The sequence below is a fragment of the Thermobia domestica genome, chromosome 5 (genome assembly GCF_964235325.1).
Source record: "Thermobia domestica chromosome 5, izTheDome1.hap1.1, whole genome shotgun sequence".
Lineage (NCBI taxonomy): Eukaryota > Metazoa > Arthropoda > Insecta > Zygentoma > Lepismatidae > Thermobia > Thermobia domestica.
In genome coordinates, this window is record NC_137458.1 from 241,782,840 (window position 1) to 241,854,928 (window position 72,089).

General features: G+C 34.8%; 1 protein-coding gene across 1 annotated transcript; it reads left to right on the forward strand.

Moving 5' to 3' along the window:
• Positions 1-23,541: 23,541 nt before the first annotated feature.
• Cpr66D (Cuticular protein 66D) lies at positions 23,542-49,337 on the forward strand. Its single transcript, XM_081759882.1, has 3 exons — positions 23,542-23,668; positions 29,392-29,829; positions 46,986-49,337. The coding sequence occupies exons 1-3, from the start codon at positions 23,657-23,659 to the stop codon at positions 47,433-47,435; spliced, it is 900 nt and encodes a 299-aa protein (XP_081616008.1). The 5' UTR covers positions 23,542-23,656; the 3' UTR covers positions 47,436-49,337.
• The last annotated feature ends 22,752 nt before the right edge of the window (positions 49,338-72,089 follow it).

Here is a 72,089-nt window from a genome sequence, read left to right on the forward strand (position 1 = left end):
CTTGAAACCTCTGAAGTTGTCAGCAAGCAATTCAGGTTTTGCAATTCAGATTTAAGCAAAGCGCCTGCAATGTCCGTCAACCTGCCATATGTAACTTCTCTACTGGTTGCCTAACACCGTAGTTTCGGCCTGCAACATTGTTAATCTTATGGGCTCAAAACGGCCCGTAAATGTTGAATAGAACAATAACGATACGGTGTTTTGAAAATTTGAATGAGAACTGAAGAAATCTAGGACAAAATTTGGAATCGACCAGTGAAAACGACACGTTTCTAGCTCTTGTGGTTTACGAGATCTCATTGTCGAAAGGATTGCGCACAAACATATAAACCTAACATTTTAATACATAGATAAGTCCATTTTTCCCTTACTTTTGTATGAAGTTTTAACACTTTATAATGCAGACATTCTAATATGCATTACTTTGAGTGACAATTTTTTTTTCGTTTCCACTTCAAATCACAACAATGACTTTAAGGACACAATAAACCAAGAAATGGACTGTGTGTATTGACTTTTAGCGGTCTTATGTTCTAGCCACTCTGTAAAGCAATGCAGAAAATCACTCATACCTCCCCTCGCGATAACTTCTTCAATTAATAACACTTTACAAATACAATAACGGCGACTCCACAAAACAAACGCAGAGGCTCGCCAGATCCTTTAGACTATACTGTATGTAAACAAACAAACAGCCTGTTCCAGTAGTATAACAACTACCAATTATTATTGGTAACGAGCAGTAGCGTAGCCAGGATGTGTGTTTGGGGGGGGCCCAAGTGCTGTTATAGGTACATATAGAAAAATTACAAACAAAAAGATATATAAACATAAAAATATATAAAAAATTACAAACATCAAAGTACCAAAGTACATTGTCGGACCTCTTTGGGGGGGGGGCCCGGCCCCTCCGGGCCCCCCCTTCCCTACGCCACTGGTAACGAGGAACATACTCTCTGACGTTATTAAAATCAGTTTTTCTCGATTTTCTCGAAAACTACACATGAGAATTTAACCTCAAAAATTTCATTTTCATCACAATGTCAATTATCGATTGATATACAATATGTCAAACCTTTGGCCAATATCACAGTTAAACAAAAATTAAAAATTTTAGAATTGACCAAAATTCTCAGCTATATTTCATTAACCATACTGTATACTGTGTTCTTGCCAGTGTTATAATGGAAAGCACGATGAAGGTATACTTCAGTATCAGTTTCAACTATTTACTAAATGTTCAAGTATTATTCAGTTCGTGTTATTCAGTTCAAAATATTTTGTCGTCGCTAATTCTGTCAAGGAATTTGAAGCTTAAAATATATAAAATGATAATCATGCCTCCTGCTTGTTGTTCTGTATGGCTGCGAATCATGCTCACTTACTCTGAGTGAAGAAAGCAGACTGAAAATACTTGAGAATAAATCCTGAGACGAATATTCGGACCCAAGAGGAACGGGAATGCGAGGTGGCGGAAACTTTATAACGAGGAACTACATAATTTATACGGTTTACCAAACATTGTTAGGGTCATTAAATCTAGGAGGCTCAGGTGGGCAGGTCATGTAGCTAGAATGCAAGAAAGTAGAAACGCTTTCAAAGTCAAATTGAAAAACAACCATGAGAAAGACCTATAGATGAGAGAACAATATTAAGATGAATCTTGCAGAAATAGAAATACAAAGTAGAAACTGGATTCAGTTGACTAAAGGCAGAAGTCAATGGAAGAGGTTTTTCTGAACGCGGCATTGAACCTCCGGGTTTCATAGACCTTAGAGCTAGTTAATTATCAGTTTCACCTTAAAAGATGTCTTGGTTATCTTAAAGCATCAATTATATCAGGGTTACAAAAAAATGTTTTTTCTCGAAAACCACACATGAGGATTTACACTACGGTTACCATATTCTGAAATCCCGAAGTGTGGCCATACTTCCTTCTCTATAACTCGTTATTAAAACATTAACTAATTAGAAGGCACTGTCTTCTTTAACTGATTGATATGCTGAAAGCATATAAGCACAATAATAAAGAAATACTTAGAATCACGGACGGTGTGCCTAGATTTAACCGTTTAAATATAACAGTATCATCATAAAGCGCTATCACAGCGAACTGGCAAAAAGAAACGAACGCGGCGCGCAATGAGGACGATTGTCATGTCAAGATACAAGGAGCATACACCAGTGGTTCCCAATCTTTTTGGATTGACGACACATTTTACTGAATACCCGCGACATCATGACACACTTCCATTATTACTTATTAATAATAATATAAATAATACTACTGTAAGAGCTTTAATCTGATCATCGTTGCAGCCACTGGAGACGGTCTGTCTCAAAATCGATTTTAACTTATTATTAAATGTTTCATGACATTTAAATTCTAAGATTTTGAGACGTACCTATGGAACTGCGTGACATACCAGTGTGTAGCGACACACCGGTTGGGAACCTTGTCACAGACCATACTAAGAAGACAATAGGGTCTACAGATACACTTAAGTTTAAAAATACTCAAAACAGAGAAGTTCGGAAAACATGCAGACAGAACATTTTACTTTCAAAATGCGGACATGTCCCCATTAATGCTGACGCATGGACTTTAATTTACACTCATCCATATCATTTTGTTCCGCTCAATCAGATCAATCAATTGGTATATGGCTCATCTTTGAACAAAAATTTCCCCTTTAAACGCTAGTAATATCGCTATCACTTTCAATAATATGCCATGGAAGAACTTTTTGAATAAGTATCTCTTTCTAAATATTTTTATTTATAGTTATTCAAGGTGTAAGGATAATATTACAATCTAGCCAAGAGCTAAGAAATCAAGTTGCGTGAGAATTTATGTGAGTTTGTAGGACGTGAAAGGTGTCTGTAATTGGAGGTGGAACAAGAGACTGAATATAAAATATACTTATTTGAGTGTGTGAATATACTGAAGATAAAAAGAAAAGAAAAAGATATGCAGAAACAGTATCAACGTTGTGAACACGTTCTCTCCTTTACGAAATCTTAGCTGTCTGGCGAATCAATTGCGTTTTCTCTTCTTTCGGTGTTATATTTCAGTGTTGCCAATAATGCGATTTTAATTGTTTTACTGATAAGCTTGTAGAGAAGTAAATTATGACAATGTTACGAGCAAATTCGGTTTACGTTAATTGGATATTATTTTTACAAACACAATTTGCAATGCTGATTGCTTGCTTATTTCGCCTAAAATTCTTTTCTCTTTTCGTACTTAGCTTCTACACTAAATTACTCAACTGTAAATTTCTGTTTGTACTGAAGAAACCATGCAATTTCTCTACCATATCATGTACTATCATGTCATTTCTCTTTAATTTTGAAAACCATCCAGAGTTTATTCATACCGTAGTTACCGTACGTTTATGGATCTAGGGCTACTAGATACCCTATTTAACCCGTACATGTTCTCTTTTTCGAGCCCTTAAAAGTGATCCGGGTGTCATTTTAGGACAATGGAGAAATATCCACAAATTTATATAATGTTCAGTTTCTCACAACAATCGCTATTGTAAAAGCTTAGTTGTATGATTTACGTATATTTTTTTGCTATCCCATTAAAAGATTTGTTGAGTAATATATATATATATATATATTTGTGAAACCTAAAAATGTTTTTTTTTTAAAGTCTGCCATATGGTGACCAGGGGGGCGCCGCAAACTGAGATTACGAACTATGCCGAACACGTGTGACGTCATGAGGTAAGCACAGCCAAGCCAGTGATACCAGTTTGTGGGAAATTTCCCGTAAAATGCGAAATTCTGAGCACTGGCGGGAATGCAGGAATTTTTCTTTAAAATAGGCTAGAAACGGGAAATGGAGACATTCTCAACTTTTTTAAATACGCTATAGACGAACAAATATTCCATCATATATTGTAGCAAATATTTCATGAAAGTGGAATTTGAACCTTTATGATACCAAGTTGTATGCAACTTTTGGGTTGGTTACAGCATTTGACACAACTGCTCTAAATTAACAAACGAAAATCGCTATGCGGTGGCACTAAAATTGAGTATGTGGACACGGAAAGCAATTGACATTATTTTGATGCATACTAGCAGTAATCTGTTTTGTATAACTATAAAATTAAAGAATATTAGGGCTAAGTACCACAAGCGACTTCCCAAAATTGGCGTAGATTGAGAATATTCCGTGACTTTTTTTAAAAGCAAACATTTTTTTTTCACTTTTCTTGATTTAAAAGATTTCTTAAGATGTTCTGGCATGTTATTACTTTGGCGCATGCTCAGATTTTTGCGTACAGATTGACAATATGCCTGTATATGATGTGTATGGAACGATCATGTGCTATCTTGTTATATGTAGTTATTTCTTCACGAAATTAATTCGTAATGCCTTAAAAAATATTTCTCAGGGTAGGAGTTGCATTCATGAGTGCAGATTCACTTTACGAGGACTTTCTTTAAGGGTCTTCACTTCAGCGAAATTAAACTACCACTAATTTTAGTTTTTCTATAATATCTTCAAAACTAATAAAAATATTCGAAAAGCAGAAACGTAGTGAACTAGACAATACTATTGTGCATGTGATACTTTTACTACAATTCCCTATCTGTTTTTGGTATGCCGCTATTTACCTAACCCAGAAAAACTTAAATCTATCTACAGTTGCAAATCGAAAGCAGATAGATGAGTTGTAATAAGGGTATCACACACAAAATCGTATTGTTTAGTTTACTACGTTTCTACTTTTCGGGTATTTTTTATTTATTTTGAGGATATTACAGAAAAACTCTAAAATTTGCGGTAGTTTAATTACGCAGTAGTGAAGACCTTTAAGGTGTAACTACGCATCGAACGAATATCATTTTAAAAGAGACTGCAGGAAAGGCATCTTACGATAGGTGGCCATTAAAAGCGAGGATGATATTTAACCGATTCAGAGCAGGAGCACAGCATGGGATCCACAAGTTAGCACAGGGTTTTGTTCGCAAGAGGCAGAGGCATCAATATCTGAAGGTGAGAGCCAAAATGAGGGTAGCGAAAAACACTTGATGTTGCATAAAATCAAAATAGGTTAGAGTGCGTAATATTTTCGCATTTCTAAATATAAGTTAGAAGTTTCCTACACTGAAAAATTCCTCGGGAATTTAATATCCTACAGAACCCTCGTTAATATGTACTCTCTCATTTTAACTGTAAAATCTAACATTTGGTAACTGTTTAGTAATGGAGGGCCAACACTAACGAAGACTGAAAACAATGTGCCCTGCGAGACTCTAACCCGCCTTTACTCGCTAACGCTCGCTCGGCAGTACTGTGTGAATTAAATGTTATTAAGCTAATCTAACCAAATGTTAATAGAAAATCGCAAAAAAGTCAATTAAAAACCTGACTCCCCAAAGCTAAACAATAGCCAAACATTTTTATGACGGACTATTTATTCTTAATCAGTGCCCCAAAGTTACAAAAGTTACTCGAAAATTAACTGAATTAGAAGAAATTTAAGCATCGGACTAATAAATAGAATGTAGATTCATACGTATTTACTGAACAAGAAAGGAACCATGAAAATAAGATTTATTTGGGAAGAGCAATAAAGGAGGGAAATGAGACAGAAGTAACTATGAATAGTCATTCCATTCATTTCTACAACCTTATTCATTATAGTTACACCAGCAGGTGCCACCATAAAACTCACACATACGTTCATGTGACCTAACAACTGAATCAAGAAATATAAACAACTGAGCAATGATATTCACCTTTATATTTGATCGTTTATAATGGGTGCGAAAGTTTTACCCATCTTATTTGACCAAATTATCGTCAAAGAAAAGTTTGATACAATATTTGATGGAAAAGTTTGACGATGTATAATAGGCTTTAGGTGTAAGATCCTTAACACTGAGCTCTTTTGTGATACAGATGAACCTCAAAAATACAAAAAGACTTGAAATATCAAGTTAATGTAAAGCAATTCCAAAATACCCTGCTTTTTGCTGCTTTTTTGATGACGGAACAAGCAATGTGCTGCAACACAAAAATCGTTAGGCCAAAACAACTGAATTAATTCTGGCTTTCCTGAACATAACATTCCCTTCCAAACCATAAAGAACGACATAGTGTTCGTTACAAAAAAGTGTGCACAGTATTTTTTAAATTTTTTTTTACCTTATCATGCATAACTATAAATAATACCTTTTTATACTACGAGAATGAATTCTATTGTACATCATAGTCCGTCTAAAGCGGTATTTTTTAAAATTGTTTACTACTAGATGTAAACTATATCTATTTAGGTTAGCGGGAAATTTTGCATCACATCGGGAAATTTTGTGGCTTTGGACGGGAATTTTGCTGTTACAGAACTGGCATCACTGAGCCAAGAAAATACTCGCGTCTGCTTACCCGGTGACGTCACACATCTAACGATTGGGCTGGCGCAACCTGTTTTCAAACCAAGGATAATACTTTTTATAGCAAATATACATACGAGAAAGAGAGATAACGTTTTTGTGTATGATGGATTACATAGCATGCACTCACATCCTTCACCGATCACATGCTGGTCTGCTGACTTTAAAAGGCTTAAATGATTAATAAATACAAACCTTGCAATAATATTCAGGTGAAGAAAACCCAGCAATCATTGTTTTGGAACAGCATAAAATATTGATAACTACCAATATAATACAGGATGAGTATTGTAAATGTTTTGTATGATTTAACTAGGATGGTGATAAACTAAGCCTGTCATATTTTTTTCATGAAAATACGGGACACCTTCGATCTCCCCCTTCAAACTTTCTAACACAATCCTATGAATTTTTCTCTCTTCGTTCCCTGTAATTAATTGTACGGAGTGAAGTTACGTACAATCCACCTACAAAAGAAACGCCTTAAACTCAATATGACGTCTTATAAAAATGCCTTACTGGAAAACATGAAAATAATCTCGTTTTATTTAAATCAGTGATACAATCTACTTTCAATATGCTTTGCGTGTGTAGCAATGTTTGTTTACATGGTTGTATTTGTCAAAATAAGGTTTGTCAGTTAAATCTGACGAGAATTTTGATGATTTTTCTACTTGTGTCGTGTGTAATTGTCAAGACTGGATTTACATATTTCTAGTCCCTAAACCAAAGCACAATTCTGTGGTCCTAGCCTCTCAAAAATATTATTTATAATTCTTTTTAACTTATCTAATGTCTTGCTGGAGAAAAATTCACTCATCTTCCCTGTGCTTGTAGACGTAGAAGCACTCGAAGCCGTCTTATGTTTGCTCTTTTTTGGTGTTGGAGAGTATCGGAATTTCCACGAGGTGCCATGAAAAAAGCAACATTGGAAATTTTGCAGTCAACCTCATAGTTCATCTTTGTTATTTTCAGAAATGAGTACTTCTTCAAATTGTAAGAATACATACACTTCAGTTTAAGCATCCTTGTTGATGCAAAAGTGGAACACTTCACTTGTAGTGTATTATCAACAACAGCAAAGCTCGTGCACTTTATGAAAGATTGCAGATCCTTTTACTGCTAACGGACAACTGCAATTCTGCGCTGCGAGTCTATTGGCTTGCTCGCTATCAAATAGGAGAGGTTGGTGTGATAATTTGCTCGAAACGATTACATGTTCCAGCTTATTGTTCATTCACTGATTACAAGATTCCCAGCCAGTCACAATTTTTGATTTTTCACTTTTCGAATAAACTGATATGGATAGCAGAAAAGGAACGGGATTCAAATACGGGATATTTGCCGACTACATTTACGGGGACGCGGAACACTCGGGTCCAAAACCGGGACTGTCCCGCTTTTAGGGGACGTATGGCAGGCTTATGATAAACCAATGCCTTATAGTATTTTATTCTATATGAAGAAAATGTTACGGGAAATGGAGACGAAACGAAAAGTACTTGATGTGTACAGTTGGGGTTTAAGTTGGAGTCAATATGCTAGGAAACTTTCTCCGATAACGACTGAGAAGTTTGTAAAACAAGAGCTAATTACATGAAATTCAATGTGTTACATAATTGTCAGATTACAATATCTTATATTTCCATTTTTGACAAACTTCAGAGTTGTTGTTGAAAAAGATTCTGTGCCTTTTTCTGTATCACGTTTCACTAACTTGTACTTAAATTTTATCACACTGTTTGGCTATTATACTACGATATTTATAGTAGTACAATGGTAAACTACGATATTGACATTTATTACTAGATCAACTCACATTATGCTTTCTTTTTTCTTTAATTATGCTTTATTTTTTCAAATTATGTTTTACTATGCTTTATTGTTAATTTTAATCATTGTTTTACATTAATCGTGTATAATGTATATTTACTATAAATGAAATATTCTAAATATCTTGATCTATTTATTATTTTATGCAACCAGCTTCTTTCATATTTAATGAACTGTAAAGAGATATGCTTTACTCGAGTCAGTTTTTTAATCACTTGTGTGCGCCTTAGAGGTGCATATATATACAGAAAGGGATAGTAAAAGATGCCACCAAAAAAATACAGAAAGTGCTCAAGTTCAAGAGGTACACATAACAATATAGTGTGGAGTTTTCGTGCACTTTTTGTACATTTCGAATCATCATTCATAACTGCGCAGGTACACTTAGAAGAAAACTATTGTTTATTCATTGTTGGCGGAAAGTTTTCTTCTTTTCCTTTTTCTTTTCTGCACTTTAAAGGATTACACCGGAAAGTTCACAGAAATAAAAATTAGCTTTTCATTGTTGCATTGTTATGTTCTCAAAGATTTTGCATTGTAAATATTGTCTTTTTTATTAATACAGTATGTTAAACTTGCACTTAAACAGAATTTTCCAAGAATTCTTCTAATAGAATTTTTCAAGAATTGTACTATATATTTTAAATTACGGCTTTATGCTTTATTTTCTAAAATTATGCTTTATTTTTTATTTTCTAAAATTATGCTTGATTATACTTTTAAAATTAGTTTCTTCTGGACCCTTAGACAACCACAACTGTGTTCAAGATACCAACCATATGTGTAAATTGCTGTTATGCTTTTTATGCTTCCCTATTTATTACATTAGAGAATAATTAGTTGCTGCATAAATGTGCTTATATTATGGACCATAAGTTCTTGCTCCAAAATACATTCATTTTCTTTAAGTTGGGCACTTTTTAATGAAGTTACAGGTAGTCAATAGAGACATGTTTTAGTATAGAATAATATTTGCATAAGATAATTTATGCTTACTTTCCTAACGGAATGATTCAGAAATTATTTCATCAAGATACAAACTTGAACCTGATAAGTGTTTAGTCAACCATCTTCAATTTTGTGAAATGAATTCAAACTTGTTATAACTTACCATATCAGCAATGGGCATAATAAATTTAATACCATTCGCATGTACGAAGTTAGTTTCAAACTGTTTTAGTATTCTTCATGGGCGCCCGAAGGGAAGGTCAAGGTGGGGCCCGGGCCCCCCTCTAGCTCACGAAAATGTATACGTAATATAGCAAACCACGTATATTAAATATCAATAGCAACCATAGAATGGGCCCTTCCCTAGAAATTTTCTTCGGGCGCCCCTGGTATTCTTAGATCTCCTGTTTACAGGACATCATCAGTTGAGTGACATTTGCTGATACTGTTACCAATTCTGCTAATACCAATTCGCAAATCCATCAGGTCTTTTATTTTCATTCTCTTGTGGTTATCACTCACTTCCTTTCGCCTACAGGACATAAAAGTCAGACGTTGAACTAAAAATTCCAAAATCTTGTTACTGATCTAGTGCCATTATATTCATAGAAAAGATTCTGCTAGCTGTATCTATTGAAGTCGTTTAGATATCTTTTCCTATCGTCTATTGCAATGTACTGATACTACCGTGAAACCTCTTCATAATGAGCATCAGTGGAACATGATTATTTGTCCGTAAATGGACAAATAACCATGTTCCAAATAATTTTACACAAATTTAGATTACTCACAGTTCATTTTGTACGTGGTAACTGTATACAGTATAGAGTAACTAATATAAAAATACTATACTCAATATTAGAATTACCGTGAAAATGAGAGAGGAAATTCTCTTCTGCAAAGAAATTAAAATATATTTTAGAGATGTGTTTGTGAAGCGTGTATTTTTTCAAGCACAAGTCATGCCTCGATAAAAGTCGCTAAATTCGCTTATTGACTGTATTTTATTTTATTTTATTCGGTTTTGAATTTAGCGCCCCTTTCGACAGCGAGGTTACATGAAACGTGGACCTACGGTTTAATGCGAGATCCGAGCCCCTTCCGGGAATCGAACCCAGATCTTCGACGCAAAAACCGTGTACACTAACCACCTAGGCACGAGAGAGAGAGAGCTCAATTGACTATAGTAAAAGTAAATGTAAACAATAAGAACTTACAGCATTATTATTGAATACTGAAAATGCTTTTTAAAGAAAATAATAGCTGTCTGCCTAATTCTGCGGTTACTGGTTTCTGATGGAAATTTTTAACTACTGAACCCGTTGACGGATCACTTGAAGATTTGTTTTCAAATTAAAGAGAGTATTTTTTGTGCTAATTACTTACGAGCTGAGAACAATTCCTGCCTGTTATGAGGAGGTTACTAAAACTTCGGGAGTAAAATAAAACTATCCATATTTGAGTTTTCGAAAAGGGAGAGTCTCTCCCCTATTATATTAATATTAAGTGTTCTGGCTTTTGGCACCCCTGGAATTTTTCTTCTTCTTCTTAATTTTCAGTTTGAGCCTGGAAATGTTTCTTCCACGTTTCTCGAATTTTAGCTTCCTCTTTTAACTCCCAACATTTTCTTCTGTTTTTCAAATTATCGATCACTTGTGTTCTTCTTGTTCCTATTCCTCGCATTTCTTCCATCTTTCCTTCTATGGCGGCATGAACAAGATAATTTCTTCGCAAGATGTGTGCAATCCAATTGGCTTTCCTACGAAGATGGTGGCTAGAAGGGTCCTCTTCTCTCCTATCAGTTTTAAAACATCTTCGTTTTTTACTCTTTCTGTCCATTTTATATTCTCCATCTTTCTCCAATACCACATTTCGAAACTCTAAATATTTCTTCTCCAACTTCCGTAATGTCCAAGTCTCTGAACCATACAGTTCAATAGTCCATACATAGCACTTGACCAATTCCTTCCTTAGTCCAATATTAAGGCTGCTAGTTAAGAGTGGCCTTTTCTTGTTGAATACTTCTTCAGCTATGGCAATTCTCGTCCTGATCTCCCTGGTGCAGTACGCGTCTTTCGTCAAAATACTTCCAAGATATTTGAAATGGTCGACATTTTCAAGTACTCTTTGTTCTACTGTGACCAATAAGGGGGCATTTCCAGGGGATATTCTCATGATTTTTGATTTTTCAATATTGATTTCCATTCAATATAGTTTCCCAGTGTCAACTATTTTGTCAATCATCTCCTGTTGTCCTTCATCGTTTCTAGCTATAATCACCGTATCATCTGCATACCTGATCTTGTTAATGATTTGCCCTCCAATCTTGAAATCTCCAATTAGCATTAACGCTTCTTTCATTAAACATTCACTGTGAATGTTGAATAATTGGGGGGGACATACTACATCCTTGTCTGAGTCCTCTTATCAAACTGACTATTGGTTTTTCCTTCATTTAAGCGCATCTTGACTCGTTGTCCTATGTAAAGGTTGCAAATGAGCCGTCGGTCTCTCCAGTTGACCCCAATTTCTTTAAGTATTTGCAAAAGTTTTGTCCTATTGACCCTGTCAAAAGCTTTTTGCCAGTCTATGAAGTACAAACACTTCTCTTTCTTTACGTCAAAAACTCGTTCTGAGATAATTCTCATCAACCCAATGACATCTCTGATGCCTTTTCCTTTCCAGAATCCAAATTGATCTTCTTCCAACTCTTCTATCTTACTTTTCAGCCGTCTGTTCAGTATACGCACAACTATCTTTCCTGTGTGGGAAATAAGGCTAATGGTTCTGTGATCGCTGCACTTATTTGCTTCCTTTGTCTTAGGTAACACAATCATTGTAACATCAAGAAAATCCTCTGGTTATTTTCCACTCAGGTAGATCTTGTTAATAAATGCAGTCAGTACTTTCATTGCATTGTCCCCTAATCCCCTAAGCAAATCTGCTGGTATGCCGTCGTCTCCAGTGACCTTCCTCCTTCGCATGATCTCGATGGCTTGTACTACTTCACTTTTCAATGTACTGGGTCCTTTTTCTTCATCATCTACCTCTTTCTCTGCTTCGACCGCAATATCTTTGGGGCGGTTTTAGACATATAAAGATCTTTTATGTATTCCTCCCAAACTCTAAGAATTCTTTGATAGTCAGTGACTACATGACCTTTTTGATCTTCGATTCCAAATGTGCGTATGCTTTTGTTAGCTTTCCCTACTAAATCTTGTGCTTTCTGACACATCAGATCATATCTGCCGCGCAGTTCAAGTTCCATTATTTCTTCACATACTTGTTCCATGTACTTTTCTTTGGCTTTGTCCGTCTCTCTTCTTAATTCATTACTCAGCCTTCTATATTCTTTGATGTCCGTGGTTTTCGCCCTTCTGCGTTCTTCCATCTTCTTAAGCATCGCTTTGGTTACCCATAGTTTTCTAGGTGCCCTTTTCATCTTGCCAATGTTGTTATGAAGTGTGTCAAGTAGAATCTGTTTTACTTTTCCCCAACTATTTTCTACATTGTCTACCATATCGCCAATAATCGCACATAATTTTTCTTAATTTTCTCTTTCACATCACTGTCCACACTTCTTAATCGCTCTAAGTTCCATTTTCGATTTCTACTCCCATTTTTCTTGATTGTCTTTAACCAGGTTTGCACTTCCGCTACTAGGAGGTTGTGATCCGAATCGATATCCACTCCCGGTAGTGTCTTCACGTCTCATACATTATTACTGAAACTTTGCTTCACAAGAATGTAATCGATTTCGTAGCGTTTCTTATCTCCTGGATACAGTGGTTTTTCTTTTCTTAAACCACGTGTTTGTCACCACCATATAATGTTGTCTACAAAAGTCGATAAGCATTTGATTCCGTTCGTTTTTTCTACCTAGTCCAAATGGTTCCACACCTTATTCGCAGCTCCTCCTACTACGCTGTTAAAGTCTCCCATTAGTATGGCGTTGACCTTACCTATTTCCTCCTAGTGCAATATGTAGCTAATCTCATCATACAGTACTCCTACTTCGTTGTCGTCATGGTCGGTTGTTGGCATATATACTTGTATTGTAACAATATCCTCTGGTTTTGCACGTAGTTTTAAGCCACATTGTCACGTCAAGATCTTGTACCTGTCATAAAAAAATCTTGAAACCCTACCATATTTCACCGTGTACACATAGTCTTGAAAGGGTCATAAAACATTTTTTCCATCTTGCAAGGAGTTGAACGATGCGCAACTTTCTAGGACATCTTGCTTGCTACCTGCTATCGCCCTCCCGCTGAAATAAAAGAAAAACCAGTTTAACCTCTTCCGAAACAACGGATTCTTTTGGACAGGGAGGGGAAGTGCGCCAAAACACAAGTTTTTAATAAGGTTCACTGTTTGTCCACTAGAGTGCAGTGCTGCATGTGTGGAGAAACCTTTCTTGCCTTCAAGAAGTTGTAACATGTAAAGAGTAAATAGAAAGATCGGGTTGAAACTTTTTTTTTTTTTATGACAGCTACAAGATTCATTTAACGTGGCAATGTGGCTTTACAAACATCAAGCGGTCACTGCAGATTTAAACTTTGGTTACACTTCTTTCTTCTTTGTTCTTCATTGCTATCGTGAAACCATTCTCGGTCTCAACGCCACCCGAATAGAATATTGTGTAATTTCCCGACACTGTCTCTCCTTTTTCTGGCCATCTCACTTCATAAGCCCATTATGTTCACTTACATTTGTCCATTTCCACTTTTAAATTTTCAAGTTTACCTACATGTCGTAAAGTCCGTACATTCCAGGTTCCTATGCTGAAATGAAAGTTATTATTATTATTATTATTATTATTATTTTATCCTCTGATGATTCTTCAACCGGAGTAGTCCCCAGCCGGAGACCCGAACGGGGACTATTTTACCTCTGGAATGTTTTACCTGAGGAAGAACCATCATTATACTTGTTCTCTTCCTTCGCCTCTCTTAGGAAAAAGATAATGTGATAGTATTCCCATTTCCTTTCCCCATCTCCATGCCGTTGACCACCTGGTGCTTCATCCGCCTTTTAGGACGGTTTTCACTGCTAAGAGCAAGAAGGTGCCCTGACCTCCAACCGCTCATCCGCCATCCGAAAAGGCAGTTGGCACTTGCTAGAGGCTGACTCCTTATCCCGGGAGCTACTCGGTCCCCACCTACGTTAGCCGCCTAAGACGATGTCCGCTTTCTCCCGCGAGAAGGTGAAGGTTGTGATTTTACCTTCGTTTAGGATGAGACTTGAAGGCTTTTTTTCAAACCTCTCCGGTACTTTTAGAAAGTTCTCTACCATAATAATACATTACATCTTTTCTTGTAGAAATATTATGGAGATGTTCGTTAAATGAATTTTAACTGTATTTATATTTGGAACTCTTTTTGAGCTATATTTGCTGTGTTCTGTTGTAAATCATTTTACTGTTTTGAACGAACTATTCTTACTCTTCCTGAATACATGTGGTATTCATATACTGAACTAAATTCTTTTAATTGGTTCATCATTATTATGCTCCATCTTCTAGGCGAAGATATAAAGTGGATGACTACCATCTGAACCGTCTGTGTTTGCTCTTTTCTAAAAGTTGGTAGTTTTTTTTTAAAAGTAATATCTTCCTCTGATTTATTCTTGTAAGCAAATGTAATATTATTTGATGTTCAATAAATAATTTTTAGAGTCGTGCGTCACTGTGCTCGAAGTCCCAGGTTCGATTCTCGTCTGGAGAACATTGAATGCACTACAGTGGTTCAGATCTCAGTTTAAACCGCATTTCCCGTCTGATATAGCATCGATGCTGACAAAATGACTTAAAATCAAATCAGTCAATCTTTATAACTTCCATTTGACCTTTATAAACTAGGTGTGGAACAATTGATACTTTGCATATGGTTTTGTTTGAATTCCGAGCATACCTTGGAGAAAGCAAGAGGAAATGAACATTCCACACCAATATTATCTTTTGTATCATCAGCCACCAGGAATCTTTTGTGTGTGTGTGTGTGTATAATCGTTATAAGTTTTCTTTCAAGATGTCTTGCTTGTTCTCTTCAACAAGAGAGCAAATGTACTCGATACAATAAATCCATAACAACATTGTTTCGTGGAATCCAGTACTTTCTCCTATTTATGATTGCGTAAAACGCCAATGATAAAGCGTCATCAAAATGATTGAGAGAGACATCAAAAGTGAAAGACAGGGATAAAGCCATAATTATCTTAAAAGGAAAATAAAAAATTACTTTTCTTTTCGTAACATTGTTCAGATGAGGTCAAGAAATTTGGAAGGACTTTGTGGTTTTACTACTACTCATTATGTGCGGTCTTTGAGTTATTACTGTGATAATGTGGAAACCCATAATTACTTCCTTACGGAAGCTAAAATACAACAGACTAATACCATCAGTTAAATTTAAAGCTTGTTTTACCAGTATTGTTTATAGATAATCATCGTAGAATGTGCTGGACTATTGCTCATGCCGAATTTAGGTATAGCCTCGTAACAAAAGCCATAATAACGAGTACATGCTTCATTTGAACTGAGAGTATTCCCGGCTCAATTTCTAATACTCACGTTTTTTCTTCATTTTTACTAGACAATATAAAAGACATTCACATTAGATCGGTGGTTTTGAAATGTTTCTCAAGTAAAGGCCATTTTTATGTCAGAATATTCTATGGACTACTCTATTCTTCTTCCCTTTGAAAGCAAATTTCTTTTAAGTTTTAAGCATATACCAGTATAGAGGTCTATTTTATCTGTAAAATAATATCAATTAAACTTTCCTTACATTCATATTGATATTAAGATAACAAAATGTTTTTCAGTTTTTATAATAATTGAAGAACATTAAAAATATATTATAATAATAATAATGTATCTATAAAGATAACCAAGAAAGTTCTGTCGGTCTTTGTGGAGGTCTGTGTTCAATTGGCCCTCACACCGTGAGTTGAATGGGAATGGAAATACGGTGAAGGTCAATTGTTTGTGTGAGTATATCCAGCATACTTCCTGGTTGTGGCAGTTCAGTTACACCGGGAACTTGATAACGACAGAGTAAACATGGGACCTCTACAGAGCGTCATAAGGGCGTGTATGCTGTACCAGTTCAAACTGGGGACAAACGCCGCTCAGCAGGACGGAAGATATGCCAGGTCTTTGGTGAGGGTGTCGTGATTACGTGGACAATGTAGCGGTGGTTTAACAAGATTAAGGATGGTGACGAAACACTCGAAGACGCACCACGTGCTGGAAAACCAACACATGTACAACTTGAAGATCTTCAGGGAGCAATTTAGGCGAACAGTGGCCAGACATATGAGGAACTGGGACTACAATTCGGTGTGAGTGGAGAAACCATTTGGCAGCATCTCGATCAACTTGGGAAGCACTACAGTTGGGTCTATGGGTTCCACATGATTTGACTCCGGGCCAGAAGACAACGCGAGCAGACATCTGTGTTTCTTTGCTGTCTCGTCTGAGGAAGGAGCCATTTCTGGGTAAGGTGTTGATATGTAATGAGAAGTGGTCCTGTACGAGCTCCACGGCACCACAATCAATGGTTAGCATCCCATGAACTGGTTTCAAAACAGCCGAAGCCAGCACTGCACCAGAAGAAGATCCTCCAGTGTATTTGGTGGACTGCTCGCGGCATCGTGCATCGGGAACTGATACCAGCTGGTCAGAGCATCAATACAAATGTGTACTGTCAGCAGTTGAGCCATGTTCAAGAAAAAACTCAAAACTCTGGAGCCAGCACTTCTGAATCGCGAGAGGTCCTCCTGTTACAAGACAACGCTAAGCCCCACGTGGCTAGGATGACCCGGGACACCATTATAAGTCTTGGATGGGAAACACTATTATATCCGCCATATTTCCCGGACATTGCACCATTCGATTATAACCTCTTCCATTCCTTGGACAATCACCTTAGAGGACGCCAGTCTAAATCCCCAGTAGAGACTATTCATTCCTATGGAAATATTTAAACAAGAGGTATACAAGAACAATTCTCGAACTATTCAAGACCTGGAAACGAACATTTTCTGTGCCAATGAGAACATGAATGCTTCTAATCTTCGTAAAGTTGCTGCCAACCTGGTGAAACGTATGAACCAGTGTTTGAATCAAAACAGGGGACACTCCCAGCTTCCACTGTAGAGCTGGCAACTCATTTCTGATAGTAGCAACGTTGCCGGGTGCATATAAGTAAACGTTTTATCATAATAATTTCAAAGTTTGTTTTTCATTGTTTTCGGGAATTGCATAATGTAGACAGATCCTTAACACATCTTTTGATGCACTGAAACATCAGCAAAGTTGCCAATTCAGAGTGTTAATTTATGAAAATACGATTTTCCTAGTTCTCCCTTACAGAGGCCTCATCCGATTAGTTATCGGTGGAAATGAAAAATTCTTCTACCGACCCTCTCTGCTCACTGCATTGTAGACAGTATCTTCTGAAGACTGGTAAATTTGTCTCCGTTTTACTTTCAAGACCTTCATTTCCCTTCCTTTTCCACTTGTTTCTGTCTACTTACCTGAGGTGAGTATATCTAACCAAGTAAAAAAATGCAGATATTTGCGAACCCCATAAATGCCAAGCGTGCAAAAATCCTGTTGACAAAAAAGGACTACATGGTCTCTCCTGCATAAAAAGCACAGGTAGACATCCTCGACACTCGAGCTGCAACGACATCATTGTGAGAGCACTCATCTCCGCAGGTGTACCGGCAATAAGGGAGCCAAATGGCTGTAGTAGAACAGATGGAAAAAGACCAGATGGGATGTCCTTAATTCCTTGGAAGAAAGGTAAAGCCTTAATTTGGGACTTCACATGCACAGACACTTTTGCACCTTCCAACCTTCCTTTCTCTTCAATCCAGGCGGGCAATGCAGCAGGTCGGAAAGAGATAGAGAAAAGAAGAAAATACAACAACCTTATGGAAAAATATCAATTCGTACCAGTTGCAGTTGAATCCGGTGGCTCGTGGGGAAGGGAAGGCCTAAACTTTATAAAGGAAGTAGGAAAACGCATCACACAGTTATCCGGTGATGAAAGGGCAACCAGCTTCCTAATTCAAAGAATAAGCATGGCGGTGCAGAGAGGTAATGTAGCTTCAATACTAGGAACCATACCTCCTGGTAAAGCACTGGAGGAGATTTTCTTACTTTAAAAACAAGAGTAATGTGTCCATATTGTTGTACACTAATTATTTTTCATTGTTATTCATTATTGTTTCAACTGCAACAATGTAATTTTAATTTATTCATGTTGATTCATTACGTGAGAAGATAATTTGATCTGAAATATTTCCTGTTGCACACGTTTAAAATACCTTCCATATATTTTTGCATAGTTTGCATCATTATGCGTGAGATGTGCTTGTTAATGTATACATAACTAGTTAGTACCATCAACATTTTATGTAAAGTAAAAAAAGAACTTCATGCACTTTTGGATATTGATATTTTTAATTGTAACAATAGCAATAGGACTTACACTACAACTTAGCTTTCGAGACCTGTGAGTTTTTAGAGCTAACTACTGGAAAAAATACATTTTTGAATCACTGTAATATATAATTTATTATATAAAAAAATGAATGTAACTATGTGTGCTTGATCATCACGGTCAAATTGCAAAGTCAAATCAAATTACTTTCGGTATATAGTTCGGTCTTAATCCAAATTGGGATGTTATATTGCTTTTATTATAATGCATAATATCCTAAGGAGGTAGTGTGGATCCAAATTTTTGCGAAAAAAAAAAATTGAGTATCTCGCAAGCCGTTAAACTTACGGAACTGAAATTCAGTGTATTTAACTCTTTATTGAAAATAAACAGAATGTGTCCTAGCATTTTTTAAAATTCTCCTTTATGTTGGGGAGGGGCACTTTCTATATATGGAAAATTGGTAGTGAGTTGGTTTGTAAAAATTAGGGATGGGCACGAGCGAGTTCGAGCGAGTTTTCTTTGAAACTCGACTCGACTCGAAACAGACATGTTTGAACTCGACTCTAGAACTCGGTTCGAAAAATTTCCTCCAACTCGACTCGAAACTCGACTCGAATTTGGTTCGAGTTTCGAGTCGAGTCGAGCCAAAACGAGCCAAATCAAGCCTAATTGTGTGTGTAGTTCAAGTACGCTCTTCAAGTATCATATATACACAATACAATTATTATCAATGACACTACTACTACTACTACTACTACTACTACTACTACTTATTATTATTATTATTATTATTATTATTATTATTATTATTATTATTATTATTATTATTATTATTATTATTATTATTATTATTATTATTATTATTAATTTCAGCACTCAAAGTGTCACACATGTAAATATCTCGTGAAAGCAGAGAAATGAACTTGTTTTTCCGATTGCCTTTGTAAATAGTTGTGGGATTCTTCCTGTTATTTGAGGAGTGTCTGCAAATTTTGACTACTATAGCACACACTGCCGCAGAAAAGTAATATTGTTCTTCCCCTGTTTTTATTGTCTACTATAAGAAAGGAAAGAGCTTAAAACTATTCAGTAAAGAAAAGTCTGAACCTCTGTAGGGAGGGACCTCTGATTACAAATTCCGTTTGGTGGTAACTTGTTTACTTGCAGAGTTGCAGGGCTGTTGAACAATAAACCACACGTGTTCAGTTGCAATCCAGTCTAAATCTGTAAGAACGTTTGCCTCCAATGAATAAGATAAAAGAGAATTTCCGGCCATACAAAATATGAAGAAGCAAAGTCAGCACTTTATCTACCATGATATGTGGGGGGCGCGGTAGCTCAGTAGTAGAGCGTTCACCTCCGGTGCTTGGGGTCCCTGGTTCGATCCCAGCTCGCGCCGTGTGGACTTTGTGGTGGACAAACACCGTGCTCGTGGGTTTTCTCGGAATTCTCCCGTTTCCTCCCACTTTCTTCATTCCACCATTTCACTCATCTCTCATCATCACCGTCTCCTTTAGCCTAACCGGCAAAATCGTGGGACATAAAACTTAAAGATTTCATTTCGTTTTTACCATGATATGAGAGGATTTAGCGAACATCATGATAATTGTCACTTCTGGTAAAATTAAGTTATTAGGTGGACTGGATTGGTATTAAACCACAAGGGAAACTTGTTTGGTATGTGTCATTGTATCGAATTGCATAGGAATGATGAACTTTCTTTTCATACTTACTCGAAAGTCAGAAAATGTGGCACACAATTATGTTTCCACGAGCTGCCCATATTATACAAATAACAACATTGTTATCCAGAATAGGCTTTTTATAATATTGGTAATAATAATAATAATAATAATAATAATAATAATAATAATAATAATAATAATAATAATAATAATAATAATAATAATAATAATAGTATTGATAATTCAACAAGGAAATAATTATATTATGATAATTTAATTGAAATTCATCGTAATTTGGCACATGGCAAACAGTAGTGTGGTAATTGAAGGGGAAGAAGGAGGGAAATTCCCATTCACCCCTGAACACTTTCCAGGAACCTCGTTCCCTTTCGCTTTCTAGACGGGGGAGGAAACTTGGTAATGGTATCAAACCTTCATGTGTAATTACAAAAATTAAATTTATAAACAAATAAGAAATCATCAGTTTATCAGGCTTTAATTGATAATTTATTCACAAGATTCCCTATCAAAGGCGTGGAAGATGAAGTTTCTGTTCTACATGGGTCGACGTTGCCAACTGACATGGTCGATATGGAAAAGATGTTGTATGGTGATAGAGAGATGATACTTCTTGCTGAGTATTTCAAACCTGACCAAGAAAAATCGTTATCAGAGTTAAGTCTAACAAGTAGACTGTCGATGAGAAGTTGCAGAAATCGGGTAGAAGTATTATCAATTTCCACGACAGAGGCGAACGGGGATTTCCCCTTATGAATTTACAGATGACTGATATTAGAAATAGACTAAGTGCTCAAACATTGTCTAACTTGTTGTTCATCAATGTTAATGGCCCACCGCTAGACAAGCTCGAAATAGACGAGCTAGTTATTTCTTGGCTGAAGGACGGGCATCATTCCGCTGCGGACGATTTACCACGAAAAAGTTACCTACAGGAAATAAATCCGATTTCAGATTTGTTTTATGGTGGAAAATTACGAGTTACGGAAAATGTATACTTGTATTACTAATGGCTTGTTTGTGTTATTCAACTTTGTGCCTAACTTTCAGTAACTCTCTTCTTTGCTTTAGGTAAACTACTTTTAATAAATATTCATAATAATTGCAATAATGCATATTTGTAACTTAAATTTAACGTGGTGTTTTAGTGATTACTCAAATTACAATTATGAGTATGCTTTATGGAAATGCTGTCACGTAGGGTACCCGAGCACCTTTATACACTATGAAAAAATGATTTTTCAAATCTTTTGTGAGAAAAATACTGCGAACTGACAAACCATAACCTTTTTCATATTGTACAGGGATATTTTCCTGCGAATAGAAGTTTCTTGTGGAATGCGTTCAGAAAGTAACACTTGCAAGAATACTCTCTTAGTACAAGTATATTTTAGGCACACACTAATTTCCCCCCACCTGGAATGTTTCAATTTCCTCACTGACAAACATTTTACCATTTTACATCGTAAAGGTCAGATCCACCGTTATTGTAACAGAGTGGTGCTTGAGCGATTGACTAGAAATTCAAACTCCGATTAGTGACAATTTCACAGTCTTGTTTTATTACAAGTGTAAACTCTTTAGTCAGTTCAGAAGAGGCCGTGGATCGTGTTCCGAGTTGATGACGATGGATTTTGGTGAGTCAGAGTAGGTCAAAGTGGATGAGAGTGGTTCATGACGGGTCACGGTGGGTCAGAGAAGGTCACGGTTGGTGGTGGGTCAGAGTGGGTACCGTGGGTGGTGGGTCACGGTGGGTCACAGTGGGTCATGGTGGGTGGTGGGTCAGAGTGGGTCACGGTAAGTGGTGGGTCATGGTGGGTGGTGGGTCAGAGTGGGTCATGGTGGGTGGTGGGTCAGTGGGTCGTGGGTCAAGTTTTCATTGACCCACGCCAACTCTGCTCTCTACACGGCTTGTGTTCATAATGGCAAACAAATGATAACTCCTTTTAGTGTTTACTATTTTTGAGATGTGTCTGTCTCTTCTGGTGACGTATTTCCCCAGTTTCATCTTAATAAGTGGCGTGGTTATCGCACACTATCAACATTTAGGTTTATAAAAAAAGGTTTTTCCTCGATTTTCTCAAAAACTACGCATGAGAATTTTACACTCACTCGAATTACTTTGGCTTGGTAAGATCAATTTCTATATATGCCTTATCATTGGATAAATTATCTTCCGTTAAACGCTAATAATATTGCAGTATTTCATCCATTTTGCATAAGATGAAGGTAAGGGGTTTCCGATGAAAGAGATGACATTATTATTATTATTATTATTATTATTATTATTATTATTATTATTATTATTATTATTATTATTATTATTATTATTATTATTATTATTATTATTATTATGAGTAGTAGTAGTAATAGTGGGACGCGGTAGCTCAGTGGTAGAACCTTCACGTCTGGTGGATGGGGTCCTTGGTTCGATCCCAGGTCGCGCCAAGTGAGCTTTGTGGTCGAGAAACACCGTGTTCGTGGGTTTTCTGGGGGTTCTCTCATTTCCTCTCTCAGTTTCTTCATTCCACCATTTCATTCATTTCTCATCATCACCGTCTCTTTTAGCCTAGCTGGCATAAGCGTGGTACGTAAAACTTAAAGACTTCATTACATTTCATTCAGGTGAATCGCGGAATGTAAGGCGGAAACAATTTAACTTAATAGCCAGAAAATGAGAAGAACATTGTTTTCAGCTGATAAACTCGAAAGATTACATGTTACCTGTCAACAAAGAACAATAAAACAGTAAAATATATTACTAAATTAAATTAACCGAGACGACGTAAAATGGTATGAAGTGGTACTACTGTTTATGGAACTTCCTCGAATATAGTTTCCTACCCCCTCCTGCCATTTCAGAATGCCAAGTTTATCAAGATGAAAATTGAAACCAATGTTGAGAGTATAAGAAAGAAATTAAAGAAAGCACGTAAAGAATTTTCGTTTCTAATGAAGAAGATAGGCCTATAGTTTGTTAATTGATTTTAAGAATCCTTCATAACTTATCTTAATGACTGGCAACGCTGTTATTCAATGAAATGTATGTCATGCATGCATGCCTTATGTTTTCTTTTGTCTTTATAAGATGTAAATAGTTGAAAGGGGAATTCGAGGGGAAGAGATCTGCCACGCCTGATCCAAGACTCAACTCTTTTCTTCGAGATCAGCTGAAGCACCTTTCTCCCGTCCACCTCCCCTTCCGCATTATGTTTATACGCTCCCTATAAAGGATAGCATGACGCTCAGACAAACGTGCATTTGGTGATTTAACTTCTTTCGTATAAGACGCTAAGCATGTTACTAAAGGTAAGGGCATCGTTTACTTCCACGCCTTAATTAAATAATTGTGTATTCATATAAGTGCTACGTGGTACATTTGTGCGAACGATTTTATTTTTTTAATACGTAAGTGGTCACAGGTTCTAATCTTATCCTATGAAAGGGCCACGAAGGTTTAGTGATGTTGGTGGCAATGGCCGAATTGTCTTTGAATCGCGGGTTCGAGCCCCACTGAAGAGCATGGATTGTTACTAACTGTCCTCGATATTTGTGTGTTTATCTCCCTGTCGAGTACGGTAGAAAATAGTGTAAGAAGGACTTGAATAAGTTTTCAAACAAAAAGTGGTAGAACGTTCATCTCTGGACCGGAGGGTTCCTATTTTGATTCGAAGCCGTGTGAATTTGTGGTGGACAACATCATTCCCGTAGGTTTCTCTCGGGGTTTTTCCGTTTCTTCCCAAAGTTTCATTCCACCAACTCTCTCCTAATCTTTCACTTCCATTAATCACCTGTCTGTCCTTTAGCTTAAAGTACATAATCGGTGACGTTATTTTAAAAATTTCGTTTCATTTTCCTATCCTGTGCAATGATAGACGACTTTACGAAGAAACTTTCAGTGCTAGATTTTCCATTTCACAAAGAAAAGCTTTGAAGTATCAGTATGAATTACATCACTATACAACAAAAGATTTACAGACTCTGATTTCAATTCGGGACTTCCATTACATCAATATTTAACATTGCTGAGTTATCGTTGAAATTTAATGTATATACTTTTGAAAACTTTAGTTTAACTTCATGTCCGACTATACCTTTAGACTAAACATCGAATGATCATGAAATACAACAAACATAACTCTGAGAAAAACTAATCGCAATGTTGTCCATGACAAGCTTATGTGTCATGGATCAGTCCAAAAGCCTTATACACCACAGGTGAACACTCTACCACTAATCAATTTCCCTTTTACAACTTTTCACCGGTTTCATGTGGAATAGTCGCTCTTATTTATTTGCTGATGTTTAGCGTTTCTTTTCAGCACTGAGGGTAAATGAGACGTGGACCTACATTTTAAGGTGTGATTCGAACCACCGTACTAAATTCACTGCTCTCCCACCGGAGATCGAATTCGGGACTCTGTACACCAGAAGTACGTGTTCACGCAACTAGACAATCAATGGGGAGAGATCTGGAAATTGTTATAGCACGAAAGTATTGGAAAAATCATTTATACCCACCTATTAAAAATACCTATTGTTAGAACGCTCAAATGAAAAAAAAAAGTATTATTCAATAGTATAAATATTGGCACATACTGGAGAGCACACTAGATATCACAAAGAAGGATTCGTTTTGATGATTTAAGAAACTAAGAAATGTGCTTTTATTCTTTGTTGTTAAATTAAAACTAAGCATAAAACAAAGAATGGTTATTATTAAGACGATTGATATTAATTAACAACAAATGATAATCAGTCATTGTCCAAACAACATATTCTTGGAGGATGTTCTCCCATCTCTCCTAATCACATATGGTCTAATGGCTTAACAGTCACTGTTATCTCCAGGATAAGAATTTCTGCCTTTTTAAGCGACGCGGTATTTTCCACCTTGTCTAGTCTCATCTCACCTAAAATGATAACTACGAAATTTCTGTACTAAAGAGAGAATTTCTGCAAACCATCTGCGCTACGAAGTTCTGAAATCATAAGACGAAATTATAATCATTCGTTGTCCTTTCATTGCTGATGTTGAAACATTATATACAGACCAGAAGTAAATACTCCAAACGAAGGCCGCGGTGGCTCAGTGGTAGAGCGTTCACCTCTGGTGCTTGGGGTCGCGTGTTCGATCCCAGCCCCCGTCAAGTGAACCTTGTGGTGGACAAACACCGTGTCCTCCCACTTTCTTCATTCCATCATTTCATTCATTACTCATCATCACCGTCTCCTTTAGCCTAACCGGCATAACCGTGGGACGTAAAACTCAAAGATTTCATTTCATTTCATTTTTCCAAACGAAGGACATAATCTCTTAAGTAGCTAGCCTCCATGTACGCATTATTTAAAAACAATATTCACAACTTAGATAATGCAACATTTTGATGTAGCCAAAATAAACATAATCTATTTAGAATCACAGTTTAAGACTCATTACAGTTGGAGATATTAACAAAAGTTTATTTAGCTATATGATACCACCTTACACTATGAGTTTATTGCTTGTGGATGAAATTGGTTAAGGATAGACAGGTTTAAGGGTTTTTTCTCAAATTTCGAAGTTTGTTTGTTTAAATAATATAAGAAAATAGTTTTCCTTTATAACTGTCATCAAAATTGTTCAATTTTTATGTAATATGGCATATATTTTCTCTGGGGCTTATTAATAATCCCTATTGCTTTGCTTGAAAGTCTGTCAAGAACTAAAGGGTGAAATAACCCTCCGCCCTGCCATTTAACAATCTTGGATGATGATTTTCGTACAAGATATATTTGGTTTTGAAGCAACATGGCACATATTTTCTTTGAAGGTTCTCATAGGTGATGCGCACTGCACGAAGTTAAAGGCAGTGAAGAATAAAGCGGCGGATTAACCCTCCTTTCAATTAAAAAATACGTTCCGTGATAACATTCATAAATAAAATATTTGTTTCTTTTTTCTTTTAAATATGGTATTGTTTCTGAAGTTTCCCAATCCTGTATATTGCTTGAGTTTAAAATCAGTCGAGAGTGAGAGAATAAATTTAACCCTTCCCCTCGCGATCCAGGAAAATAATATTCTATTTTAATAGAATATGGTGTATACGTTTTATGACGCCTTCTCGTAATTCCTACTGTTTGGAGTTGAAGTCAGTCGATAATGAGGAGTTGAATTTACTCTCCCTTACATATTTTAAAAGAGAAACATATGTTCCGCGTAATCTTCGTAAAAATTCTCCCGATTTTTATGACACATAGTGAACATTGGTAAAGGACAAGGCGATAGAAATCTCCAATAATGGCAATAATAGTAAGAAAACAGTTATCGCTCACTAGTAAAACGAACATCAAAATTTCATAAAAGTATTTAAGAAACACGGAATTTGTCATCCTAAAAGGCAGCAAAAGACTGCTTAACGGTTTATCAATCACTTTCGTTATAACTGGCAAGATTTGATAAATCTCAATCAGCATATTGCAAATTTCCCACTTGTTCCTTCTGAAGGACAATGGCGAAGAGTATGGTTCATATTTTATAATGATGATACATTAATTACGATTCTTTTGTTACGTTACCTTTTTTTGCTTTGTTTGCTAGTTTTAAATCTTCCATCCTTAATTTCACAGTCTTCCATACTAAGTACAACTATAGTTCTGAAATTTTCGTACAGAAGCATAATCCAATGACAGTACAATATTTTCAGATTATTTTTGTTTACGTTAGTTTATCCTTTATTGTAAAATTGAGTTTTCTGTACTAACTATATATCCTGCTGTGTTATACAACCAAAAATGCTTTGCAGTAGGTATGCACAACATACCATCCAGGATATCCTCGTGAATTACGTTTCACGTTATGAAACTACAACATAGTTCAAGTTATGATTGAATGTGAAAACAAAATTAAAGTAATAATAATAATAATAATAATAATAATAATAATAATAATAATAATAATAATAATAATAATAATAATAATAAAACTGTTAAATACAATAAAACAATGCTTTTATACAATGGACTAAAACGGAGTTTGATTAAGTTAAGATTATTTAAGGGAACTGGATGGCAACATTGGTTTCCAAACTTCTCTGAATAACTTTCCTTCTAAAGATACTTTTGCTACATGTTGGATATCATTCAAAAAGCTATTCCATCACCTTTCAAATGCGCTATGTCTATGCTAGAATAACTACAAAGTTGGCCATGAGCAATATGGATCACAACATATAACCCTCAAACCGTTGAAAATAGAATTCATGTTTATATGAACTTTTTTTTGCTTAGAATTGCCTATACTATCATTTGTAAAAGTATCATCACTTCCTCCCGGGACGTTGGCGCGATTGATTATAATGAATTACAGCTAACCACTGAGGACGCCGAATGCTTTTATGGCCATAATCTCTTTTCTTCACTTTACGCCATCAAAGTTTTCTCCTTTTTTGTTTTTAAAAGTTCCTTACGGTTATTTTATTAATAATAATGTATTAATCAACAACATAAAGAGCAATAATGATAAAGGAAAGAAACAAATACTTATTTATTATTTCTTGTAATTTTACTGAAAAATACTACATGAGTAACTGACTGTCCTGAAAATTGCTTTTCTACCATAGATTTTGAATCGTAAAATTTCCTCGAAATGAAATTACTAATTTCAACACATTTTTGCGGTAATGTACAAAGAATTGTCTTTCTTCAACGTCAAGAGAGGTGCATTAGAATTGACTTAACACTAAGACTTCCCACTAAAATATGAAACATATCAAAGTGCTACATTTAATCACCGTCGATGGTAGCTAATGCGGGGAATGTAGTTCACGTGTAAAATAATGACCAATACTAATAACTGTCAATCAATGTTGTTATTAATAAAATATCGTGTATTAATAAATAAATGGTTCATTATTAATAAAGTATTAACTGTACAACTCCTCTCATTACGAATTTACCAATAGAATGCCAGCATGTTTGTCATGATTCGTTCAGATTTTATTTAAAAAATCTTGTAGTGCAAGTTCAATCGACGCAAGTTCGAAGGATAAAGAGCTTCATTTTTCATGTATTATTCCACATGTGTTAGAGCATTATTGCAAAGTGAAGCGACGACCCAACTGCGCAACTGTCGAAAATATTGTTTGTGATGGCGTAAGAGTAAGGAGTGTTGATCAAGAAAACAAGAATCCTTCTCAGAGACTCTTAAAATTTAATTTTATCCAGTATAAAGTTGAGAATTTGTAGACTGTATCTAATATCCTTCATGAGTGTGTATTTGTTTTAGACAAATATTGTATTCAAGTTGTCTTCCTCGGTATTTATCGTCATCTCATTTCCCTACGGGGCAGTGCATCACAAATTTGCTAAATTATTTCATCCTGGAGATTAATACCTTCAGTACATCATAAGTTCAATGTATGTGGCATCTCAATTGCTATATTATTTATCATAAATATTCTCTAACGATTTATACGTTTTCACTCTACCATAAGAATGCAACTCTGTCATTACTTTTTCGAAGATAAACGTTGATAAACGACATGATGGTAGGACATCGCATGTATTATGTCTCATCTCATTAAAAATCAACAACTTTTCTCATATAAGAGACAGCACGTTGGGATCTACCAGGCCTCACACAATCAAAAACTCTTGACATAGTCGAGGGTAGGGTAAATAGACATTCTTTCAGAAAAGTTAAACGAAGGGGCAAACTTCCAGGAAATATAGCATGAAAGAAGTTGCTTTAAAATCTTCTTAAATACGAACACTAAGTAATAAAGTCAATTTAGAATTAGGGGGAGCCTGTCTTTCCATGACACTAATTCCTTAAGGAGTATGTAAACGATTTTTTATTAAAGTTCCTTTTCTTCTTTGCGTAGAGTGAAATCATGATCCGAACGTTTGTCCCTACTTTTTAAAGTTCTTTATAAATTAGTTTTATTTGCGATAACTTCGAATGTGCAGCAAAAATTTGATTTTTATGTTTTCGCCATATAGATAAGTTGCTTGTCAATTTACTGAAATGTGTATTTATTTCTCTTCCACAGATTCTATGCTTATTATGCCTGGCATCTCTAGGTGTCAGCAGGCCCGAACCGGAACCTCAACAGATACAATACATTACTCCAGATCAACAACAAGCAGCACAACAACAACCAGTGCAGTTCCTCGCACAGGAAGCACAAAACCCACAGTATGCACCTAATTACGCACCAATTCAATACATTGCCCAATCAGCGCCAGCAGCTGCAGCACCAGCACCAAGTGCAGGTGGTGGCTTGAGTCGGCCTTCAGTAGTGTACCAAAGTGCTCTTCCGACGCAGCAGCTGCGCGTTGCTGCAGGACCGCAAGCGTTAGCAGCGTATCAGCCTGGTGCTCGTGTCGCAGGGGCTATTCAGGCAGGACAACTTCGTGCAATACCTGTGAAGAAAGTCAAACCTGCACTTGCACAAGGAGGCCAGCAGGAACTTCCAGAAGATTATGACGTAAGTTACATTCTTTTAGTCAATATTCTTTTAATCGTTGGTTATTCTTTTCATACTAATTTGAGGATGTTGAATGTAACTATTTTTAAACATACTGTACCTGTCCCTGAGGTCACGAGAGAAGCTACTTCAAAGTTGGGAGTTTGAGATACTAGTAAAAGTGTCAATTCTTTGATACATTTCTCATTGTGTTTTTTACTAATTTAGGATTCTCCATTCATGAAACTATTTTCAATCATCGGATTCACGGAGTCATCTCGAGAAAATTGACTCAAAATTGGAATTTATATTTATTTATATCCCAAATTTGAGATAACATTTTAGGCACCCTATGAGCGCGTATATTTAAGAATAGACTCACTGCATTCAGTGTTCTCAATTGGTATAAGAAGCACAGTTAAAAAAATATCCAGGCGTGGACACTTTTTACAACTGGCATTATCGTTGGTTCTTTACAAGTATTTTAAACAAAGACGGTTGTTTCGGCCTATCATTGACCGTCTTGTTTTTAGAAAGGGAAATCAATTCTATTAATCGTGCAGCATATATATATATATATATATATATATATATATATATATATATATATATAGGATGGTTCAAAGTCTGAAGACATGTAAATAAAATTAGAACGGCGTAAGAAAATATGGAATCAAAGCCTCTTGATATGATATGGAAGAAGGCCAAACAGCAAAAAACACAAATCGGCATACATGTCCAATTTACCATTATTGCAGCAAAAATACCTAGTAGGCCTATCAAAGTTTAGTTCATGAAAGAATAAAAATTGACCAATAATTTTGTTTTGAATAAAGCAAAAATAATTACATTACTATATCTTTCTAAGAGTATACGCTACCAGAAAATGGTGAAATATTTTGTTGATTTCTCTCTAAAAATTTTGACCGAAATCCAATATGGCGGCTTCCAAGATAGTTGCTGAGATCCTCAATATCCTACCATATTTATCTTCTTTCTCACACCAGGCTTCAATTTCATATCTTCTAGAACGTTTCAATTTTACTTGGATGTCTAATTTTTTTTTTTATACCAACCTATTTGCAGATGAAAACCCGGTCTAGTAACGTATCACCTCTCACAAAGCTAGTTTCGACCAAAAGGAAATTAAAAGCGTAGAAACAGGACGTAAGACTTATTCAAGAAGGTCATAACCAACAGTATGTTCTAAGTACGGAAGCAGCAGGAGTTTACTTATAGCTAATAACACTTTTTTTTTTGAAAGATTAATTTTGGTAAACATAATCTGGGTTATCGTTTAGGAATTTATTTCTTTCCCTTTCAGAGTCAGGATATTCGATATTATCTTTCCCTATTAGATTATGCAAATTCAATTTTTCTGGTGCTCATACATAGTCTTTCACAACAATATTTGGTCATTGGCTTTCGCTAAAAACAGAAAACATATTTACTGCACAAACCTTGCATGAGAAAATTAATGTAATCAATTCATGCATGAAACTTTCTCTATTTGCAAATATACTATATATGTGCTATACGAGATTTTTAAGTTTTCGTGACAAATATGATGTTGCGAAAGTGCACGAGCAAGAAAACAGAATTTCGTTGACCTGAACAAGATTTCATGTGGATCATTAATGAATCTTTAGTGTGAATTTCAATTATATGAAATAAATTTGTTCGCAGAGATCTTTCACGAAAGACTAGAACTCAGCAAAGCAGAAGACTACTTTTGGAACGAGTTTGACCGGGGCACTGGTGTCTTTAGGATCATCACAGTGATCGTGTATTCTAGTTCTCCTATAGGCCAAAGAGTGCGGTGGGGAAGGACCTGTCCTATGCCAGTTGATCTTGCTTGATGGTCTATACAACCACCAACTAGAACGGATTTAAGTCCCCACATAGTAAATTCTATCCGTTAAAACGTGATAAAAGATTAGCATACGCGCTTTCGGTAAAGGAGACAAGGGTTCGATCCCAGGAGAAAGATCATGTGGTTCAGTTCACGTCCCCTACATCTTCAGTGCTAAAAAGAGGCGTTAAACTCCAAACCAACCAAGCGCCCGTTATAATCGCTATGTACGAGAATGTCCTAAAGCAAAATAAATCAATTAATTGAAATACGTTTAAGGGAATGAAAAAGAAATAAACCTTAAAGAATTGAATATGGGTAATCAAAATTAAACACATCCAATGTTTTTATTAATGCTTTGTTTTCAATCGTGTGCGTTATATTGGTAAACATAATTCCAGACGAAATCTTCAACGTTGAATAGACTAGAATAGGAGAGTGAGGAACAATTAAGCAGAGTTTGTAACAGTAGCCTTCAATTTATTCTTACTTGTTACAAATTCTTGGAAAATGAAATATTAACATTACAGCTTTATTCCTTACATTTTAGCAGGATTAGTTACGCTCATTTTGTGAAAGTCTTACCTGAACCCTAGCTTAATTTAAAAAAAAAAAAAAAGAAAGAAAGAAAGAAAAAAGAATGTTCTCACTTTGACGAGATGAAAATAGTTTGCTTCACTGATAAATTATTCTATACCTCTCCCCTATAGAAGTAGAAATTATTCTCTTTATTAAGCCTCTCAATTGAGTATTTTAAGTATCTTTCTTATTTTCCTTCACTAGACTTTACATTTCCTAGAATATAATTTATTCTCAAATTGTGACCTAGTCAAATTCGTTTACTCTGTGGAAGTATTTTCAATATATACAGTACATATATTATATATATAATTTCTCACTCTTTTCGCAATTGTTTCTCTTTCACATTTGTCTCTTCCAATTATCTTTTTCCATTTTTCTCTGTACTCATATCTCGGACCCTTCTTATAGTTTTTCACTGCTTTCTTATCTCATCGTTTTCATATTTCTGCTAAACGTACACAACAAAACTCTACCACCAAATTCTTTACAAGCCATTTTCTCAGCTTTTACTTCAAACACTCACAATACGCTTTTCTTCTTCGTAAATGTTTCATCTGTGGTTTCTATTCTCGTTTTTATTTGAAGTTTACACTTCGTATTTCCACTAATAAAATCACTTAGATACTATAAACAAGTCATATACTCTGTTCTCCCTCTCCTATTTAAGCTTTGCATTTTTCACGGTGTTTATTTTTCTTTTTTTTCCCTCACCTATCTTTGTTTTCGTACTTTTTAATATTTTTTAACCAATACTGTTAATTTAAGTCTAATTCAGAAGAATTATTGGATGCTATTCCTGACATTAAGTGCCAGAAATGAGTGTTCTACCAAACTCAGCTTTTTAAAAGATCTTCATTTAGGAGCAGAAAGCGACAGAAATTTTGGAGGCAATTGAAAAAAAAATATATTATATGAAGCGAACGGATTTACAAGCGAAGTTGAACACCAAATGAAGGAAGTTATTTCAAGTCTAAATATCCTGTAAATAGACGTATAAGTTGTTCTCGAAAGGCAACGAGGGAAATTATGTTTTTTCAATCTTGGGAAGAGAAAGTGATTTTTCCAGTGATGACTACTGAGAGAAGTCATAGTCTATTGTAAGTCTTCCTTTTTTAACTTGTACCCATAAAATTTTAACTTTTAATATGACTTCCCTCAAAAACCACCACAGAATTTTCGTAAATCGTTTCCGCGTTGCCTATTGGTATAAAGATCATGCTGATTTAGAAGATTTTCAAACTTAGATTAGAAATTGTATTGTATTGAGCGTGGTTGTACAGTAGAACAAAGACAAAATGTCATCGTTTACGAATAAAATAAGCCTTCTCAAGATATTCTTTGCTTTCGTGAACTCGCTTATAAATAAACTACCAATAAAAAACGTAACGAACAAGAGAAGAACATTCCTAACAATTACATAAGAGACAATTAGCATATTCTAATCGCATAAGGACGAGATGCAACACAGATAATATATGGAAAATAAATTACAAGGAACTCTTGTAAGATGATGATGACCATAATTACTATAATAATGTTAGAGCATAAAGTAAATATTTTTAAAAATGCGAATGTGAATGTATTTAACAAATATTTGTTCCGTCTTGTCTTTTTGAAAAATATCTTTATTGTTTAAAGTGTTTCAAATCATAATAACTTATTTGACACTGCTGTGCAACTCAGCGATGACCCAGTTTTTCTAATTACGAAAAGACAATATCGTATTAGCCTAATTGGACAGTGAAAGTAAGAGTCATGAAACCACGATGCCAGAACTCCTTCCTTATAAAAAATATTTTATAATAACATTTTAAAACTGTCGTTATTTTGCAAAGTAGAGCAGGCGATTGTTTTCTTGTAGATAAATAGTTTACTCGTTTCTTGAAAGTAACTAGTAAAAGGAAGAAATGAGCATGTAACTGATACCACAATTTTTAATCTAACGCAGAAGTACATACATCCATTAATCATTCAATTGACAGAAAGTATATTAAGAAGTTTTGCAGCAATAACTAGACCGGTTTATTATTTAAGACAAAGTTACTACATGCAGACTGCTGTTTGTTTAGTAGAAAACCAATTAGGCGTGCACAAAGTGAATGAACAAACACAAACTTTTCTTTTCTATTTCAAGGATTTCTGCATGCATTTGGAGCCGTAACTTCAATGATTTTCAATGATCCATTAAAACTTATTTACTTTCTTTAAACGTTCGGAACACACTTGCTAAAGCCTCTATTTTTAATGGTATTTTCTCAATGTGAGTGGGTCGTATTTTAATTGTTTTTTTAAAAATACTTTCCCATCGTTAACATACTGTAAGATAATTGCTTTATATGGTACCTACAGGGCTTGTTGTATGTATGTCAGTATTATTTATACTATTAAGGAATGTTCCTGCTATCTAGTGATCAATTCATTCAGTATCTTAAGAAACATCTCGGAATTCGTTTATAGTTATTCTACGTATAGATGTAATAAACGTGTTTCTTCCAGGCATACTTCCGGGGGTCAAAGCCACCCCAGAGATGACCTACCGCTCTCCTGGAACCACTAAGTGGGTGGCTATTTGAAGCGTTCGCAACGCGTTTTTTATTGTTCATGCGTACGCCTGGAATACGTTGATCATGTATTTAAATGTGGATGGCTAATCACAATACGCTGCAAACGCGAAAGCAATAAAAAAAGCGCAGAAAACTTCGACTCGGGCGTATTTGCTGCATTCCTTAACAATAGACAACCTGCTGTTTAAAAGATGTATAGAGAAAGAAAAAAGAAAAAAAAAAGACGTGTTGCCAGGCAAAGGGATTTTAGCAAGAAACAGCTGCTTGGAAGATGCTTTGTGGAGAGCATTGGAACTCTGCTATTATAGACCTGGTCCCGGCGAAAAAGACCTGGAAACCGTGACTGGCTCACAGTATGATTTATAACTTTGGCAAAAGTAAAATTGCCGAGTAGCCACCTAGGTCGCGTTCCCTGTGGTGGTAACGCATCGGAAACGGATTCTCGAATAGATTAACCCTAAGATAATTTACATTGCGAGTCGGTATGTCATTATTCTGACTCTTGTGTAGGGCACGTCATTTAACAAATAGTGCCCCAGTGCTGCCTCTTACAAATAGTATCTAAGTGTTGATGTTGCCCCCATACATTTTCTGTTTAAATGGTCAAATTCCACTTGCATATGTTTTATTTTTTTAAAACAAATCTTTTATTTCCCTCACTACTTATACAACAAATATCGGTACCGTAAAATACCGAATAATTAACGATGTAATTGCAATTATCTTCATTTCTTATAGCCAAAAGGACTCAAACGTGGAATTTTAGATTCATACCATTTTAATAAAATTGTTTGACCATAACGGTAAGCTATTTGAAATACACGAGAATAGATCTACAATGTAGGTATGTACTTACATATGAAGGACTGAACATATCCATGAATCATTTTGTCCATTCATTGTAAAGTGTGATTGAAATCCATTTTATTTACTGTACATATGGAGCTCAGGGGAGGGAAGATACAGCTCCAAAGCTTCCTCTTGTATTTATGTGCATATGTAATTATTGAAAGTTTCATATACAGGCCCTACATGGTGTTTCAAAACAATATCGACAACGTTCGAGAGGTGATTACGGGCACCAAAATAAGATAAAAAGTATAGACCAACGGATAGACAAATACTTCCTTCGGAATTATAGGCTGTCGAATAAAAATGAACTTTAAAAGTCCACAGCTCCATAACTATGTGACACATCGTAGTCGGGTCAAGACTTCACTTAGGAACTAATATGTGTGCTATCCAAAAATTCATGTTTTAGTATCCTTACGCATTCACGCAACAATTTTTATTAAGGGAGTTTGGCTAAAGACTGCCTCTATAAAAATTATTGCGGAAGTGCCGCAGGATATTGAAACTTATATATTTGGATAGGGCACATACTAGTTCCTAAGTGAAATCTTGATTCTACTATGATAGGTCCCATAGTTTTGGAACTATGTACCTTTAAAGTTCATTTTTTTGAAGTTTTCGGCAGTTTATAACTCCGAAAGGAAACATTCGTGCTGTCAGGTTGGTCTATACTTTTTGTCTTATCTTGGTGTCAGGAATCACCTCCCAAACATTGTCGGTGTTATTTTGAAACACTTTGTATAAATTACTATATTCCACATCTTATGTATGACAAATATCATGATAGAGAAAAAAGGGGGAAACTGTGACTGATTTATTACATAGCCAGTCGATGTAATATATTTGAATTTGAAATGGAGAGTAAAAGAAAGACCCAGATTAAAAAAGGAAAAAAAAAGTCAGGGAGAACTGGATGAAGGAAAATGTTTTTTTAATTTTTTTTAGCTCTCCCAGAAACGATCAAACTGAAAGTAGCAGATGTTTTGTATTCGTGTATGTATACGGAGGGGAGAAAGGGAGGAAGCAGTAATGTGATGAAGATTATGCCAGAAGAAAGGCAGCAAAAAATGACGTTTTTTATTTCTTTGGATATAGTAAAAGTGACAGGAAAAACGTCCTTTTAGCCTTTGCCTTGGCTGCCAGCAGAGTGATACGGGTGACTAACCTGCATTGAAATGAGAGGTTCACGGCCAGAAAATGATCCAGTTTCGTGTCCAACAAGGACTTTCTCTTATTTTCCCACATTCATATACATATATACATATTCCTCGTTTTATCTCTCTTTTTTGTTTATTTACTTACTAAGGTCACAATATCAGTAATTTTTATGAATAGCTTTCCAATAGCTGCCGCTAGCATGATGCTGAAAGCACTCAGAAGAAAGTGTATCATGGCCTTCCTCAAGTAGAAAGTTAGATTTTGATATAATGCAGACAACGTGATGAAAATGGAAGGTTAACATTTTTAACAAGGAAGAAAATATAATTTTGAACCAAATAATCATCATTTTCTAAACATGATTCAGTAATTAAAATCAAAATGAAAGTCATCTTTCACAAGAAATTTTAATACATGGATTGAACACTAACCTACCATGCCAGTATTGCACACATTCGTCTCAATCTTCTTTAGGACCAAATTTTATCGAAAACGGTATTAATTTTACTAAGTGGTAATTGAAGTAGACAGTTGTTTGCACGAATGGCCAGTAGAAACGAGATTAAACAATTAAAAGCAGGCTCCAAAATTAAATCCAGAAACATTTCAAGGTGTCGTAACTTACAACACAGTACACTAGATAATATGTGCATTCATTGGATGCGATTTCACATCCGTCTTAAATATCAAACACCTAATCTGGTTTCTATTATTCGCCCAGGCTCCTCTAACAATACTGTTTATCTACATCGATCTGGCTTTCACTTGCCCAGATTCCTTAAAAAAGACCACTTATTTTCATATACACTTCCATATAAATATGTATTTTTATTTAATTAAATGTCAACTACTGTTGATATAACATTTTCTATCCAACTAAACATACAGAGTGTTTCAAAACAACACTGACAACGTTTGGGAGGTGACTCCTGACACCAAGATGAGACAAAAAGTATAGACCAACCTAGGTGTACAAATGCTTCCTTTCGGAGATACAGGCTGCCGAAAAAAGAACTTTAAAGGTCCGTAGCTCCAATACTATGGGACCTACCGTAGTCGCGCCAATACTTCACTGAGGAACTAATATGTGCGCTATTCAAATATACATGTTTCAGAATCTTGTCGTACTCACGCAACAATTTTTAGAGAGGAAGTTTGGATTCGGACATCTAATTGGGAGTACTCACCAACTAACTACCTTTATCAAAATTGTTGCAAAAGTACCGCAGGATCCTGAAACATGGATATTTTGATAGGGGATATACTGGTTCCTAAATGAAGTCTTGACCCGACTACGGTAGGTCCCATAGTATTGAAGCTATGGACCTTTAAAGTTCATTTTTTCATGTTTTCGGCAGCCTATATCTCCAAAAGTTGTGCACCCAAGTTGGTCTATACTTTTTGTCTTATATTGGTGTCAGGAATCACCTCCCAAACGTTGTTGCTGTTGTTTTTAAACACTCTGTATATAAAGCTATCCCAAAGGATTCGTTGAGTTTGCCCTGTTTGAAAAGTTACTGTGTGTTAATTCTACAACTGTAAATTACATTCACGTAACGTAACCATGAGTTAATACATAACAGAAATGTACCTCTAAAATTTTCACATATACATTTCGTTGTTACTATCAGATGATGAGCTCAGATGGCGACTTTGTAAGTTTAATGGTGACTTTACGTTGTTTAGATGGCCTCCAAGATCACCTGACCTTACGGTTTGTGATATTTTTTTTTATTGGACTTTACGGTTGTCTATTGCCAGCAACCTTGAACCCCATTATCGTTACTTTGATGACTATCATCGGTGATATGGTTTGTCTGTGTGTTGAATTAGATGCTGCGTAGATGCGAGCCATGTAATGAAAGGATGATCTGACAAATATAGTTTGAGTAAAACTCGGATATTTTCTGTCTTCCGTTCATGGGGACTTTGGTGACGTCTGTCTGTGTTGTCATTTAGGTTGATTTACACCGGTCGCCTATATCATCCCTGTTTCAGATTCGCGGTTCGCAATGTATTCACTGGAATTAAAAGTTAGAAATATCTGGTCTATATATGTAGCATTAATGCTCAATCCATTGATAGGTATGGGACGCGATAGCTTAGTGGTAGAGCGTTCACCTCTGATGCATGGGGTCCTTGGTTCGATCCCAGCTCGCGCTAATTAGCTTTGTGGTGGACAAACACCGCATGTGCAGATTTTCTCGGGGTTCTCACGTTTCCTCCCAATTTCTTCATTCCATCAGTTTCTTCATTTCTCATCATTACCGTCTACTTTAGCCTACCCGGCATAATCGTAGGACGTAAAACTTAAAGATTTCATTTCATTTCCATTGGTGGATGTAGTCCCAGTTTCATTCCCAGTAGCAGCATAAAACTTTTGGTCCTGTGTTTTGATGCAATTGGGAGCTATATACTTATAATAAGATTAAATGTACTCAAGCCAGCCAGAAATAATAACATTAAAAATTGATCCGCTGACCACGCCTAATCAATTTTAATCAATTGACTATTTGACCAGCCAGCTCTTCAGGGGCTGAATATCCTGTAGTATTACTAGTAGTGGCATATTTACAGTTTATTTCTAAACTTCGGTTGCAATCTAGTGAAGCAGTCACAAATAAGCGTGTTGATTAAAGAAAAGGGGAATTTGTTAATTAACATAAACAAGTCCCATTGTATTAACTTCTCACTTACTTTAAAGAGGTTTAATTACTTATTCAATATACGGCTTTTGCTCTTCACGTTTAGTCTGCATAACATTAAAATAACAATTTTCTATGTTAGTATTCTTCTGCTGTCTCTGCTTACATGTTATAACAATTTGCAGTTATGAATAAGGAGACTTGTCTCCAATGTGTTGTTAGCAATGCAGATATAAATGACACGCAATGTACTTCTTTTAAACTTTCTTTCCGTCTGTCTGTCTCTAAAATAACTGCCTTTCACTTTCAGATATAATTACCTTTCTCATTATTAGTTACTTTTTTTAAGAAACTTTTTTCTTTTAGTGTTATATTTAATATTAAAATAAGACAGATTTAACGTGTGAAGTTATCTTTAAAAAAGAAAAAGAACGGAGCTGACAGGATAATAGCCTTTACAAGTTGTGATGATCTGGTATTATATACTCAATGTTACTGCACCTGCTCTGTAAATGCTTTCTTTTTATCTTATTGTGTCCAACTGGGATCAATGGTGTGGTTCTGTAATCCAATTCTTTTGGAGGCGAGGTAATACTGTGGGGGTTGCTCTTGCATGGTGGTTAATGAACCCGTTAACTGCACCGGATTCTATCACACTGAGAAAAATCCGTTATCCGCACAGCAGTATATTGTACAAATATACGGAATCTATATGTTTACTACGGAAATCTGTACGGAGAATATATTATCCGTATCCTACATATGTACAGCCTTTTCCCACTTAGATGTTACATCATGGCGCTGCAGAATGCCTGACATTCAAGAGGACCTATACGTATACATATGTTACTTACGTCTGCTATATGTTATATACGTCTATCTGTATGTCAGTTCCTTAACGCCTATATACATTTTTTTATTTCATACGGAAAATACGAATAGATGGAACATTTATACGGGAAGTATACAACATATGTTTTCAGTTATGTGTTAACTGCAGGATGTTACCTAGAGTCATACGTTAAGTCCGAAAATCATGGATTTACGCATGTAACCTATGGTTTACGTACGCCATATACGTCATTTTTCATTGTGCACCGGTCGTAGTTAGAAGTTCACGTTAATAGAGGTCCCGTCTTTCTTTCTTAATTCCCGTTTTACATAAGGACTCAAACTAACTTATTGTGCTGACACATAACAGAGTGATAAAAATGTCAGCGCGCATGCCTATTCTGTGCGTGATTCCAGGTTCAAACCTTGATCGACATTACATGAACCAGCATCGTCTTCGCTCTAGAAAAAATGAAACAATAACGATGGGAGATGTGTTGGCCACACATCACTCGAAATAAGCCGTCTGGGCGACCACACTCTTCATGTCGTGTAACATCTAAAGTTTAGTATTTTATTTTAATCAATATTCCTTCGAGGTTAATGATTATTTATCTACCATTTTTTTTAAAATAAAAATTAGTCATTGAGATAAATAAGTGATGTGATGATCCCAACCATTATGATCCCATTACAATTTGAATAAACAGGAAACATTCTATTATCTTAATGAAACCTTAAATAGTATTTAACGATATCTTAATTCTAATATTTTTCTGTGAAGTTAGAAGATAGTCTCAAATATTACTGTTAACACAGAAATAAAATATACTTCAGCTTGTTTTATTTTTGATGCTGATTAAATCTGCACCGTATCCCATTAAAACATTGATTGATTCAACGTTATTTGCTTCTTTTATGAATCAACTAGTAAATACCCTGACATGTTACTGTGGGTTTTATTCCTCCTGCGTCTTTCATGTAGAACTTTCTGAATTCGGAGTTTGACACCCTCTGAAGCAGAAAACCCAGGTTCGATACCCAGCGGTAGTTCATGTGGTTTGGAACCTACGTTAAGCTGTACATCCACGTCTCATAGAGCCTCGCTGGTCAAAGAGAGTTCACCAACTCAAATCAAATCGAAGTCTGACACGAAATTTGAACACTTCGGATCGGCATCTTAATGAACCACCCACAACCATTTTTATTCCCTTCTAGCTCAAGTCAAAAACGCTGAAACATATGTTTAATTATTTTAAATGTAAACCCTAAGTACCAAATTTCACGTATCTATTCAACTCAAGGTTATTTTAACATTGAGTGCTATGCAGAGTTCAAAGGAATGTGAAAAAAATCAAGTTATCAAGGAATTAGTGTTATCAAGGTCCAATTGTATTATTGCTTGACGTAGCTAACAATATTTTTATGTATGTCCAGCGATGATGGGTACCAATCCCATGTCTTGTTTTAGCTCATTGATATAGAGAATTATTTTTCTGATTGCAATGAAATGAAATTGAATTTTTATGACGTAATTTTTATTGATTTCTCCTTACTGATAAGTCAAGTTAAATATCTCTTAATTTTTTTTAAATAAGTTTGCATTTCATACATAAATTTAATACTGCTTAGATTAAATTTGATTATTAAATAGTACTAAACTTTTTAGGAAAATTCAATTTTCATTAGGTAAGGGACATTTTAATAGATTTGAGGAAGAAATAAGGTAAAAATCAAACTATTAAAATTCCATTTGACTTAAACTATTCGTTGAGCTAAACCATATGTTTATTGTAATATATATATATATATATATATATATATATATATATATATATATATATATATATTAACGAGTAACAGCTTCGTCAACTATCCACGTGTCATCATCAAATACTATGTATACACAGGTAGCGACAGGTTTAACGTAAGAGACAGACGTTAATAATTTCTAGAATAAACGTATTATTTTGCTCAGCTAGTAGTTAAAATCAAATTTAAGTCCATAAAAAGCAAAGCTCATACAATGGAAAACATTAAAATTCCACTTCATGTTAAAGAAAACAGAAAAAATAATTCTCGAAACATATGAATGGGCTAAAAGAAAAAGAGCTGGCAGAAACATTCAACGCAGTTCGTTTTTATGCCTATTTATCAGATATTGGACATTCCAAACATCTAGACATCTTGATCTTTGGAAACCTAAAAGACTGGAAAATTAGCTTCTTTTTGCCCTTGATTTATAATATTTTGACTTACAAACCGCAAATTCACTATGAGTTACATCTACAACTGATACGCTATAATTAGTGGTCAGATTTTGCGTTTGCTTTCGATCATTAGTAGTATTAGAAAGTATTACTGATGTAGTAACTGATTCATATCATTGAGACGATTATAAAACCATCTTAATACGTAATTTTTCGCTAGTGTCTTGATTTCCAATAGATTATGTTTTCTTTTTTTCTCCTTACTTTTTTTTTTTAAATCATAAATGAATGTGAAATAGCCGCAAGATAGAGAGACAAGTAAAGAAAAAAAGAGTAATTGCGCAATCTTGGTTTCGGAATCTTCCACTGAACGTAGACGGCAAAACAACACGGAAGACTAGAGGGCGGGGTCACCATAATATAAAAGCAGTGAAAGTAGGCGGTGTAGGCAACATTATGGTGAAATGACTCAGAGAAAGTGGATTGTAATAAGCTCATTGGAGGTCACTGCACCGATTCGCTTCCGAGGAGAAAAAAAAATAGTATAAAGAATCATTCTTCAAAAACCGATTGTTACGTCAGAAATAGCCAGCAAGCGAGTGTAAATATATAAGTAATGTATCTTTTTTTTTTAAATTTCTTTAAGTGTAAGTTCCACATATGCATCTTGCAAAAGAACGTTTCTTCACGCGTAATACTTACATAAGATTTCAAAGCGAACTCAACGTATACACTCCTCATTTTCCCTTGATAGTTGAATGAGTGTGTGTGTGTGAGTTTTTGTTTGCAATCCCATATTTCAATTAGCATTTCGTGAATTTTCTACTGTATTTTTGCTATATATATATAATTTTATACTAATATCTTAGTGTCTACTGAAATTTTTGTCTTCAGGACAAAGACGTGATACGGTATTTTTACTTAAATGTCACAGTGACATACATATACTATAATCATATATTTGACTTTGCATTGCGTGGTCCCATGTTCGCTTCCTGGTAGGAGAGTCTAGTCTCTATAAACCTACAGGGTAAAGCATGGAGCCAATATGTTTCTTTATACATGTAAATTACTGTAATGACGCACGAAAGAATGTCGATTTATAGGCTGTTACATAAGAATTCCAATTTTCCATATATCCTTTAGAATCACGAGATAACGTAATTCCAATTCTTTTTCTACTTGATTGAATTAATAAGACCCTATGTTAGTAAATGCCTTCAGGCAGAGCAGACAAAACCTAATATTTCAATTTTAAATTTACATGATTAACTAATCAAGAAAATAATGTAACATCAACGTTTGATATTTTTTGTAATTACAGAAATTATTTGCAAATTTTATTTGTTATAATAATCTTTAATATAATTTAGTTTATTTCATTATCGATTGAGTTTCTTTTAATTATGTAATTCGTTATTGTTTCCAATACAATGACTTCGTAAATTTTAAACATTCGTGTTATAAATACTTACCGGTAAGTGTTGCCAGATGCTCACCCAGAATATATATTTTATTCAAACTTTTTTCTGGGGGTCCAGTATTTGAATATGTAGTATTAAACCCGTGTTATTCTGTACCCGAAAAGACGATAAGTAATTATTACTTACTGTCATCTATATTCTCAGAAGATCTGATAGAACTAGAATATTTTTATAAGGAAGGGAAGAATACAGATGAGGTGTAAAATCAAATCCTAAGGCTACATCAATCATTTCCCTGTTAAACAAGTATAACTATGTTAAGAAAGTATACAAAAGTTAGTCGAGGTACAAAGTTATTTTTTTAGGGGGTCTGGACTCGATGGACCACTACGAGTGTGTTCCTGAGTGTTGTATTTGTATATACGAATCGTATAGTATAAAATGAGCAAGAAAGAAGAGTACTTGGTTGAATCATTATTTTGCATCAAAAGAAAACGATTTAGTTTGATCTCGAGGGCGGCTCTTGAAGATAGTCACACTGGTATTAATTAATTAATTAATTAATTAAATAAAAGGTATCGCTATAAGTTAAGGGAAATACAGGTTCAGAAAGATGTATATAAGAATTAGTACATTAGATAACAGCTTTAAATAAAATCAAATTTTTACCGATATGACTTCCCTCAGAGCCGCCTCTGGTCTCTACTTTCGGAAAGAAATTCAATAGCTTCAATAGAGAATCATCGGGCACAAATATTAGCCAAATTTAAAACCACTGTAATGACTTTCGTGAAATTATGTGAAAATTCTATTTTGGGGCATATGAAAGCGATTTAAGCAGTCTGCAATATGAAAAAAAAAAAAACTTGGAAGCCTCCAGAAAAGCTTGCCAGGGCGCCTAAATTTATCTTGAAAATGATTCTCATGATTTTCATTAAATTTTGTGAAACATCATTTTTAGGCACGAGTGAATGATTTAGATTGGTCTCGATTGTTTCTGAAAAAGCCTGTAGTATATCGCGAGGAACCTAAAATTATTTTAAAAATATACCTAGCTCTAATACTTTTAGTCAAATTTGATGGAAAACCGTTTTCGGCTATGAGGTAGAAATTTTATTAGATCCTGATTTTGGAAAAAAGATCTTAAGAACAAGTAGAAAATATTTCTTTCGAGACGTTTAATATTAGTATCTTTGGAACCATTTTAATTATTTTAATCAAATTTGGTTAAAAAATCTTTCTGAGTACGAGATAGTGATTTAGCTGTCTCAACTTTGGAAAGCTCATTGATTTCTATATTAAAAAAAAAAAAAAAAGTACTCGGAGGCTCTTCAAATTTTTCTACACAATAGCTCCAACGACTTTCATGCAATTGGGTGCAAACCAGTTTTTCATGTATGCGCAAGTGATTTAGCTTTGTCCTAAGTTTGGAAACACTCGCTTAGGGGCGATGGGAAAAACTTCAGGAGCATCTAAGTTTTATCTTGAAAAAGCTCTAATGATTTTCATAAAGTTTGGTAACAACTTATTTCGAATGAGAACTAAGATATAGTTTTCTTAACTTTACATTGACTTTGTGAAAACTTTCTAAAAGACACTTTAGGAAGATACGTATTTCGGGGCGCATACTGATTTTAATGAAATTAAATAAATCTACCATTTTCAGCCTAACGTAGGAGAAAGATGTTAATTAAGTCTGATCTTAGGAAGTCAATTAGTAAACTGTGTAAATAGAAACTCATTTTAGTCTTCGTTTATTACGGGACTATGGGTAAAGAAGTAAAAGAGTTCATATGACTATATGCAGGGAAATGCATTGTTACAGAGTTACGGCCATTGAGCCACCTGTTGGTGTGAAATAGTCACATTCTGGACGCCTCTCACTGTGACTCAATTTAAACCTCAATAGATCAGCTCCTAATTAAGCTAGGAAGACAATTTTAGTATGAATGTCTTCTTGTAGGATTGGCTACGTGTAAACCAATACAGATATAGCGTGTATGTCATCGAGCGAGCCTGTATCCAAATCATCTGCAGCGAGTGCAGTTTTTGTAAGCATTCAGCGATATCTCTAGCAGTGTCTCGTTAATCTCATTTTTCCATCCGTAATAGTGTCTCAGTTCACGTGAGAAGGCATCTTCAATTACCAGAATGTATATGTTTGAGCGGACGATAATCCTCATGCGATAAGTCCCAGGAGATATCAACAACAGTTTGTTCTCAGTGTGTGGTGCGGTATTGTCGGTGACGCTTTATTAGGCCCACATATACTCTCACAGACTGGCAGAAAATACCTATTGAGACTTCCTGGAAACCGATGCATTGAATAACTTGCCCTTGGCCCTGTGTCCACCCGTGAAAATGCATATCCGTGGAAAGCTTCATTCTTCAGGAAGACATTGATTCCAAAATTATCTTCCTAGCTTAATTAGGAGCTGAGCTGTTGAGGTTTAAATTGAGTCACATTGAGGGACGTCCAGAATATGACTACTTCACACCATCAGGCGGCTCAATGTTCGTAACTCTGTAACGATGCATTTCCCGACATATAATTACATGAACTGTTTACTTGTCTATCCATAAGAAATCCACGCCCTGTTTATAATAAGAAACACAACATCAATATTTCGTATTGATATTGTATTGTACCGGGTATAATCACGAGTATTATGAAAAAACTGTTCAAAAATAGTGTTAAAATCTTTAAAGTATGGGTATGGAGAAGAATACAGTAAATGAATGGCACAAAAAACTGAAGAATTAACAAGTATAAGAGAAAATACAACTAGAAACAACTAAACATGGGAAAAGAAACTGCGACATTTTGACAAGAAATTTTAGCCTGAGGGATTTAATGGAAATATGGTATCAAATAAAAGAAAGGCAGTAACAAATATTTAATAGAACGAATGATAGACAAAGCAAAGCAGCTATCAAGGATAACTTTTCAAGCTGCGGTCCAAATAAGTTTCCAGTGATAACATTAACCTTATTATGATTTCTATTGTGGTATTTACCGTAAATATTCTAATTTTCTATTTCTCTTCTTTTTATTACAGCCAAATCCCCAGTATCAATTTTCATTTGATGTGAAAGACGATGAATTTACCAATTATCAAAACAGGAAAGAAGAAAGAGCTGGTGATACTATTACTGGTAGTTACAGTGTTGTCGATTCCGACGGATACATTCGAACCGTCACTTACACTGCTGATCCTGTTGGAGGATTTAAGGCCGAGGTAGTTCGTGAACCAACAGATATTGTAGTGAAGATTCCTCAACCTACACTGGCACCTCAACAACAAATCAAACAACCTCAGTATGTGCTTAAAGCAGGCCCAGCTCAAGGCGTTCAGCAGCCAGCTGGAATACGATACGCAGCTCCAAGTTTTCAGGCTATTCCAGTAGGGAAAGCGCCGAAATTGGCAGCAGCTCCTGTCAGAGTGGCTAATGTCCGAGGCCAACAAATTGCTTATGCAGGACAACCAGTGGCGCAATACCAACAATAACATAATATCATGTAACTTCCTGCTCACAAGAAGAAATTCAAATGGTTGATATTTCTCTTGCCATTTGCGATAATATAAAGACATGTTCCTGTTCGGTGCCCATTCTCATTTCTTTCTTTTTTTTTCTTAGAAATTCTTTTGTGTTTCACTTTCAATAAAATAGCCTGTGGTGTTCTAGTGAAAGGTAATATGAAGTCTGTGTTCATGTGATGTAAAAATGGTTTGAACAATATGGATTCTTTCTGATATAACACATGATATTGCGATCAATTTCCCAGTGCTGTGATTTGTATTCTTCCTTACCCTCTATTTACTGACAGATTGAAAGAAATGATAGTAATTTATGATTCATGATGTTTCAATTACTGTACTTGATTAATTTAATAGCTGTAATACTAAATCTTGTAAACGAAAGGAAATCTAAATGGTATCGGTATCTATTCATCACATATGATTCAGCTTAGTTTTGCTACTGACTACTTTCATTCATTCTTTCTTTCTTTCTTGTATGAGATCTGAGAGATTTGCGCTTGGTTTTTCTTAACGAATCTCTGACAAATTCCAGTCTACTGTTGTTAAACTGCCTAATTTATTTTTCCTTTCTTCAAACTCTTGAAATCTTAAAAAATTAATGCTTCATTCTTTAGAATACTTTTAGGATTTGCTTCACCGCACATTTTACATAACCTTTAACGTCTTTTCTTAATGCATGACATCTTAGAGCTTTATATTTCTTAAACTAATTTCAAGCGTACTGCAGCTTACTGCTGCAAAATTATCTGAAATATATTTTGTTTACTTGGTATAGTAAAAGATTCGTTTCATTTTCTTTAATGATTTTTCAAGACTTTTATTTTCTTTACCTATAAAACTTTTAATGATTTAAGATGTTTCAGGTAGATCTTCCAGCTACAAAACTATCTAAAACTAATTTCTTTCTGTCTCAAGATACATTTAAATCTCTCAGAGTTTTTATACTTTCGTGTCCTTGAGATTATTGCCATAAAGAATCTGTAAACTTCTTTCTGCTTTTTATCTCTTATTTAATGTGCATGATATCTTCGTTTTCTTTGAGTTTCAGGTCTTTTGGCTATTTAACCATTTTTCTTTTCTCTTTTTATGTAAAATGTTGAGTTCTTTTTAAAAGTGATTCTCATGAATATTTCACTTTAGGAAAGGACGAACACATCTTTTAAGCATTTTCTTTTCTTCGTGTGTAAGATTTTGTTAGTTTACACTAAATCTATTTAAAACTGCTTTAGGTGCCTCTATCTGATTTTACTAGTATAAACCATCTTGAACATTGCTTTTCTTCATACTTATGTAGAAACGTTTAATAGATTGCTTCACTTTCCTTGTAACTGGCACGCTTGTTTACCCTTGTAAGATACCTTTAATCTCTTCTTTCCTGGTTTCTGAAAATTTAAAATTTGATTCTAGTTCACTTTAAATATTTAGGCTATTCGTCGTTAAACTCTTTTTTCTATATCTTTTCTTTTTTAAGCATGAAATTTTAAGTGTTTACACTTCATTTAGCTTTAAATGCTTCTCAGGAATGATTTAACTTGCTATTCTAAACTATCTCTTTTAATACTTATTCCTTTCTTTTCTTTTCTCTTTTCTTCTTCTTTTTTTGGTTTAATAAAATATTGGGAGTTTACTTTTATTCTTAAAAATAATTTCTACGTAAACTTCATTTCGCTCTTATAGAACTGTTTTTAATATATCCTATTTCCTTTCTTTTCATATAATCTTAAAAGACAAGGTCTCTTTAAAAACAATTTTAAAGTACTTAATTGCTTCAAATTGAAACAGAAAAAATCGCGTTAAATTTCAACTTGGTACTACGAATTATCGTTAATCTGATCTTTTCTTAATGCATGCAATTAAAAAAAAGAAAAAGTAGTTCTTGGGTAGGTTTCAGCTTGCAGATGTAACTTTTTTTCTATTTTCTGCCATTCGTGTCACTTTTCTTTTAAATGCTTCTGACCTTACAATTCTAAATCACTTTCAAAATGTTCTTGAACTTAGTGATGTAAAACCATCTAAAACTAATTTCTTTCTCTTTTCTTTTTCTTTTCTTTTCTTTTTCTTTTTTTTTTTTTTACAAGATACGTTTAAAGCTCTTCAACTTTTAATCTTATGCTTCATTGGTTTTAAACATGTTTCACATTATTGGTGCGAACTATCTTTAAGCTATTTTACTCTAGTGCATGATATTTTCATTTTCCTTCATGATATTTCAGTGCCTATCTTTAATATTTTATATGCTTTCTGTTCTTTAATTCTTTTTCGGGAGCACGTTATATTTGCTACTGTAAACCATTCGTACTTCATTCCCTTCGTCTTAAAGCTGTACGATTTATGTTTCCCTTTAAGACATTTTAACTTATTGCTGTACAATTATCTTACTAACAGGAGACTCTTTCTATCTTCTTTATTTTTGCTTATAATGTTTTACTTAAAATGTCTTGCTTGTTTATTTTCGTTGAATAATTATCATGCACATAATTATAACTAACTGTTATAATAATTACATAACTATGTAATTACGAATATTTTCTACTTGTGTGCTTGAGTACCTGCACTTCATTCACATGTGCCAATATAAACAGAACATTAAGCGTGTTGATAAATTTTTATAGTAGTTTTTAGCATTTGCTTATATCTACATTGAACTTCAAACACTTAATATCTTTGCTTTTATCTTTGGTATCATACTAAGTCTGTAAAACATTTCTGATCTCCCAATTTCACTCTTGAGTTAGTTTTCTTCTTGGATGTAAACTGTTATTCTTCATGCATCTATATGTAGAATGGCTAGTCTATCACTTTTCCTTCTATAACGACCGTCTCCTTTAGCCTAACCGGCATAACTGAGGGACGTAAAACTCAAAGATTTCATTTCATTTTTTCTTCTATAACTGATTTTGAAAAGAATTTTACTTTGAAAAACTAACTTGAATTAGAAATTCTCCTTCACTGAACCTACTTCTTTATATATTTTCCCTCTATCCTTCATTTACATTTAACATTTCATTTATTTTTCTCTGATAACATTTCCACAATAAATTATTGAATTAAATATAACTTTACAGTGAATCATAATTACTATCTTACCCTTCAAATTATCTAAACTATGATGTGTATGCTCAAATACTCTAGTAAAGAACGGTTAAAACACATATTTGCACCTTATTTACAACATATAAAAACCATTAGTTACATTTCAAAACAAATTAAATGTAGTAATACTTAATTTGATAGTAAAGTCACAGTATAATGAAAGAATATTCTCACTTGCTCTAAAAAATATACTAGTCTGGTAAATTTTCTTTTATTAAAAAAATGTAATTACTTTGATTAGTGACATACGACATTTAAAAGTACTTTTCCTCCAATTATTTGAATATTTTAGATCCTACAATTGAAAATCAAGCTCTTACTTTCTCAACTATTTAAGAGTTCTTTCTCAAGTTGTTTTATAGTTTATTATAAATTATAGCGCCACGATTTTGTTGACTTTTATACTCACATCATTTCAACTGGTCTACAAAGTGGGAATGTGTTAACAATGTATCCAAATGTTTCTTAAGCTTGTATGTATATTTTTTAAATGAAACTGTTTGTGTGGCTTTATTATTTTCCTTGATGTTTGCTTGTGTTTTGAATATTTGTTATAATAAAATTATAAAATATTATCTATTTTTTGTTTTATTTATTACTTTATGTTCGGAATATGAATACATACTTTGACTCTTAATTCCTTTTGTTTTTAAATTTTATCGATTGATTTGGCTATATGTCTATCGAGATACATTTAACTGGCCATTATTAGTCTAAAAATCAATTTAAAATACTTTAATTACCCAATTCAACTAAAGTACGACGTCTATCCAATTTGACTAAAGTGTCCCTTTGTGAATAGATGGATAACATGTATGCTTGATGTGCACATGGATCCTGGAGGGGCACTTGCCTCGGATAATGAATAGAATTTCACTAGCTCTTCTGCCATATAGTCTCGTCTTGAAAAGAGACGCTATACTTTTAGTAATTAAACAATCAATCAAAGTATTTACTTGTACATTAATTCTTGTAATCTTGCCATAACGAAGGTTCAAGTTTCAAGCAGGTTATCATAATCACTCGAGCCTTAAACAAATAAATAACTAATTACGTCGTTATTCCTGATAATCCAACGTATATCACCAGGCGTGAGCAAAAAATCAAGGAAAAATATTTATATTTATACTTTCGTCATGAAAATGAATATAAGCTTTGTACGAAATTGTCAACAGAAAGAGTAATGAAAACTACACATAAGAAGTGCTGCTTGAAATATACTCAAAATGACCAGTATGTAATTACCAAAACACGTTTAATTCTTACTAGTGAATTGAATGTCAGAGTTTGACAGTATAACACTTTCACAAGCCTAAAGCAAGTTAACTAATTAAAATTTTAGCTAGTCAAAGTTTCCTTGTACTCAGCATAAGGCTATGTCTTCAACCACTGTAACCTGTACTGTGTTGCCAGTAATATTATTTAGGCTCTCGAATGTGTAGTCGGATGTTTTGCCTATATTGTGTGTTTTGATCAATCATTATTATCAGTCACGGCTACTGTTTTATGTTGCATGCTTGTGCAATGCAAGAATCTTTTTCTTCTTTTCTTTCTATCTTTCTTTTAGTCCTCAAAGTATGTTTGTGATAAAAGTTTACTCGTCAGTGCAAGGCAATTCTAATGCGTCTCTGAAAAATCCATTTAAGAAATTAAATTTAAAAGAAGAAAATACAAGAAAGAAAGAAAGAGAGTAGTTTATGTTTATAGTTGCATACGCGCTGCAACTACATTTAGTAACTTGAGCATATGGCAGAGAGCTTCTATTTCTTAGCATAGTAAAGTATATTTAGACTTGTATCATTCCTATCTCGTATTGTCAAGTGATTGGAATCGTTTGACAATTGCCAACAGGGGTAGACTGGCTTGTCAGAAAACTGGACAAATGCCCGCTGCTTTCTCCCGTTCTGATGTCCTAAAAAAAAAAAAAAAAAAAAAAACTTTATTTAATAAGGAAAATCAAATCAGTGGCGTAGGGAAGGGGTGGGCCCAGAGGGCCGAGCCTCCTCCCAAAGGGTTCCGATAATTTACTTTGGTACTTTGATGTTTCTAATTTTTCTCCCAAGAAACAGCAATTGTCTTTCACGTACTCTATTTCAGAACAAAACATGTCACTAAACAGTTTCTAGACAAGCTGAATGAAAGAAAGGAAGGGTAAAAATAAAGATTTTCCTTTGAGGTTTTGATTTCATTCAAATGAAAACTATTTGAGAAAAAAATGTTAACAGGAGAGGGTGGAAAACAATACTAAACACTTGTAGTATGTGACTATCTCACAGCAATCTCTGATGTTTGATCAATTCGAGCAATTCAGAAGATTTGCTTAAGTTATTCGAGTTCAGGGTGTCGAAATAAGAACTTCCTTTGCAATTGCAAAATGTTACAAAACGTTTTACAAACGTGGTTAAAGCGGGAAAAAAGCAATTGTGTTAATTTCGGTGAAAAAAATGTGCGAAGAAACCAAAAAAACAACGGAGAAAACTCTAAACAAGATATTAATTCAGAGGAAGACTCGCAAAACGTTTTAGAGAAACAGCTAGAAGGAAACAATAATAGTAGTGGTGTGCAAAAACAGCAATTGAGAAGCAACGAAGAAATATCTAGAAAAGTCAACACTTCAGAAAAAGATTTATTATTATTATTATTATTATTATTATTATTATTATTATTATTATTATTATTATTATTATTATTATTATTATTATTATTATTATTATTATTATTATTAAAAACTAAACAATATGACGCAGCAAACGCATATACAGTAGAGCGTTCGGAAAACTGGTTTGTTCGGATAATCGAACTGTACATGTTTATTTGCCAAAAAGAAGTACTGTACAGTAAATTTATTCATAAAAACAGTCATCTCTTTAAGTATTACAAAGTAACGTACAAAGGCAACTTTAGTAGGAATATATAGTATGTGGTACAGTTTATTAACCAAAAATATGTACATATTACATACACATACGCGGCGACTACTGTGGGAAACTTAGTTTGGGAGTGAGGGGAATGATGGACGGTAGGGTGGGAGAGTAACAGGTGCGAGCGAGTACACAGTTCGGTTAAGCGGTCGTTCGCTTGACCGACGTTCGGATAATCGACGCTCTACTATATATATATATATATATATATATATATATATATATATATATATATATATATATATATATATATATATATATAAACACTAAGCCTCCCCAAACAACAATCCTGGCTACGCTACTGAATAAAATGAATAAGTTTTCCTGAAATACATCTTACTTTTCTGTGATAATATACAAAATAATTTTATTAATAAAATAATACACGAAATAATTTGTATATATTACGAATGTTTGTTGGTAACTTTCCAAAGCGTGTGCAAGGTTGGTTAATCTAAAATTACAGCTATATCGTCTTCATACCATATTGCATACGAAATACCATATGAAATAAGAAAGTTCTATCTTGAAGTGAGCCCTCGAACCGTGACTAACTTAAATGGAAAGGCAGTTGCCCCTTGTCCCCACAAGTTACCGCCCTGAATAAGATGGTTATATTTAAGGTCAAAGATATGTTTGGGGGTACAATTTGGTATTTAAACTCCTTATTCAATTCACGTAGGCGTGTGCCACGGTATTTTCGGAAATTCCACTTTTAATAGAAGGAGAAGGCGGAAGGAGATAATTTCTTATTTTTTCTCAATATATAAAAATGACTTGGAGCTTATCTGTTTCATCATCACGACAAAAATAGAGAAGCATTTGAAATTAATTTTTGAGCATTGTTAGCACTGTTGGGTCCGAAATAATTTTTCCTAATTTCACTTTGATTAAAATGTTATTCTATGGGAGAAAAGGGTTTACGTTTTCCTCAAAGCCATAAAAGTATTCTTTCCATACGAAGAACGGATATTTCATGCTAGTGTTTGTATAATTAAAATAAGTCCTGAGTGACTTATTGGTTAATTAATCCATGCCCAGGCGAAAGCACTTTAGTTAGAAACTTGAAATTTGGACACAGCACATGATTTGTAATGTAAGGTATTAAAGAAGGATTTTTGGAAATTCGAAGAGGAGGAGGAAGAAGGGGTGGAAGTTATTACAATAAAATGCCCAAATCTCGAAATCTCTTGAGTGTTAGTCAAAATTTGGTACATAACTTCTCATTTAAAATAAGTAGAAATGTGTTCTAGCGTTTTTGATATTTGACGTAGAAGGGCAGAAAAGTCCTGAGAACGTGAGAAGGAAAAAAAGGCGAGGATTACGATTAGTATAATAAGATACCGATATCTTGGAGTCTCTTACGGCTGGAGACATTTAATTTGGTATTTGGACTTCTCATTTAAAATAATTAGAAATTGTCTCAGAGTTTTTCATACTTCATCCAAAAAAGATTAAAAGAAAGTGGGAGAGACAAGGAAGACTAACATTATTATAATAAAAGCCCATAACTCGGAATCTCTTAAAGTTAGAGACACAAAACTTGATATTTGGACTTTTCGTTTAAAATAGTAAGATATATGCTTCAGCGTTTTCTGGTATTCGACCTAAAAGGAATGAAAAAGATAGGTAGAAAAGAAGGGTGAAATTACAAATATTATAAAAACATGGTCATATATCTTAATTCGTTTAAGCTAGAGACGCGAAATTTGGTATTCGGGCCTTTTCTATTTAAAAGTTATTAAACACATAATTCAGCTTTGTTTATTGTTCCTTCTAAAAGGGTAGAAACGGTGTGGGAAGAAAGAGGGATGATGTTGCATTTATTATAATTATTATTACGTAATCTGTTTGTCGGCAGGACAAGGGACGAGTGAGGTTTCTTTCTCAGGTTCGGTCTTGGAATGTTTCTTCCACGTTTCTCGATCTTCAGCTTTCTATTTTAACTTACAATATTTTCTTCTATTTGCCACATAGTTGATCAATTGTAGTCTTCTTTTTCTTACTGCTAGGTGATTGAACTTGTATCGCACAAAGTTCATTGGAAACTAGATGGGCTAGATGATACAACCGAAGCCAGGACTCTAATATCAGAGACGAAAGACTGCTGCGACTATCGATTCTCAATGCCAGAAGCTAGGGCATTCAATTGACCTAATTTTTCCTTAGATTCACCTTTCTCTATTTTCGTCTCTGTTCTGGTTTGTGCATCATTGTCTTAAAATATTTTTTAAAATTATTTATTTACAACTCTCCGCTGGTCTACTGGCTAATAAACCTTTAGTACGTATAGTCCCGGCTTCGATTTCCAGTGAGAAAGCACAAAAATTTAATTTCACAATGATTTACTTTCATTAATCACCCGTCTCCTTTAGCCTAAAGAACATAAATGGAGGACGTTAACTATTTTTTTTCGTTTTTACTTAGTTAAACTATCACCAAAACACCCCAATATCTAGATTAAGTTTCTAAGTAATCGCAGCTAAGTGTTTGTAATGCGCCAGTAAAGTGAACATGAACCTAGCGCATTACAAGATATTCGGAAAACGGTAATTCGGATTTCAATTTGTATCTCAGGATGTTAAAATTGGATTTTGATCTGCATCTCAAATGTTACAACTGAAATGTACAGAAAATGAATAGATTTTCCGAATCGAAATACTATATATAAAAAAATGTGTTAACTAAAAGATTTAGTAAATTTGTGAATATTATTGGAAAAATATAAAATTAATCTTCTGGAAGCGGAATTTGAGAATTAAAATAAATATATAAATATAACAGCTAAAATAGAAAGTAAATAATTATAAATTTTCATTGAGAAGGAAGAAATTAACGCCATGAAGTGCTAAAGTTTAGTTTTTTCGGGACAGACTCTTCTCTTTCCCCTATCATCATTTACTACCATGTTACCGTTCAATTGACATATTCTGAAATGTAAAATATAACAAAATTTAATTCCAAATTTCATATGAATTAATTAAAATTCTCAAATTAAAAAAAATTAAGAGGACTCGTAGGCGCGTGAAGGATGGAAAAAGAAAGAAGACTAACAGCGATTCAGAGAAGGATAGAAAGCAAGCTGTCGAAACTGAAGAAGGAATTAAATTAATTGAAAGGAAGAAAAGCGAGAATGCTGAGAAGGAAAAGGCAAAGAGAACCGAATCTGAATCAAATGGAGGGAAACTTCAAATGAAGGATGACGGGACTGTGTCACAAAAAGAACTGATGGCAAGTATGACCAGACATTGTTACCAATTTCACGATAATTACAAAACAGCTGTTGAGTCGAGTATTGAGTATATTTTCACAAAATTTTCTGCTTATATGGATTCCAAGACGGATGAATTTTAAAAAGAGATTATCGGTTTTAAGAAAGATTTACGAAAAGAGATAGGCAATCTTTTCTGCCGCATGGAAGTTGAAATTCAAGAGGTGAAGAAGATGGAAGTAGAAGAAGTAAGGATAAGATAAATAGAAGCTAGAATATAAGTTGTAACATAAAAACAAGAGGAATTGGTGCAAAGATTTTCAGTAATAGAGTCTGAACAAAAACAGCAGAGAGATCAGCTGGATCGGACTAGTCTAAAACTATTACGCGTAAAATGGGAAGGAAAAAGCTAAAATCTTGAGGAATAATCCAAACAAAAATTTGGATGATCTTACGTTAAGAATTATGGAGATACAAGAATATAATGAAACAAATATGGCGACTGGCAGGCCCGCAACCAGAAGGAGCTAGGGGGTCTGGCCCCCTAAACTTTTCGTGGCCCCTCCAGATACAAAATGCATTTATAAATACAAAAACAATTTGTAGGATAACTTTTAATGACTTGCCCCCTAACATATTCATGGCTCCCCCAAACCTCTGAGGCTGATTGCGGGTCTGGCGACTGGTATAATAGATTTAAAGAACAACTATCGGAGGCGATTTCCTAGACCTCAAATAAATTTCGTAAGAAAATCGAAGAAGGATTTTGGAGTCCAGACTGAATTAACTAATCCACAATCAATGATAAATTTAGTGAATGATAGTACTACGTCAACCGTTAATGGAAATGTTAGAAGCAGGGAATTTTAGAAATGGATATAAGAAACGATCATGGAGATTTCCTGGATATGGTTTACTACCTATATGGTATTCAAATAATCCTTTTTATTGGAAGGACTCTAATTGTCGACCATCACGAGTATCCAATCGTTCAAACATGATGAATCCAAATAATGTATCCGTTAGAACTACTGTAACATCTGAAGCAGTAACTCCAGCCACAACTTCTATACAGTCGATAAAGCGAAACTAGTGACGCGGTCTGTTGATATGGGGATCAGGGACAGCGGAATTACAAATTCCTCTAATAATAAAAGAGTAAATGTTCATCTTATGGTATTTTTCAAATTTATGGATATTTTATTTTCAAAGATGATCTAAATCTCTAAGTATGAGGAAATAAAGAAAGATAACGATTCGTATTGCCAAAAGTTAAAAAGAAAGTTAGACCAAGAACAAAATTATCCATATGTAAAGTTGCATAATTCAGTAGTAGTTGTTAAAAGCATTAAGAAAGGAAGCTGGTTGTTGATAATACCTAAAGCCATGGCAACAAAACTGGTGCAAAAGATACATGAAAAGGGACATTTTGGACAGAAGAAGTGTTTGGTGTTTTGTAGAGCTTCATTTCGTTGATGTACTCTTAAGAAGAATATAATAACATGCATAAAAATTCTTTACAATGTGCGGCCACTAAACATCCTAACCAAAATATAGCTTTGGAAAATTATCACATAATTGCGAATTACATATATGAGTTGATATGCTTAGATTTGGGGGAATGTTAGCAAACAGTTATGGTTATCATTTAATTTTCTCTGTGGTGGATGTATATTCTAGATTTGTTTCCTTTTATCCCTTACGACATGCTAGTGTTACTGACTTTTAATACGAATGCTAGAGAAACAGTACTTTTATATATTCCCATACCCTAATACTATGTTTACCGACCAAGGTTCGCAGCTCCTGTCCTTAAAATGGAAAAGCTTCTGCAAGGAACACAAAATAAGACATAATCCAATTTCACATAGAGATCTCAATAGGTTAATGCGATCTTATTGTGCAGAACAACAATATCAGTGGAGTAGAAAATTAGAATGGGTTCAAGACTTACTGAATTATTCAATGGATAGTACTACAAATCAAATACCGGCTGAATTATTATCATATTCGTCAATAGATTCTTTTAAGATGTCTTACAATTGGCCGACGGAATTGTATCCAATAGATTCAATTGATAGGATATTAATGATCCGTAACTAAATATTACCGAAACCAACGTCATCACTTTGTAATAAAAATCCTTGAGCTATTATTTTGAAAGAAGGTGATTTAGTCTTGAAACGCAATCATCACTAACTGAAATATTTACACTCATTTGTCGGACCTTATCGGATTACTAAAGTATTGTGAAATTATTCAGTATTAGAAATATTAAAACATTGCAATATTGGAACACATTTTTTTAAAAGAAAATCTGAAATTATACAATTTTACGGAAGAAGAGAAGCAGAGACTTCTAAATAAATACGATTCAGAGAAAACATACTAAAAATAGAAAATTATTAAGGAAAGTTAAAATGAAAAAGCTATGACAAACGGATTGGTCGAAGAGGATTACAAACAACTAAAATTTATTCAAAGAAATAAAATGTGGAAATTGCTTTTCAGAAAAAATCTAATGAAAATATTTTTTAGACAAGCGAGAGTCTGTAATGCACCACTAAGGTGAAAATGAACCTAGCGCATTATAAGATATTCGGAAAACGGCAATTCGGATTTCAATTTGTATCCCAGGATGTTAAAATTGGATTTTGATCTGCATCTCAATTGTTACAACTAAAATCTACAGAAAATGAATAGATTTTTCGCATCATAATACTGTATATAAATAAGTGTGTTAACTAAGAGATTTAGTAAATTAGTGAATATTATTGGAAAAATATAAAATTAATCTTCTGGAAACGAAATTTGAGAATTAAAATAAATATATAAATATACCAACTAATATAGAAAGTAAATATAAATTTTCATTGAGAGGGAAGGAATTAATACTATGAAGTGCTAAAGTTTAGATTATTTGGGAGATAATCTTCTCTCTTTCCTATCATCATTTACTACCATGTTAAAGATTAATTGACATACTCTGAAATATAAAATATAACAAATTTCCAAATTTCATGCGTACGAATTAAAATTCTCAAATTACTTGATACTCTATCTTAAAAGTTCTATTATAAATTATACAATGCTATTTATTTGCTGGTATATGACTGTCTATTAAGCATGCAGATACGGAATTGAACATATTAGAAAACTTAATGATTGCTCTACAACAAATTTACTTAATGCAGATAACGTTTAGGTGAAATGGTGGTTTTGGGAGCTTCATAGGATATGCACGTCGGTATGTTATCTAAAACAATAATATGTAATTTGGTATTTTATTATTGTACAAAGAAACTCATGAATGAATCATTTGCTGAATGTGTTATTATGAATGAATTAATAAAAGGATAATTAAGTTATTAAGAAAAGGAGAATATAAAATTACAATTTTTTATATATATATAAAGATCAGTCAAATGAAAAAGAGTAAATGGTAATAATAACCGCTTACTTACTTTGATTCTGAAGATTACTGCATCTAAAGAAGAAATAGTTTTCCTGGCAATCGAAGAAAATAGAGTTGAGTATTAATATTTTTAATCTGTACCTAACTGATCCTGCGAAAGTTCGTTTCTATAAAATGTTAACAAAGAGCATGTTCCCTGATAATAAGTTAGTTATATCAGAAATTTTGTGGAATAACGATAAAGGATATTAGAAGAATTCAATTGAAATATTAATTATGGTGATATAATCTGTTTTAATTGTAATAAAAAGTTTGTCTCATTTGTGATAAAGAGATTTGAAACGAAATTATGTGTTATTTGAGTTTTATTTACAGCCCATTATAATTTGAGATTCAATGTTAATGTAAGACATTATGTGATGATTTCATTTTCTATTTTGGCATTACAATACTAAATTATTACAAATTAACTTTCATGTTCCCTAGAATCTGACAATCTTCTAAATTTATTTCCCAAGTCTTTTTTAACGAGGGGGGTAACTCCGTTGTAATGAGCCAAAGCTTGGCTCAGTTCTAGCAAAGGAATTCCGGAAGTTTCGCTGCAGGTCTGCGCTAATTGTAAGGAATATATTTCAACTGAAGAGAACGTAACAACTGTTTTGGTGTTATGGTATTGCAAGGAAGTTGGGACCCGAAATAACACATATACCGGTATACGTCTACTTGCAGAAGAATACTACGTCTAACAGTTAAGAAAAGGTTCGTATCCAACTAAAGACAATATCTGACATCTTGACTTAAAACATAATACCGTGTATGTATATATATGGTAAAATTGTATTGGAGCTAAATTCGTTAAATAATTTACAATCACTATGGTACAGTACATGCATTACAGTATAAACTTGGCAACTTCCAGCCAGGATTGGAAGTTAGTGCATTTCATGTTGACTGTTGTCGTCTTGCATAACCGAGACACTGCAACGCTAGAATATGGTATAACATTGGTTCGATCCGTGAACAGTAACACTAGAGTATCAGCTTTCACTGCTCTTCTATGATTCAAGTGGGAAATGATCAAGAAAATCAGCAACAATTAATGATGCATTTTTCACATTCTCTCAAATTAAAATCATCAGAGAGGGCTAAAAATACGGTTACTGAGTGATAGGGCGCTCTATTCTGGTGAGACAGGTCTATGCTTCGATTCCAGAATATGTGAGATTATTGAAGAGGATATTGTGTCTGTGAGTTCCCCGAGTTCTGCCGTTTCTTCTCATAGTTTAGTTCTACTAAATCATTCATAATCATTGAATTTGATTAATCGTTCTTCTGCTCTAACCAACATGGTGCAGCTCGGGTTAAAGGTTAATATGACACGTAAAGCCTAAAAGTTTAATATGTTTTTAAATTTCCAGCTGGTTAGCTTAAGTTTCGGAATTTTCAGTAAATAATCTTAATTTATCTTCTTATTAATTTTAATTTATGTAGGACAATGATAGGAATTTTGAAAAGTGATTGGTATGCTGTATTCACAGCTATTAAATCTCATTAGTCATGTGACACAGATAATAAATAACTTTAATACTATATTAGTCAGGGGCGAATATAGTCGATGCTCTATATTAAACCTATACAAAATGGCGGCAGGTCAAAATGTTAATACGGTTTGCATTGAAAAGTCTTTGGCCACCCCTAGAAATCTGAAATGGCTCAACAGATATCAAAACTGAAAAACACGTATGCCATCATTTGAAAAGTACCACGTATAAAGGGAAACAAAGTTGCCTCAGGGCCCCTCGGAGGGTCCCAGACGGGATCCAACTCAAACTTTTCAAATGGCAAGGGGATCAAGTAGTATATTGTTTGAAAGCTATTGTTGAAAGAAGGAAGATGCAATAGGTCTTATTTTTCAATACCAACCCTGCGTGAAGTGGCGGAGGATTAAAATGTTAACACGGCCTTAATCGAAAAGTCTATGTCATTTCCAATGATCCGAAACGGTAAAACATGAGATGTCAAAACACTAAAAGGCGTGTTTCCTTATTTGGAAAGTACAGCTTTTCGATGTACAAATATTTGTCCCAGAACCTCTGGAGGTTCCCAAGTGGGGTCCAACTTAAAATTTGCGAATAGGAAAAGGGTCAAGTACCATATTGTTTGAAAGTTATTGGTAAAAGAATGATGATGATACAAGTTCGGAACGGCTATGCAAACCGTGTCCAAAAGAACAGGGATTGGGTGAACTGAGAGATATGTAAACAGTCACATCTATTGAAAGGTTTAATTAACTGGGTGCCATGTCTGCATTACTAATTAAGACAATACTATTTCAAGTAAAAGTGTGCCTACTACTACTTCTGACGCTACTACTAATATTCTTATTACAAGTACTGATATTCCTGTCCCATCTTCCTTCTTTTAGCAATAGCTTTCAAAAAATGTACTACTCGACCCCCTTTTCATTTGTAAATTTTGAGTTGGACCCCGTCTGGGGCCCTCCAAGGGACCCTGGGACTACTTTGTTTCCCTTTATACGTGGTACTTTTCAAATGATGGCATACGTGTTTTTTCAGCTTTGATATCTGTTGAGCCATTTCAGATTTCTAGGGGTGGCCAAAGACTTTTCAGTGCAAACTGTATTAACATTTTGACCTGCCGCCATTTTGTACAGATTTACTATAGAGCAGCGAAACTTATTCCATCGTCTTTCTTTTGAAAATAGCTTTCAAACGATATACTATTTGATCCCCGTTACCATTTGAAAATTTTGAGTTGGACACCGTTTGGGACTCTCCGAGGAACCTGGAGCAATTTTGTTTCCCTCATTACGTGGATTTTTTAAATGAAATACGTGTTTTCTCGTTTTGACATATATTTCACCGTTTCCGAGTTTTAGGGGTAGCAAAAGACTTTATGGACACCCTGCAGAAAGTTCACGTATTTGGGCATCCGTAAGTAGTAAATTACTGGTATACAGAATTAGGTATTACGAGTATACCGCTGACCACTAGTTCACCTAATAATTAAATATGAAATCGGCCTACACGTTGATTACATATGACTTACTGTAATTATTTTTCGAACATCTGACATTATTTCACTGTATTATTTCCCGAGCAAGGTTTTAGTGCGCGGGAATTTTGTCAAAAAAAATATTTAGTTGGGGAATTCCCCATGGATTTCGCACCCTGCTTCTCATCATAAATTCCACTATTTCAATTCGATAATAAATAATGAATTTAATATAGAATCAAATCTCATACATTAAAATATATATTATAGTGCATCTTTCTCTTCTCTAAACACAGACATTATTCATTTTGTTGGAAAATCATTCTACAAGGACATCTTGTCAGGCTTCCCTCTCTTCTCTGCCACTGCCTTGTTCCGTATCCTAGCCAACAAGCTCCAGCGTTTTACAAATTAGAGCTACTTTCAAGAGCTCCAACTCTGGGTAGATTTTATTTTATTTTTTTAAAAAAAGCTTTCTCTTCTTAGAGGCCGATCGTCCCTCCCTGAATCCGCCCATGTCTCAGGACAAGCCATACCAACAAGTGGTGCAGGCAAATAGTAGAAGAAACAAACGAGAAAAAATGGCCTAACCCGGAAATAATTGCAACACAAATGGTTTCTTTGTCTATCACTTCCAAATAGCGTTGCTAATAATATATTCAAAATCCGCTTTCGTAATGCTTGGGGAAAGTCCGCCATCTTGGATTCAACATGGCGGCCACACCGAGACATCGACTCACACTTAAATGACAATATCTACTCACAGATTTAAGCTGAAAACTTCGTTCCTGCGCCATTTTCAAGATAATAGCATACCTTAAGGGATGCAAGTTTGCATGCCTCTATGTACCACCGCCATATTGAAAAATGGCGGCGATTATTAAAAATATAGTTTCTTTTTCAATTGGCAATAATGTTTTATTGGAAGATAACTCAGAAACTAACAGAGATATGCAGAAATTTCTTGAAATAAACGTAAAAGCTCATGATCTTAGCTTTCCAACGAGGGTACTTATGTTCGTTTATCTTACAAAGTAACGGAGCTAATCGAATTTATGTGGCACTGGGTGTGCGATTTTCGATAATATGACTTTTTTATCAGGTTCCTGCTAGAAGCTAAGTAGACGCAGTATACGGATTGACCAGTAAATAATTGCAACACAAATAATTTTTGATGTGTAACAAGGTGTATTTAGCTACATATTAAAAAATCTTCTACTCACCTCCTTGGGGAAAGTCCTCCGAAATTTCGAAAAATATGACTTCTGAGATTTCGTTCAGATGTCACTACAGATCGCGATAATCCATAATTGAAATGAAAGAAGATGTGAAAAATTGCTCAAAATTACGATATTTCTTCAGTCCTTGTTATGGTTAACGCTACATGTCTATTTGAAAGGCAAGAATTAAAACAGTGTAGCAACATCTTCACTGAAAAAAATGTCCTCGTCTTTACAAAGTTTAGTAATAGATCATGTTTCTGGCATGAATACTTCATGTCTCTATTGTTTTCATGTATGTGTATATATAATGGATAACAATTAAAACAGTGTAGCTATCTAATCATTAAAATGAATGATCATCTTCATAAAGTTTTAGAATTTCTTTACACATTGCACAAGTTTCTCTCACACAATGCCCACATTCAATGTACAAACTATATCTACTTTGCACCGCATACGTGTATGTTCATACCTTATATGCATATTCAATACATAAAAACTACATTAATAACTAAAACTAATAATTTTCATTTTCAAAAACTTCAGTTTTGTCTCACATTATCAAAATATTTAACCAGAAACTGGTCACAAATTGATGTACAAAACTGTCCATACTCCTTGCATCAACACACCATACTGACATAGTTTTCTGCGGATATGTATATTTAGTAAATGGCAAATAAGCAGCACACCAACCTAATTACTAAAACAAGTCGTCTTCATTGTCAGAATGTTCTGATTCCCTTTCTACATTATCACAAGTTTGTCCCAGATACTGTCCACAAAATGATGTACAAAACAGACCATACTTCTTGCAAGAACACTTCATGCTTACACAATTTCCATGACAATTACAATGAATGATCTCCAATATATTATCAGGAGCAGTTTTCCTGTCCATCATCACTGGAAAATACATTCCCTTATGTAGTCGCCATCCCCAATCTTCTAGTCGCATTTGAGAGGATACACTCTTCCATTCCATGATTTGGTAGTAAACACGCAGATAATGATATTTAAGTGCATCACGAGTAGGGGGAAGGTTTTCTGGTCGTACAAAATCTGTTGCTGTACTGATTTAGCTAGAAAACATTCTTATTCTTAAAGCAACAAGAGATTCATCTTCCGTGCATTTATACAGCCTTGCTGTTGCCTGTTCTCCAGCACGAATAATTTCTTCTTTAAAGGCATTTTTAGAATTAAAAATAGAGATGGATTTCTGAAAGGCCTCATCGGAATTAGCTAGTTGTAATGCCACTTGTTTTCTTTTTCCAAAAAATCGTGATGTTGTATCACAACCAAGAAATACATGGATACATAGAAGACTGTTACAGAGTTCGCCAAGGTCTGTTTTCGTAGATTTAATGTCCCAAAGCCTAGTTTCTGTTTTATAAAACAAAGCATTCGTGTTTGACGGTGATAGACTTAGGAGAAGAATGAGCAGATCGGTATACGGACAAAATCTCGCGGCCGAAACATCGCCGCCCAAAATCTCGCCGGCCAAAACCTCGCGGGACAAAATCTCGCCGGGCCAAAACCTCGCGTGGCCAAAACCTCGCCACCCAAAACCTCGCGGGACAAAATCTCGCCGGACCAAAACCTCGCGTGGCCAAAACCTCGCCGCCCAAAACCTCGCGGGACAAAATCTCGCCGGGCCAAAACCTCGCGTGGCCAAAACCTCGCCGCCCAAAACCTCCCGTGGCCAAAACCTCGCCGCCCAAAACCTCGCGGGACAAAATCTCGCCGGGCCAAAACCTCGCGGGACAAAATCTCGCCGGGCCAAAACCTCGCCGGGCCAAAACCTCGCCGTGCCAAAACCTCGCCGCGAATGAAACTTTTCTTTAAAATTTACCCAATGTGTTTCCTAATATGCAATTCCACATTACAAATAATAATGATAATAATAATAATAATAATAATAATAATAATAATAATTATTATTATTATTATTATTATTATTATTATTATTATTATTATTATTATTATAAGATACAAAACATCGTGTGCGTGGGCTTTCTCGGGTTATTCCGTTTCCTCCCACTTTCTTTATTCGATCATTTCCTTCATCCTGGTCATCTACGTCTCCTTTAACCTACAGGACATAATCAAGGGGCGTCGTAAAAACTCATATATTATTTCATACTTTCATAAATATTATTAGATTTTTGTTAAAATTTTAAGTTTTTGGATGTTCCAAAGTTCACGAAACTAACCTCGTTAGTTGTCATTACTTTCCTTATGCAGACTTTCTTTCCCTATAACCAGTTTAAAAACACCCTGTCGAGCTACCTTCACATTGAAATCCTCTAATACAGAAATAGAATTTTCATATGGTATCGCGGGACTTGGTCAAATACCCGTGATACTTCTTCTGAAACATCGTCTTTTATACCGTCATCCTTATCATCTGTTGGAACATTTACATTTTGGTCAGGCGAGATTTTGGGTATGGCGATATTTTGGGGCGCGAGGTTTTGGCCCGGCGAGATTTTGGCCCGCGAGGTTTTGGCCAGGCGAGGTTTTGGCCCCGCGAGATTTTGGCCCGCGACGTTTTGGCCTGCGAGGTTTCGGCCAGGCGGGGTTTTGGCCTGGCGAGATTTTGTCCCGCGAGGTTTTGGGCGGCGAGGTTTTGGCCAGGCGAGGTTTCGGCCTGGCGAGATTTTGTCCCGCGAGGTTTTGGGAGGCGAGGTTTTGGCCAGGCGAGGTTTTGGTCCGCGAGGTTGTCGCCGCGAGGTTCTGGCCGCGAGGTTTTGTACCCAAACCGAGCAGATCAGTATCATTTCCAACAACACAAGTATCTTGGTTTCGTGACTCTTGATCAGCTGTGTTGACTATCAGTGTGTCAGCATCCCTGTCTGAATACAAAACTTGAAATCCAACAGCAGAAAGCTCCAAACCCAATTTTCGAATTAGTCTCTCCCTTTTCATAGAAAGTTTCATTTCTGGAGAAAGGAGCACTTCAGGAGCGCTCAAACCTCTAGTTCTCCTTAGGTGTATGCAATCTTTTGTCGATGGACCACTAATGTAACCATCGAAAATAACTGAAGCGTCACTGAAGTGTGTCTTCATGTAAGAAACGTAGGACTCAAATACTGTTTTGAATGTATGATTCACTGGCCAATTGACCTGGTGGAGCAACCACCCACCGACAATCACATATTTACAAGACGTTGGTGTATTTGAAGGTGAAGTTGTCATTTTCCATAAAGCATTAGCCAGTGCTGATTTATTTGCTGGTCGTAGATTCTCATAATCTTCAAATAAAGTTCTTGGAACAGAACAGAGCTCATATGAGAAAACGTCTTCTAGATTCATGTTTCCTATCATAGCAACAATTGCTAATCTTTGGAAAAGCTTGTTATGTTAGATACTGATTGATCCGGTAATCGTATGTATGGATTTCTTGTCTGCCATTGTAATGGCTTTATCCTTCTTCGAAAATATGAATGAGTCTGACGAATTTTCCTTCATTTTCAGTAAAATATGTTGTCCAACACATTTTGCTTTATCAACATTGACACGATCTTGGGCAGTTAAACCGTTCGTAATATTAATAAGTTCCTCTTCAGTTCGGAACGGCTGACATAATGTTAAGAAATCAAGCATTTTTTTTTTTTAGTATCAGCTGCATCCCTACTCATCCTCTTCAATGAAATATCTCTATGCTGGTTGGTGTGCTGCTTATTTGTAATTTACTAAATATACATATCCGCAGAAAACTATGTCAGTATGGTGTGTTGATGCAAGGAGTATGGGCAGTTTTGTACATCAATTTGTGACCAGTTTCTGGTTAAATATTTTGATAATGTGAGACAAAACTGAAGTTTTTGAAAATGAAAATTATTAGTTTTAGTTATTAATGTAGTTTTTATGTATTGAATATGCATATAAGGTATGAACATACACGTATGCGATGCAAAGTAGATATAGTTTGTACATTGAATGTGGGCATTATGTGAGAGAAACTTGTGCAATGTGTAAAGAAATTCTAGAATTTTATGAAGATGATCATTCATTTTAATGATTAGATAGCTACACTGTTTTAATTGTTATCCATTATATATACACATACATGAAAACAATAGAGACATGAAGTATTCATGCCAGAAACATGATCTATTACTAATATAAATTAGTGACAATTGCCTGGAAGAAACTTGTGATAATGTGGAAAACGGTGTAAACTTTGTAAAGACGAGGACATTTTTTTCAGTGAAGATGTTGCTACACTGTTTTAATTCTTGCCTTTCAAATAGACATGTAGCGTTAACCATAACAAGGACTGAAGAAATATCGTAATTTTGAGCAATTTTTCACATCTTCTTTCATTTCAATTATGGATTATCGCGATCTGTAGTGACATCTGAACGAAATCTCAGAAGTCATATTTTTCGAAATTTCGGAGGACTTTCCCCAAGGAGGTGAGTAGAAGATTTTTTAATATGTAGCTAAATACACCTTGTTACACATCAAAAATTATTTGTGTTGCAATTATTTACTGGTCAATCCGTATACTGCGTCTACTTAGCTTCTAGCAGGAACCTGATAAAAAAGTCATATTATCGAAAATCGCACACCCAGTGCCACATAAATTCGACTAGCTCCGTTACTTTGTAAGATAAACGAACATAAGTACCCTCGTTGGAAAGCTAAGATCATGAGCTTTTACGTTTATTTCAAGAAATTTCTGCATATCTCTGTTAGTTTCTGAGTTATCTTCCAATAAAACATTATTGCCAATTGAAAAAGAAACTATATTTTTAATAATCGCCGCCATTTTTCAATATGGCGGTGGTACATAGAGGCATGCAAACTTGCATCCCTTAAGGTATGCTATTATCTTGAAAATGGCGCAGGAACGAAGTTTTCAGCTTAAATCTGTGAGTAGATATTGTCATTTAAGTGTAAGTCGATGTCTCGGTGTGGCCGCCATGTTGAATCCAAGATGGCGGACTTTCCCCAAGCATTACGAAAGCGGATTTTGAATATATTATTAGCAACGCTATTTGGAAGTGATAGACGAAAAAAACATTTGTGTTGCAATTATTTCCGGGTCAAACCGTATATTGCCTCTACTAAAAGATTAATTAATGACATTGATATGCTGTTCCGTCAAAATCTCAATTTTGACCAGGGTGTAGGTTAGCCTGATCTCTCCCTGAGCCCCTCAATTGAATGTTTATGTAACAGGCACGTAGCCAGTGGGGACAGGTGGGACATGTCCCCCCGAAATTTTCATAAAGATATGAGGTAAAACACTAAAAATAGGAAGTAGGGCAAGATAAATTAAGAAAAAAACATAGATATAGTCTAAATATTAAACTTAGACATTTAAGGTCAGTTTTCAGTACTTACCTATGGCCTACTTTGAGTTACTATCTGGCATACCAACATTCTAGACATAGTCTAGAATATTACCTTGAATAAGGCTATGGGCGGTTTCCTTCCCTTTTCCCTATCTCGCCCTGGGCCAAAAGATGCTTGAAAAACGTATAAATAAATATGTTTCTCCATATATGAGATAATCATTTTCCACATAAAGCAATGTTTATTTTCTAATTTTATTATTATTATTATTATTATTATTATTATTATTATTATTATTATTATTATTATTATTATTATTATTATTATTATTATTTTAGTGAGAATATTTGACAACTTACTAGTTACGAGGAAGTCTAGCAGTACCAGGAATAGTGTAGCTTTTTCTTCTTTTTTGCAAGTAAAAGAGAATATCCTTAATAGTAGAGGGACAAGCGGCAAATTATAAAAATAGTCTCATCAACCATCGAAAGAAAATTGTATGCTTTTATTGTCGAATTTTTTCCCCCGTTTTTAGAAATAGACAGCTCCTTTTGTAAAAGAAGAAAGAGTTGAAAACTAAGTTTGGACTTCAACAAGGAGAACACGAAAATACCTCTCATCTGGTTTCGTTTCACTAGTGACATGAACTTTAAAGGGAACAAAGCGATAGTTGTAGGGAATGAGAAATTATTAGTATAATTAAAGGAATGTGCATGTCTAAGTCTACTCCTGTTGGTATTTTGTGCAACTGGACAAGTGGATGTTTCCCATCATTTCTTCAGAAATGTATTCAATATATAATAATAATAATAATAATAATAATAATAATAATAATAATAATAATAATAATAATAATAATAATAATAATAATAATAATAATAATAATAATAATAATAATAATAATAATAATAATAATAATAATTATTATTATTATTATTATTATTATTATTATTATTATTATTAGAATGTACTTCCAGCAAATATTTCATTACCATCTTCAATAACAAATTTTAGGAATCCAAAGTGTTTTACCACTTACAAATGTTTTTTAAAATTATTTTCTTAAAATAAATTACCCAAAATTCATTGCGAACTGGCCACCTGGAATCTCTAACCAGGTAAAAAAATAGGGTATCCGTAGCTGGCGGAGAAAAATAAGCAAGTTCTTTAGTATTTCCATTCCCTTTGGTTAAATCGCGAACATCTATATACGGTTGGATTACTTGCCTCTTTGAGGTCAAGGAAACAACCGTCGAGTTGATTTGAAGCCTCCACGGAGGCTAACACGCCTAACTGATATTACCTATAGACGACTTTGCTATTCTTCTTGGTTTTACGGTTTATTTGGTATCATCTCATACTTGGGCTTAGCCCACCAGGCAGTTTTCACTATGGCGGACAATAGCATCGATCATGGCAAACGCACAATCAGCAAACACGCTTTACCAAGTATTATCCCTGGTCCTCCAGGTTGCTCCACTAAGGTGGAAAAACGCAAGGTACAGTCACAAACCACTTCTGGTCGTACCAGAAGCTCATCTCAAAGCTCTATTGTGTCTGTGGCTTCCCGCTCTTCGATCAAGCAAAGTTATTCTAACCGCTTGCTATTCTCACCATCTGCAAAGAAAGCACACACTACACCAGATAGAGTGGACAACCCTACGGACATGGAAACAGATTCTACTGCGGCTCCAGCTTTATCTCAATCAATTTACTCGTTTCTGTTTACCAATTTCGATTCACGCTTCTCGACTGAGAAACAAGTTGCTCTACAACTACGCAAGTACCTTCCTCGTGCCTCACTCAAAGAAATAGTCAAGACTAGGAACGGCTTTATTTTCAAAACAGAAGATGCAAACTTGCTCAGTACTATAAGGAACAAAGTACCTATAGATACCTTCGGCAAAGATGCTAAACTCACCACTCTCAATGCATCTCAACGCAAGCAAATACCACCACCTCGCCGTCCTCCTCTCCTTTCCGTGGTGATTCGCGGTGTTGATCCTTCTTATAGCGATGAAGAGATTCAGGAGGAGCTTACATGCGAAGGACACACACTCCAGAAGGTTATACGAATTAGAAATGCTGCAGGCCCCACGTACATTGTTCGAGTACTAACACCTTCTCAAACCACCATTGATTCTCTTCTGACTAATGGGGCATACATTTATAACAGAAGACACAGAGTTGAACCTTCACGGTCACCAGCACCCCTACCACTTCGATGCGAAAAATGCCAGACATATAATCAACACTCTACCGCAACATGCCCAAATACCACTATCTGCAGCTACTGTTCTGGTGATCACTCAACTCGTTCATGTCCCAATCTACAACAACCACCAAATTGTCACACTTGCCATGAACAACACCCGACATATAGTTACAAGTGCAAGGGCAAACCCGCCCCTACCGAAGCTCACCCTGAGTACGTGG

What these genes read in the sequence shown, in the direction of transcription:
- Cpr66D (XM_081759882.1), top strand. An exon ending in AACTTCCAGAAGATTATGAC is followed by an intron (nt 29,830 to 46,985) that starts GTAAGTTACATT and finishes TTTTTATTACAG; the next exon opens with CCAAATCCCCAGTATCAATT.